Source organism: Henckelia pumila, chromosome 3 (assembly GCF_033568475.1).
Source record: "Henckelia pumila isolate YLH828 chromosome 3, ASM3356847v2, whole genome shotgun sequence".
Taxonomy (NCBI): domain Eukaryota; kingdom Viridiplantae; phylum Streptophyta; class Magnoliopsida; order Lamiales; family Gesneriaceae; genus Henckelia; species Henckelia pumila.
The window spans coordinates 184,317,782-184,389,870 of record NC_133122.1 but is presented as its reverse complement, the minus strand read 5'-3'; the positions used below and the strand labels follow the sequence as shown (position 1 = coordinate 184,389,870).

The 72,089-nt window shown below is 38.2% G+C and overlaps 3 protein-coding genes across 5 annotated transcripts; 1 reads left to right on the top strand and 2 right to left on the bottom strand.

Moving 5' to 3' along the window:
• The first annotated feature begins 18,355 nt into the window (after nucleotides 1–18,355).
• Nucleotides 18,356–23,168, top strand: LOC140886099 (ubiquitin receptor RAD23c-like). Its single transcript, XM_073292603.1, has 12 exons — nucleotides 18,356–18,563; nucleotides 19,629–19,790; nucleotides 19,989–20,048; nucleotides 20,920–20,996; nucleotides 21,098–21,157; nucleotides 21,237–21,414; nucleotides 21,632–21,772; nucleotides 21,881–21,946; nucleotides 22,029–22,076; nucleotides 22,166–22,272; nucleotides 22,417–22,495; nucleotides 22,919–23,168. Exons 1-12 carry the CDS (start codon nucleotides 18,498–18,500, stop codon nucleotides 23,033–23,035), a joined length of 1,161 nt encoding a protein of 386 aa, XP_073148704.1. The 5' UTR covers nucleotides 18,356–18,497; the 3' UTR covers nucleotides 23,036–23,168.
• A 423-nt stretch (nucleotides 23,169–23,591) lies between these two features.
• Nucleotides 23,592–70,437, bottom strand: LOC140890920 (protein SWEETIE). 3 transcript variants are annotated; one of them, XM_073299084.1, is made up of 48 exons: nucleotides 70,050–70,437; nucleotides 69,251–69,458; nucleotides 67,604–67,710; nucleotides 60,636–60,872; nucleotides 60,456–60,545; nucleotides 60,302–60,386; nucleotides 59,400–59,464; nucleotides 53,397–53,501; nucleotides 50,430–50,519; nucleotides 50,259–50,339; nucleotides 49,916–49,984; nucleotides 48,624–48,749; nucleotides 46,885–46,988; nucleotides 46,459–46,591; nucleotides 46,026–46,132; nucleotides 44,738–44,848; nucleotides 44,455–44,622; nucleotides 44,234–44,320; nucleotides 43,984–44,077; nucleotides 43,803–43,871; nucleotides 43,583–43,705; nucleotides 43,431–43,499; nucleotides 43,244–43,348; nucleotides 37,782–37,870; nucleotides 36,896–37,052; nucleotides 35,985–36,134; nucleotides 35,750–35,799; nucleotides 35,428–35,527; nucleotides 35,291–35,347; nucleotides 34,905–34,972; nucleotides 34,136–34,229; nucleotides 33,775–34,001; nucleotides 32,696–32,840; nucleotides 32,535–32,603; nucleotides 31,771–31,827; nucleotides 31,531–31,617; nucleotides 31,317–31,445; nucleotides 30,941–31,141; nucleotides 30,353–30,805; nucleotides 29,004–29,069; nucleotides 28,451–28,548; nucleotides 28,270–28,372; nucleotides 27,990–28,119; nucleotides 26,157–26,467; nucleotides 25,942–26,076; nucleotides 25,701–25,865; nucleotides 25,498–25,623; nucleotides 23,592–24,680 (listed from the first exon to the last, which is right to left on the bottom strand). In XM_073299084.1, the coding sequence occupies exons 1-48, from the start codon at nucleotides 70,212–70,214 to the stop codon at nucleotides 23,853–23,855; spliced, it is 6,693 nt and encodes a 2,230-aa protein (XP_073155185.1). In that variant the 5' UTR covers nucleotides 70,215–70,437; the 3' UTR covers nucleotides 23,592–23,852. The 3 variants fall into 3 exon arrangements, with proteins under 3 accessions (XP_073155185.1, XP_073155187.1, XP_073155188.1); XM_073299086.1 differs by having other exon boundaries at nucleotides 28,270–28,366; XM_073299087.1 differs by having other exon boundaries at nucleotides 53,397–53,444.
• Nucleotides 39,857–42,331, bottom strand: LOC140893166 (uncharacterized). The gene is made up of 2 exons (XM_073302232.1): nucleotides 41,909–42,331; nucleotides 39,857–41,799 (listed from the first exon to the last, which is right to left on the bottom strand). The coding sequence occupies exons 1-2, from the start codon at nucleotides 42,308–42,310 to the stop codon at nucleotides 41,563–41,565; spliced, it is 639 nt and encodes a 212-aa protein (XP_073158333.1). The 5' UTR covers nucleotides 42,311–42,331; the 3' UTR covers nucleotides 39,857–41,562.
• Nucleotides 70,438–72,089: the final 1,652 nt, after the last annotated feature.

The following is a 72,089-nucleotide window of genomic DNA, read 5'->3' as shown; positions in this document are numbered from 1 at the left end:
GACAAGCTAGTTATGCAAATGTCAAGCGCAGACCTTTATAGTTTGAGGTGGGTGAGAAAGTATTCCTGAAAGTCTCACCATTTCGCAAGATTTTTAGATTCGGTCACAAAGGTAAGCTATCTCCTAAGTTCATTGGTCCATTTGAAATTATGGAAAGTGTTGGAGATCTGGCTTACAGGTTGGCATTACCACCGTATTTGTCAAAAATCCATGACGTGTTCCATGTTTCACTGTTACGACGGTATGGGGCGGATGAGTCTCATATCCTACAGCCGTCTGAGGTACAGTTGGACTCGGATTTGACATACGTGGAGAGACCTTTGTGTATCATAGGTCATAAGGATAAGGTGTTACGCAACAAGACCATTCCTCTTGTTCTAGTTTAGTGGCAGCGTCGAGGCACTGAGGAGGCCACTTGGGAACTTGAGAGTCGTATGCGTACAGATTATCCAGAGTTATTTTGAATTGTTGTATTTTCAGATTGTAACTTGTAAAATGAATCAGTTTGAATAAAAGATGTTTATTCAGTGTTTTACTGCATTCAGTACTTAAGATTGTTCGAGGACGAAATATCTTAAGTAGGGGGAGAATGTAGTAGCTCGGTTTCATTTTACAAGATTAAGTGATTTTAAACATGTTAGAAAATGACATATAATTTTAAAAGTATCAAAACATGTTTAAGGAGTCCTTATTTGGTAAAAATAAGTGAAAAATCAGATCCGAAACGTCCGAAAATGGTGGGGTAGGTCCCGGGGGTCTTGGGGGGCCAAAACCAGTTCGAAAACATGAGAAACAGTTCGGAGCTTCCGGGCAGATCGGAGCTTCCGATCCGAGATCGGAGCTTCCGATGATCTCAACCAGAAACAGGTGTCAAGGAGATTTAAACACGTGGCCAGATGCAGGAGATCGGAGCTTCCGATCTCGGCCGTCCAAAACGTGGCAAACATGCACCGATCAGGTGATCGGAGCTTCCGATCGTGGCCTATAAATAGGGGTTCCGAGGGCCACAATTTCACACCAATCTCACATCTTCTCTCTCGGTTTTAGAGTGTAGTACCCCGTAACCAAAATTGGTAATTAAGAGATTAATTATGTTAATTAAACCAATTTGGTATCTGAAGGATCGAAAGCTCCGAAGGTGAGATCAGAAGCTCCGATCAGGATCGGAAGCTCCGATGCAGGATCGGAAGCTCCGATCGATATTATGTCATGCATGACGTGTGGCAGGATCGGAAACTCCGATCGGAATCGGAAGCTCCGATCGCCCTATCCGAAGTCAACCAGTAAGATTTTGACATGTGGCAGATAAGGATGTTCGGAAGCTCCGATGGCAGGATCGGACGTTCCGATCAAGGATCGGAAGTTCCGATCGAGGATCGGATGTTCCGATCGATGCCTATAAATATAAGGTCCGAGGCATTCATTTCTTGCCAATTCCGAATTCTCTCCTTCGCCCTCGTGGTCTTATTTTAAGACTTTGGGTACTCTTATTCTAGAGTTGGAGTAGGATATTTGTTTTAGTATAGTCAGACATTGTCTGACATAGTAGCGGAGCAGTGCTCGTGTTGTAGAGCCGTGTTCGAGGCTGTGGATTCGCAGCATGGGAGTGCCCTAATTGCGGGATAGTCACCATCAGTGGGCTGACGACGGACGCAGGTATAGCTATGGTCTCCTTAAATTATTTAGGAGTATGCAATAGCTTAGTTAAGGCTTTTAGTGCTTATTGAATGATGCATGGGTATTTGCATTGTAGACTTGATGATAGGCTTGGAACCTAGAGTGGGACTACTAGGACTGCCTTAGAAAGGTACGTAAGTACTGACTGAGATTGCCAGTGGATATGCATGCTTATATGTTGCATTTATGTGTTTGCATGTTATTATTGTTATGCGGCATGTGCATATCATCTTGTGCCTGTACATCTGTATATCTTTCGAGATGAGCCAGTTAGGGTTGCTCAGCCCTGTTAGGACGTTTGATATCGAGTACCCTTAGGTACTGATACCTCGAGGACTCCGTGGTCCGCGTCCGGGATTCGGGAATGAGTGGTCGCACACAGTGGTTAGCTACCCCAATGTGACGAGCTTATATCCCAGGCGCCAGTTTGAGCAGTTTGTATACAGTTATCCCAGATATGGATACCCTGTCATTTGCATGAATCATATTTGTATGTTTATCCGTGCTTTCGTATTGAGCTTAGAGCTCACGTCTAGTATTTTCTGTGTATCTGGATACCCTATTCGATGGGGCAGAAATAGGTGCAGGATTGAGCACCAGGAGCCTGGAGTAGCCAGTGACCTTGAAGACAGCAGGATTAGCTGTAGGTTTTATTTAAAGTAATTCGATTGGGTTGTATAAATCGAGTTTGATTAGCCGGTTGTATTCTGCCGGTTTACTTGTATTTAGTCTTCCGCAGCAATTTGATTTAATGCATGCTTAATTATGCTCTTAACTCTGATTAGGTAGTAGATCCGGGTCGGGTCGCTACATTTATGGTATCAGAGCACTGCATGCAAGGGACTTAAGAAATTGATAATAAGACTTCTTGATTATCCTTGTAGGATTGATTGAGGCTAGCGAAAGAAGATTTGGTTCTTCAGTGCCAAGGTTTGCGGCAGAAGTTTTTACTATAAGGAATGCAACAGTGATGAGAACACCAGCAGTAGCATATCGATAGATAGACTGACTGTTGTGGACGGTTCATCATTCGATGCATTGGGATGTTGATCGAAGAACATATGGATTCCAGCCAGGGAAGACTGGAAGAAAAGATCGGTTATATCGCGTCAGATACCTCTGAGGGATTTTTGGAATGAATGGTGTTTAGTAATCCATGTGGTTCCAGTCCTTGAAGATTCTCCACTCGTAGTTGGAGAGATTGTCAGATAGACCTTCACCAGAGAATGCCTCGAGTGCCTAAAACATGAGAGGTTTCGAGAGTGAGGTCTTTAACCTCGTGCAGAACATGGTTTTGCCGGTATGCTTGTATCGATGCTTTTAGTAGGCATACGGAAAACTTCATGTTCAAAAGCATGATTTAGATACAAGAAGAACGCTGATGGTAGATCGTGAGCAGAAGAAGTCGACTGACATGCACTGACGCAGAGCATAGCTGTTAGCTATCACGTGCCATTTCTCCGGAGTTCTTCGCTGGAGGACATGTAGAGAGAGACTTGGACGGAAGTATGCTTGTATCGATGCGTGTGTCGATTGGAAGCTTCATGCTCAAGGAGTGAAGACAAGTTCGACGATTTTAAATACTGTATTGATGTATTTGTAAATAGTATTTCAGTTGTAATGAATCATCAGAATTTGGTTGTATCAGTTCAAGTTATTAGATGTACATTTTTTTGTATTTTGAATACTGTATGTATTATATGGGATTGTAATAAAGGAAATTGTACATAACTTGAAGTAATGATACATGTTTTACTTATTCAAAGATTCGTGTTTGATTACAAGTAATTTTACTAAGTTTGGCTTGGAATTAGTTGACTAATCAACTAGGATAGCTCATGGATTTTGAGTAAGTCAACGGTAACGGATTGACATGGGGTCAGTCTAGGTGTCTTCCTAGGGCTGACCTAATTAGTCGTTTGACTGAGTTAGTGTCATTGATAAGGTAATTCATCTGGGAGCATGGAAATATCGATCTTGTTTGGAATTTTGAGTTTTTGTTCTAAGTTGTTTCCTTAGGACAGTAGTCTGATTGACCTGCATAGGTTGAGACTTCGTGATGATGGGATTTCATCGGGATACCAAGTCGGGTATATGCCGAGAGTTGTGGACTAGGACCATGACTAGACATGATGGAGCGCGACCCTATGCCAGTGTTACTCTGGGAGTCTTTCGTACTTCGGAGAATGCCTGGAAGCCTTCGTGCTTCAGGATTTGGCGGTGGGAAGGCTACTTATTCTAGAGTTTTGGTAATAGTCACGACGGGGTATGACATTGGATTGGATGCCTGGTTAGGTGTCAGCGGTTTAGATATCGTCTGACTGTCGTCAGAGATATTGGTTTGCAGTTTTGTCACAAGGACCAGTCTTGGAGGGATTTTCCTTGACGAGTACGTACTCTGAACAGATAGTTTTAGTCTATTGGATACTGCTAGACTAGTGGATCTAGTCGGGGTTTGGATGCTCTTGTGATAGGGGCTATCCAGGAATTTTGGTTTGTGAAATTCCTGAAACATTTGACTCGGAGATGAGTAGTTTTCAGCATTAATGGTTTCCTTCAGTGATAGATTATATCCGATGCTAAGGATTGTACATGACTATTTGAGGCGTGAGGGTAGCGTGATTTATGCCAGTGTACACTTGGTGGTGATTTCAGGTGGGACACCGCGGCAAGTAACCTCAGTCTCGATTTGTTGCAGTTTTAGCAAGAGATATAGTTATCAGGAGCAAGTTTAGCGACAGTTGGTAGTGAGTCAGTATCGATGCGAGATTGGTACTGGTGACTACTAATAGCTATTGTCTGACTTTGTCAGAGATAGGTGAGTTGAATCAGCTGTGATTCTTTTGATTCCAAATATTTGGGATATGCGGACGTATGGCCGTGAGATCATGATTATTGATCGAGCCATGTGAGATTTCAAATGACCAAGACCTGGCGGATGGTTGCCATAATTTGGTTGGTACTGACAAGTTGTGTGATAGTCACAACTTATCCACGAGGTCGATTGGTTGAGCAGATCAGTAATTAAGATATCATGAACCGAGAGATACTTGGGACGATACTATAAGCCGTCGTGCTTATGAGTTTGGATCCTTTAAGTAAATGTCTCGGAACAGTAAGAGAATTATTTGCATTCAGGATTCTCGGGTGGTTGAGATTTTTGGAGTGCAGTCGTTTGGACTTTCAAGTTCGATAGATCACGGGAGGTGATTGCATGTTTTGACTTTGGTAAGTCATGGCTAGATTCGATAACTCGGGTAAAGTTATCAGTGGTAAGAGAAGACATAATTGATCTGAACATTGCTTGGTATTAGCAATGGTTGACCCAATTTTGGAAATAGAATTGTTTCATGCTATTGGATTACAGTTTTGGGAACTGTTAGCCGAATACTTGTTTAGGCATTTCCAGCAGTTTTCTCGGAGGATTTTCGTTAAATTGTGATTCGACGAGTGTTGCGGAATTCAATGAGCATTAGCAGGCCGATATCAGTTGTTTGTTCGTGGGATGATACGACAGCTGAGACTGTGTTCAGAGTCTAGTGAGATTGTTGTCGATGATTTCTCAGTACGTTCTGATGTGCTATGCCATTGAGGTGTTGGGATCGACCGAGATCTATCGGGTAAATTCGTTGGTTTACCGCATGGGTCATGGATTGCGCTAAGGGTTGAGGTGAACTAGTTTTGTTAATCTTGGTAGCAAGTCAAGTGTGACTTGGGATTGTTATCTATGGTTGGATAACCAGTGTTGCGAATTCAATTGATATCTCGAGTGACGAGATAATGGTGATCTTTAATCTAGACTACTAATGTTGTAGATGTTGCGGTCCCATCTATGTGTTCAGCATTATAGCGGTAACATTCTTTGAGAATATTAATCGGCATCGAAGAAAATAAGTACGGAATGTAAGTCTGTCGATGCTAGGAACTTTCGGGATAGGTTGTTATCTGTGGCAGGACGTCAAGTGGGAATCGATTGGTTAACACTTGCGGTTACCTCTGGGATTTGATGTCAGTGTTAGACCAGTGGAGATACAGGTTGGTTGTATCTGGTCTTCTCGTTAGTACGAACTGATTCTAGCAAGAGGGATAGTCGGTATCAAGTGGTATACTTGACGAGGAACTATCACTGCTAAGGTTCGTAGGAACAGTGGGTATTCGAAGAGCAGTCGAGAGCACTTTATTGATCGTAAGGCTCGGTTATACATCCAAAAGATCGTTCTACTTCATGGATGCCGGTGGGCATTTTCAGCGATCGAGACCCAGGTTTACTTCCATATTCTGGGGGAGTGTCCAGCGTGCTACGAACACTGCTTTCAGTTTAAATACTGAATATCATCCAGAGACAGATGGTCAGATGGAGAGCGCTATCCATACCTTGGAGGACATGTTTTGGGCGTGTACTATGGATTTTTGGTTCAGTTTAGCCAGATCAGTTGTCATTGATTAAGTTCGCGTACAACAATAGGTACCATCGTAGCATTGGGAGGACACCTGTTGAGGCGTTGTACGGGCGACTTGTCATACTCCATTCTTCTAGAAAGAAGTGGGGGAGACAGTATTTCTGAGAATGTCACTTTTTCGTAAGATTCTCAGATTTAGTCTTAAAGGCAAGTTGTCTCCCAGGTTTATCGGTCCGTTTGAGATCTTGGAGAACATTGGCGATTTCGCTTATCAACTAGCTTTGCCACCGCATCTTTCCAGTATTCACGACGTGTTCCACGTATCACTGTTGCGATGGTATGTGGCAGATGAGTCTCATATTCTGCAGCGGTCTGAGGTTCAAGTGAGCAAGGATTTGACCTATGCTGAGAAACCTATTCGTATCCTGGATTATAAGGATAAGGTTTTACGGAAAAAAACTCATTCCTTTGGTTTTAGTTCAGTGGCAGCGCCGAAGCATTGAGGAAGCTACTTGGGAGCTTGAAGAAAGGATGCGTGAAGACCATCCTCAGTTGTTTTGATTTCAGTTTTGAGTTGTATTCGGTTGTAACGTTTGATTTGAATAAGGAATGTTTCTGTACCTTGTATTGCATTCGGTACTTAAGATCTATTTTCGAGGACGAAATATCTTAAGTGGGGGAGAATGTAGTACCCCGTAACCAAAATTGGTAATTAAGGGATTAATTATGTTAATTAAACCAATTTGGTATCTGAAGGATCGGAAGCTCCGAAGGTGAGATCGGAAGCTCCGACCAGGATCGGAAGCTCCGATGCAGGATCGGAAGCTCCGATCGATATTACGTCATGCATGACGTGTGGCAGGATCGGAAACTCCGATCGGGATCGGAAGCTCCGATCGCCCTATCCGAAGTAAACCAATGAGATTTTGACATGTGGCAGATAAGGATGTTCGGAAGCTCCGATGTCAGGATCGGAGGTTCCGATCGAGGATCGGAGGTTCCGATCGATGCCTATAAATATAAGGTTCGAGGCATTCATTTCTTTCCAATTCCGAATTCTCTCCTTCGCCCTCGTGGTCTTATTTTAAGACTTTGGGTACTCTTATTCTAGAGTTGGAGTAGGATATTTGTTTTAGTATAGTCAGACAGTGTCTGACATAGTAGCGGAGCAGTGCTCGTGTTGTAGAGCCATGTTCGAGGCTGTGGATTCGCAGCAGGGGAGTGCCCTAGTTGCGGGATAGTCACCATCAGTGGGCTGACGACGGACGCAGGTATAGCTATGGTCTCCTTAAATTATTTAGGAGTATGCAATAGCTTAGTTAAGGCTTTTAGTGCTTATTGAATGATGCATGAGTATTTGCATTGTAGACTTGATGATAGGCTTGGAACCTAGAGTGGACTACTAGGACTGCCTTAGAAAGGTACGTAAGTACTGACTGAGATTGCCAGCGGATATGCATGCTTATATGTTGCATTTATGTGTTTGCATGTTATTATTGTTATGCGGCATGTGCATATCATCTTGTGCCTGTACATCTGTATATCTTTTGAGATGAGCCAGTTAGGGTTGCTCAGCCCTGTTAGGACGTTTGATATCGAGTACCCTTAGGTACTGATACCTCGAGGACTCCGTGGTCCGCGTCCGAGATTCGGGAATGAGTGGTCGCACACAGTGGTTAGCTACCCCGATGTGACGAGCTTATATCCCAGGCGCCAGTTTGAGCAGTTTGTATACAATTATCCCAGATATGGATACCCTGTCATTTGCATGCATCATATTTGTATGTTTATCCGTGCTTTCGTATTGAGCTTAGAGCTCACGTCTAGTATTTTTTGTGTATCTGGATACCCTATTCGATGGGGCAGGAATAGGTGCAGGATTGAGCACCAGGAGCCTGGAGTAGCCAGTGACCTTGAAGACAGCAGGATTAGCTGTAGGTCTTATTTAAAGTAATTCGATTGGGTTGTATAAATCGAGTTTGATTAGCCGGTTGTATTCTACCGGTTTACTTGTATTTAGTCTTCCGCAGCAATTTGATTTAATGCATGCTTAATTATGCTCTTAACTCTGATTAGGTAGTGGATCCGGGTCGGGTCGCTACATAGACTATTCTAGGTGTTTTAGGGGTGATTCTAGCCTTCCTAGGCTTGGTCCGGAGGTTGGCGAGGCGCTCCAGGGTTACGGTGGAATGGTGCCCAAGTTCTGGGGCAATCATCATCAGTGGGCTGACGACGGACGTAGGTATAGCTCTGGCTCCTTATAGGAAAGTATGCTATAGCGTAGTTAAGGCTTTTAGAATAAAGTGGTAATGCATGAGTACTTTGCATTGTAGTGCGGACTGTAGGCTTGGACATAGTGCTGGTCTAGCTTGCCTAGTGTATGAGGTACGGAAGTATTATTCGAGATATCCAGATTGAGTATGCATGTATTATGTGTTTGCATGGATTATGTGATTGCATGTTTTATATGCCTTTATATATACAGCATGTCATGACTGTATGTTGCAGATATGAGCATATTGAGCTTTTACCTTAGAGGTATCCTGTAGTAGGGCGCTCACCCTACGAGTTTGTGGATGGTTGGATACGTAAGTTTTGTGTCAGGTCACCTTATGGTTGGACACATGTACTAGTATCAGGTCACCATTATCCACTGGGTATATGAGCCACCTCCTGATGTGACAGCGCATCGTGCTATATACCCTGGGCCCGGTCTATGAGCTTGTTTCTTGACCTGAGAGTCTTGGTACCCAGTTCACTTGCATGCATGCACACATAACACCATATATTCATACTCTCATACTGAGCTTATCATGCTCACGTCCCGTACTTTGTTGTATCTGGACACACTATTCCATGGGGCAGGTCTGCGGCTGGACGATGCGGGTGGTTCCAGGAGAGCTTAGGCGATGGAGGACCAGCAGGGTTATTGTCTAGGCTTTTGTTTCAGTTGTATTTGGGTTAATACACTGGTTTATTTCGATATGGTTGTAAACAATATTTTTATTATTGTTTAAGTTTCCGCTGTTATTTCTGATATTTTATTTGATTAAGTTAAATGCATGCTTAAGCTTCTGATTAGTAGGTGATCACGGTGCGGGTCACTACATTGTGTGACACTTAATGGTTCAGGGATACAGCTAGCCGTAGATTCACAACTCTTTGTGATTTAGGACATTGTCCTTTATGCGAGCTTACCCTAACTCACCTCATTATATGCATCAACAACTTGATCATAAGAATGTCAGAATTCATTTCTAATTGGACCAATTGAATCAATGTAAAAAGCATCTAGTAGCATCGCTCCATGATTTTCCAAGGTATCACTGATAGTACCTGCAAGAACCAATCGGTTATGATTATCATACAGTACGGTCCCTTCATCTCATATAACGATCGAATCTGCAACCATTGGTTCATCGAGGGTTGCATGTGAAGTTCGATAACAGTGTGATGCATATTTGAGAATACATAGTGGCATCTCACATGCAACTAAGGAACCACTTTACCCTAATGCACATTTCATACTCTAGCTAGGGATTCCATGCACTATTATCTCCTAAGATCACATAGGATATCAACACTCGTAGGTGAGCGGTGAATTCCCGACTACAATGCACTGGCTCCTACATGTGTTGCAATCGTACCCAATCTCGCCACTTGATGATCCTCATGGATTAGGTAAATGATTCAAAGAAGAGTCCTAGAATGTAGAGTCTCAAAGTTGTCTCGAGTCTTAAGGACTAATGGTATGCAACCATAACCACATTGTAGCGACCCGACCCGGATCCACTATCTAATCAGATTTAAGAGCATAATTAAGCATGCATTAAATAAAATCGCTGCGGAAGACTTAAATACAAGCAGACCGGCAGAATACAACCCTCTAACAAACTCGATTTATACAACCCAATCGAATTTACTTAGATAAAAACCTACAGCTAAATACTGCTGTCTTCAAGGTCGCTGGCTCCTCCAGGATCCTGGTGCTCAATCCTGCACCTACACCTGCCCCGTCGAATAGGGTATCCAAATACACAAAAAAATACTGGACGTGAGCTCTAAGCTCAATACAAAAGCACGGATAAACAATACAAATATGATGCATGCAAATGACAGGGTATCCATATCTGGGATAACTGTATACGAACTGCTCAGACTGGCGTCTGGGATATAAGCTCGTCACATTGGGGTAGCTAACCACTGTGTGCGACCACTCATTCCCGAATCCCGAACGCGGACCACGGAGTCCTTCAGGTATCAGTACCTAAGGGTACTCGATATCAAACGTCCTAACAGGGCTGAGCAACCCTAACTGGCTCATCTCGAAAGATATACAGATGTACAAGCACAAGATGATATGCACATACCGCATAACAATAATAACATGCAAACACATAAATGCAACATATAAGCATGCATATCCGCTGGCAATCTCAGTCAGTACTTACGTACCTTTCTAAGGCAGTCCTAGTAGCTCCACTCTAGGTTCCAAGCCTATCATCAAGTCTACAATGCAAATACCCATGCATCATTCAATAAGCTGTAAAAGCCTTAACTAAGCTATTGCATACTCCTAAATAATTTAAGAAGACCATATCTATACCTGCGTCCGTCGTCAGCCCACTGATGGCGACTATCCCGCAACTAGGGGCACACCCCTGCTGCAGCTCCACAGCCTCGAGCACTGCTCCGCTACACGAGCACTGCTCCGCTACTATGTTAGACACTGTCTGACTATACTAAAATATGTTCCCTACTCCAACTCTAAAATAAGATTACCCAAAGCCCTAAAATAGAGCCACGTGGGCAAAGGAGAGGAACTCGGAATTCGCACCAAATGAGGAGCTCGGACCTCATATTTATAGAGCACGTTCGGATCGTCCGAACTGCTTTGGGTCGTCCGATCATCTCATCGGATCGTCCGATCTCCGCCACGCGTCCAACCAATCGCATGCAACCATACACCTGTCCAATACACTGTTCGGGTCGTCCGAACTGGCTCTTCGGATCGTCCGAACATCTCTCGGATGACGTCACCAATGACGTATTATTTTGGGACAGCTGGCCGCATGAGTTCGGATCGTCCGAACCCACTTCGGACCGTCCGAAGTCTTCAGAGCCTCCGAAGCCTGGCTCCGTCCATGTTCGGATCGTCCGAACTCAAGTTCGGAGCGTCCGAACCTACCAAACCATATCCACCATTTTTGAGTGTCCTGGATCCATTTCTGGACTCCGTTAATTCATCTGAAATTTTCTTAATCATGTTTTACTTAATCTCAACATGAATATATGATTAATTACTCATTAATCATTAGTTTTGGATACGGGCTACTACATTCCCACCACCTTAAAAGGATTTCGTCCTCGAAATCTAGAGTGAACCCCGGGAATATAGTATAAACCATTCGTCCAATTCATTAATAGTTCTGGTTCAAAACATTGGGTCGAATAACCTTCGATAACCCCAATCCTTGCTAAAATTGTGTCACACTACTGACTACCATCAGTTATCCATCGTTAACCGCAACGACACGGCACATTCGGTCCAAATTACCCATTGAATCAGTCACACTGCCTACAAATATTAGCGATGACACTCATGCTAAGATTGTAACTAGTTATCAGATATCTCTGGACACGCACGAACTCTATCGCTGCCCATTGAGAAAACAAGATACAACTCATTGTATCTCACTAGTGTAACGATAACATCGCATCCCTTGACGTTATCGCAAAGCTCTAAACAAATTGATCTAGATTTGACTTTCGGTCAAATCCTAGATATCCTTCTTCCAAGAACTCATGTGATTTACTCTTTATCACTAAGGATAAAATATTTCTTCCCAAAACAGTACCTTATGCGAATAGAAATGGCAACTACCGGCCACCAGCTCGCAGAGCAATCGCACCACTGCACATGACTCTAACCATCTGAAACCCTCAGACTGATTGCAATAAACCTTGATCTGAATCTCGCTATCGTAGATGGTATCTAATTTATCATCTTAGTCATCCTATCATGGATAACCACCAAATCCTGACAATTCCTGGCATCATAGTACGTACCTTCAGAACTTAATTTTCTCAATGAATGTTTCCCAAAGAGTACCAACTAAGTAAACAGATGACAAAATCTCTGCTTATTAACCCCAATTGCTACAAAATCCTTGTACACAATTTCTTGTTTTAATGCACCCTTCGAGGTCATCGCCTCAAAATTCACTATCATCCTGCTGAAACTCCCAGATGGACCAACACCATCCTCAGCAGTAGTCTATATCAGATGCTTACTTCTATCTCAGAACTAGAGATAGTATCGACGAAAACGATTCCGGTTAATCCTGTTCCAGATAACCAAATCCTTGGCTCCCTAGCGGGGATAACCAAACGGATTCAACTAGATCCCGCACAAAATCTATCAATACTAGCGGCAATCCCGCTATCTCAACCTCTCAATGACACAGCATATCAGAACGCACTGGGATATCAGTGACAACAACCCTGCCAGACTCAGAAAAACAAGTCTCAACTGCTGTCTCATCCCATGAAATGACTAATTCTAACTTGCTAATGCTCATTGAAATCCATAAGCACTTTTCGAATCGCCTCTCAAGAACAACTCTTGAGACATATATTGGAAGCACCCCAAGCAAAACACTCTGACCAACAGTCCCCAAAATTTATCCACTGACAATCCTGGGACAATCACTGAATCCTATTTCCTCAAACTGGATCAATAATTACTAACACCAAGCAATGTTCAGATCAAAATCCGTCAATGGTAATCTCAGTAATGTTATTAACTAGAAAATGATCACAAGAGCCAACCTATGACTATTCTCATGATCTGCAGAATCCAAAAAGTCCCGATTCTCGCATCCCTGGAGATTCCTTAGCAACTAAAGAATTCCCTAAATGCACTTGAATCGCTATATCAAAGCATACCATACTTATAGTACTATTCCCAGTACTTCTTGATTCACTACATCCCAATCAGTACCGATTGAAATAATCTGATCGATCAAGTTGATCTACTGTAGTTCTCGCTCTGCCTGACGATATCAACCCTAATCAGACAATCACAGATCAATGAAACTCTCATAGCCGATCAATATCGATGATCTCACTGCCACACGTCCGCAGATCCCAAATACTTGGAATCAAAAGAATCACAGCTGATTCAATCACTCATCTTTGACAGAGTCAGACAACAGTTACAAGTAATCACTAGTGCTAAACCTGCACCAGTCTAGACATACTATCCACTGTCTATATTCATTCAAGATGATCATAAGGACTTGTTCAACCCAAGCCGCAATACAAGTCCGAAATATTTCAACTATCGTTGAACATGCTCCTGATAACTATATCTCTTGCTAAGACTGCAACAAATCGAGACTGAGGTTACTTGCCGCGGTGTCCCACCTGAAATCACCACCAAGTGTACACTGGCATAAATCACGCTATCCTCACGCCTCAAATAGTCATGTACAATCCTTAGCATCGGATATAATCTATCACTGAAGGAAACCATCAATGCTGAAAACTACTCATCCCCGAGTCAAATGTTTCAGGAATTTCACAAACCCATCTCCTGGATAGCCCCTATCACAAGAGCATCCAAACCCCGACTAGATCCACTAGTCTAGCAGTATCCAATAGACTAAAACTATCTGCTCAGAGTACGCACTTGTCAAGGAAAATCCCTCCAAGACTGGTCCTTATGACAAAACCGCAAACCAATATCTCTGACGACAGTCAGTCGATATCTAAACCGCTGATACCTAACCAAGCATCTAATCCAATGTCATACCCCGTCGTGACTGTTACCAAAACTCTAGACTAAGTAGCCTTCCCACCGCCAAATCCTGAAGCACGAAGGCTTCCAGGCATTCTCCGAAGTACGAAAGACTCCCAGAGTAACACTGGCATAGGGTCGCGCTTTATCATGTCTAGTCATGGTCATAGTCCACAACTCTCGGCATATACTCGACTTGGTATCCCGATGAAATCCCATCATCACGAAGTTTCAACCTATGAAGGTCAATCAGACTACTGTCCTAAGGAAACAACTTAGAACAAAAACTCAAAATTCCAAACAAGATCAATATTTCCATGCCCCCAGATGAATTACCTCATCAATGGCACTAACCCAGTCAAACGACTAATTAGGTCAGCCCTAGAAAGACACCCAGACTAACCCCATGTCAATTCGTTACCGCTGGCTTACCCAAAATCCATGAGTTAACATAGTTGATCACCAATCAACTAATTCCAAGCCAAACTTAGTAAAATTACTTGTAATCAAACACGAATCTTTGAATAAGTAAAACATGTATCATTACTTCAAGTTATGTACAATTTCCTTTATTACAATCCCATGTAATACATACAGTATTCAAAATACAACAAAATGTACATCCAATAACTTGAACTGATACAACCAAATTCTGATGATTCATTACAACTGAAATACTGTTTACAACTACAAAAATACAGTATTTAAAATCATCGAATCCTGTCTTCGTCCCTTGAGCATGAAGCTTTCCATCGACACACGCATCGATACAAGCATACTCCCGTCCAAGTCTCTCTACATGTCCTTCCGCGAAGAACTCCGGAGAAATGGCACATGATAGCTAACCAGCTATGCTCTGCGTCAGTGCATGTCGATCGACTTCTTTTGCTCGCGATCTACCATCAGCGTTCTTCTTGTATCCAAATCATGCTTTTGAACATGAAGTTTCCCGTATGCCTACCAAAAGCATCGATACAAGCATACCGGCAAAACCATGTTCTGCACGAGTTTACAGACCTTACGCTCGAAACCTGTCATGCCTTAGGCACTCAAGGTATCTCCTATGAAGGTCTATCTGACAATCTCTCCAGCTACGAGTGGAGAATCTTCAAGGACTGGAACCACGTGGATTACTAAACACCATTCGTTCCAAAAAGCCCTCAGAGGTATCTGACGTGATATACTCAATCTTCTCTTCCAGTCTTCCATGGCTGGAATCCATATATTCTTCGATCAGCATTCCAATGCATCGAATGATGAATTGTCCACAGCAGTTAGTCTATCTATCGATATGCTACTACTGGTGTTCTCATCACTGTTGCATTCCTTATAGTAAAAAATTTTGCCGCAAACCTTGGCAATGAAGAACAAAATCTTCTTTCGCTAGGCCTCAATAAATCCTACAAGGATAATCAAGAAGTCTTATTATCAATTTCCTAAGTCCCTTGCATGCAGCTCTGATACCAATAAATGTAGTGACCCGACCCGGATCCACTACCTAATCAGAGTTAAGAGCATAATTAAGCATGCATTAAATAAAATCGCTGCGGAAGACTTAAATACAAGCAGACCGGCAGAATACAACCGGCTAACAAACTCGATTTATACAACCCAATCGAATTTACTTAGATAAAAACCTACAGCTAAATACTGCTGTCTTCAAGGCCGCTGGCTCCTCCAGGCTCCTGGTGCTCAATCCTGCACCTACACCTGCCCCGTCGAATAGGGTATCCAGATACACAGAAAATACTGGACGTGAGCTCTAAGCTCAATACGAAAGCACGGATAAACAATACAAATATGATGCATGCAAATGACAGGGTATCCATATCTGGGATAACTGTATATGAATTGCTCAGACTAGCGCCTGGGATATAAGCTCGTCACATCGGGGTAGCTAACCACTGTGTGCGACCACTCATTCCCGAATCCCGGACGCGGACCACGGAGTCCTTCAGGTATCAGTACCTAAGGGTACTCGATATCAAACGTCCTAACAGGGCTGAGCAACCCTAACTGGCTCATCTCGAAAGATATACAGATGTACAGGCACAAGATGATATGTACATGCCGTATAACAATAATAACATTGAAACACATAAATGCAACATATAAGCATGCATATCCGCTGACAATCTCAATCAGTACTTACGTACCTTTCTAAGGCAGTCCTAGTAGTCTCACTCTAGGTTCCAAGCCTATCATCAAGTCTACAATGCAAATACCCATGCATCATTCAATAAGCTCTAAAAGCCTTAACTAAGCTATTGCATACTTCTAAATAATTTAAGGAGACCATAGCTATACCTGCGTCAGTCGTCAGCCCACTGATGGCGACTATCCCGCAACTAGGGGCACACCCCTGCTGCAGCTCCACAGCCTCGAGCACTGCTCCGCTACTATGTCAGACACTGTCTGACTATACTAAAATATGTTCCCTACTCCAACTCTAAAATAAGAGTACCCAAAGCCCTAAAACAGAGCCACGTGGGCAAAGGAGAGGAACTCGGAATTCGCACCAAATGAGGAGCTCGGACCTCATATTTATAGAGCACGTTCGGATCGTCCGAACTGCTTCGGGTCGTCCGATCGTCTCATCGGATCGTTCGATCTCCGCCACGCATCCAACCAATCGCATGCAACCATACACCTGTCCAATACACTGTTCGGGTCGTTCGAACTGGCTCTTCGGATCGTCCGAACATCTCCCGGATGACGTCACCAATGACGTATTATTTTGGGACAGCTGGCCGCATGAGTTCGGATCGTCCGAACCCACTTCGGACCGTCCGAAGTCTTCAGAGCCTCCGAAGCCTGGCTCCGTCCATGTTCGGATCGTCCGAACCTGCCGAACCATATCCACCATATTTGAGTGTTCTGGATCCATTTCTGGACTCCGTTAATTCATCTGAAATTTCCTTAATCATGTTTTACTTAATCTCAACATGAATATACGATTAATTACTCATTAATCGTTAGTTTTGGATACGGGCTACTACACACATACTTATTCACTCGATGAATGATAACCATTTGGAAAGTCCGAGGGAGGGTAGTTCAGTGAACTCATCGTATGAGCACCAATTTGTATGATTGCACATCTCTTTGTTCATACCAATGAAACGTGATACACATCATTACAGATCTAGTCTCGAGCGATCCTTATCCTAAATTTGGACGGCCCAATCGACGAGGAACTCGATTTAGAATATATAATAATTTAAAATATGTGTTTCATGATTGTCATCACATATACAACCTCATATTTATTTACTATATATAGTATATTCAAGGTTTTTATCTATGCAGTTTGCATGAGTATGCAGATAAAGTAAATGTCAAAATTGAATAAAAGAGTGATTATATTAAAATAAAGATTATTTATTATAATTGTGTCAATAAAATCTCTAGCCAACAATTGACTTACAGAACATCTACTATAACATTCATAGATCGATTCCTATTAAATTATCATTCTCAATTTATCTAACGGTACCTAAAATTACCTATCTCCTTTTAATGTTGTTTATATTGTAATGAACAGTAAAATTATATGAATTACTAAAATTCTATAAATTGGATTCTTAAAAAAAAACTTCTATAAATTAATATATTTTTATGACTTTGACCTATTTGATAAATTAATAATTTCGATTAAGTAATAATAGAGATGTAATGGAGTCGAATCGAAACTTTTTAGCTCGAATCATTTATAAGTCGAGCTCGAGCTTTATTGAACGAGTATATTCATGGTTCGCGGGCTAATTCAAACTTTTATTGAGTCTAAACGTGTTTAATAAATATAAATTATAGATTTAAATATTCATTGAAAGCTAAATTTCATATTAAAAAAATATAATATTATTATTAAAATTTATAATTCTATTCTAATATAAATAAATAAATTTTTTATACATTTATCATAAATAAAAGTATTGTAAAATTTAAGATTGATTTATTTATCTTAACAAAATCCATCACATCATCCACATCCCACATCTCACATCCCCACACACATCTATATGGATTTATTTAATTAAATAACCTCCGTTTGACCATGATTTGGAAATATAACCTTTTCAATTTTTCCCTTTGTTTTCTTTTTGCATTTTTCTTTGTATTTTAAGGTCATTTTGCAAATCTTTTTTGAAGGAATGTCATAAATCAAAAAATTTGATTGATCAAGGTCATTTTTCAAATTCTCTCCATCAAATCTCATTAAATAAGTTTAAACGAGCTTTTATCAAATCGATTTTCGTATAAATTACGATCGACTTGGTTCGATTACACAATAAAATATAATAAATATTCGAAAGAATTTATATTTTTTATATTATTATTAATTATTAATTAAAAGAATATAATGTATACGCATGAACACGTGTCAATCGCTTATTGTGTTGTACAATACCTATAGGTCACCGCGCTGTTATACTATCATTATCACCTCTTCTATATAAGCCGTAGCAGTTGCTGCTTCTCTTAACACGCTGGCGTGTGCTTGAAGATTTTTTCCCTACCCTTTTCCTCCGCGCACACGTATATATATTCGGCGGCGGCCACCGGTGATCGAAGGTGCCGTTTCCGGAATCGTGCTGTCGTTTATTGGAAGGCGGAAGATGAAGGTTTTTGTGAAGACTTTGAAGGGAACCCACTTCGAGATCGAAGTGAAACCCGAAGATACCGTATGGATTTATATTCTTCCCTATCGGTCGCTCTGAGATACATAAATTAGTTCACACATGTTTGTCTGTGTGATTTCCGCTTGAATTCTTTTAGATTTTGTTATTGGGAGCAATTAGGGTTCTTAATTGGGACCTTTTCCGTTGTTAGTAAAGGAATTAGTGGCGTAGGTTTTTTTAATGGTTGTGAAGGGAATCGGAATTAATGTTCTTTTTTCTTTATACGAGTTAAGCTCTTTTTTTGCACTGGGATTTGTTTGTGTTTGAAAATTTTAGTTTCAATACGAAGATACCTACCTTGATTGTGCATTCTATGTGATGGGGATATATGTCTCGAGAATTCTATAAATCTTTCGGTTGAAAGGAGTAGTAAATCGTGTTTGATCAGAGGTGATCTTAACTCATGGCGTTTGAGATTGTATGTCCAAGGTGCTTATCCAGAGTTTACTACTTTGTCGGGGATACGGAATAAGCTGGTGGTAATTGCCCGAGTTGTGTTTGTTGCTTCTGCAGTGATTTAAAAGCAGCTCAATTTTTATCTATCTATTATAAGATGGGCATGATTTTATATGAGGATGGGCAAGAATGCTGTTACATTTATCAATAGAATTGTATTGTTTCAGATTTCAGATATGGATTTCCAATCTAATACCTTATAGCCATGAATTTGAACCCTTTTATTGCTTGTTGCAAAAAGTTTGTTGGATAATTTCTCATGGAATTATAATAAGGTGCTCCAGTTCCACGGGGTAAAATTAAACTGTAAATTTGGTAATGGTTTTTTATTTCTCTGTGTAGTAGACTAGTAGTAGTTGTCATTATCCGCTTTCTTGTGTATATTGTTTCTGGACTTCTGTCAATCCAGTTTGCACTTTTTTTAAAACGCATCACACTTAAAATCAAATATCAATAATTGCTAGCTATGGCCTTGCTGTCTTATATAGTGAATAAAAGATTTAATTTGGGACTCGGTAGAGTTTCTCGGTATCGCTGGTCTGTTTTTTTTTCCTTCCCCCTGTTTGGCCTGCATATTTAGTCCATATATTCTTATAGTTATTTGCTTGTCAGGTGGGGGATGTGAAGAAAAATATTGAGAAACTTCAGGGTTCTGACGTCTATCCAGCTTCTCAACAGATGCTTATTCATCAAGGAAAAGTTCTTAAGGATGACACTACACTGGAAGAGAACAAAATTGCTGAAAAAACTTTTATGGTAATTATGTTGACCAAGGTAATTGCTATTCTCTACTCTAGAGAAGTTCTATAGCTAATAATTAATTACTCCCCAAAGAAGTTATATGGCCAATGCTAAATTAACTCTTTTTAGTGTCTGTTGCCTGCAAAACCCAGACACTAAATGCAGTTTAACGCCAAAGAAAAAGCAATTTTTATCTATTATTGACCATATGTGCATGTGGAAATTTTGTAGAACAAGGCATCATCAAGTGGAGCTTCAACCACAACCACATCTGCTGCACCAGCAAGCACAGTGAGTTTATCCATCCCATTTTTGCTCTGTTTTGTTTTAGCGCAACTTAACAGACATTTTTGCATATTTTAAGTTAATATTTTCTCATGATGGATCTCTTTAGTCATCTGTATAGCGAGAAATTGCATCCTCTTCTAACTGCCAATTTTTCATGTGCTTGTGTATTTATTTTTTTGGTAGTATTTAAATGTTGAACTAATTATTCAAGTTCAAGTGGGGTGATCATGATGAGATATTCTAGAGATTTTGTCTCGACATGCATCCATGATTTGATCTTGGTAACAACCATTGGAGAAAATGAAGTCTGGAAACGGACATGCCTTGACATCATATGAAGATAACAAAAGGATCACCACCAAACATAAATTCAGAAAAGAAGTAGAAAACCCCAAAAAGTTTCAATTTCAATGAAAACCCTGCAGTAGGTCATAATTTTTTGAAGCATACAATATATGTTTCCCTCTCTGTCGGGGGAGTTATCACGACATTAAGTTATGTCGTGAACTTGTAATCAGTAAACCATGGTTATTCATCGAAGCTAACTGAAAATAATTTAATGCAACTCCGGAGCAAGCAGGTGCAGTTGGAATGAATGCATGGAAGGTAAAGATGATATATATAAAATAAGCATCACCAGAAAGGAAAAAAACCTAATGAATCTGTATCATGTAAGATCTCTAGTCAGCTCAAATGAACGGCTGTACTTGCTAAAATTTTGCAATATTTATATCTATGTTTTTCTTAAAGTTTTTGAGTGGTTTTGGCATCGGTCTCCTGTTCTAGAATTTACTTTCAAATTCGGGTACACAAAATGAGGATTTAGAATGTCAAATATGTTGACTAGTTGTTTGGTTAATCTCTCTCTTTGTAGGCCCAACCTGCAAGCAATACACCTCCTCTAACTCAGCCAATAGCAGCAGCTCCGACACCTGCATCTGCTGTTGCGCAGTGAGTCCATATTGTTCTTTTAGATTTCAGCTATTCACCAATAACAAATTATTTTATAATTCAAGAGTCCGACCAATAATGTCTGTTTCATGCTCTTGCAGTCCACAATCAGCTCCAGAACCCGCTCCTGTTCCTGCACCTGCCACTGCCACTGCTTTGGAGTAAACTGATCTGTTTATTACGTGTGATATTGGTTGGATATTAACTGTATTACAAAGAGACATTTTTCTTTTCAAGCAGCTCGATGACAGATGTCTATGGTCAAGCAGCTTCAAATCTAGTTGCTGGAAGTAACTTGGAGGGTACTGTTCAACAAATTCTTGATATGGGCGGTGGAAGTTGGGATAGAGACACAGTTGTTCGTGCGCTCCGTGCAGCTTTTAATAATCCAGAGAGGGCTGTTGAATATCTCTATTCTGTCAGTATTCTTGTTCATTTTACCCTGTTTCTTCCTCTTATTATGTTACATTTTTTGAGTATGTGGTGGGGGATTGTTGCGATTTCTATTTGCAATAAATGCAAAAAATGAGAGTGAGTTAAAATGTAATTACTACATTTCTGTGGTTTGCTTCAAATTAATATCCATCGCCTCTTATATCATGTTTATAATTTTTTGAGAAAAAATGTCACCTCAGGGTATTCCAGAGGTAGCAGAACTTGCTCCTGCAGCTCAACCGCCTTCTAGTGGGCTGCCTGTGAATCCTTCAGCTCAAGCTACGCAGCCAACTGTACCTCCAGTTGGACCTAATGCCAATCCTTTGGATCTTTTTCCTCAGGTAGTAATTTGTTACTCGTAAATTTCATATGATTTTCTTGGAGAGAACAAGAAAAAATATTATCTTAGAAAAACAGAAAGACTAGTAACTGTATCTTTCTGTTATTAGGGCCTCCCAAATGTGGCCTCAAATGCAAGTACCGGGAGCCTGGATTTTCTTCGCAACAGTCAGCAGGTACTGAAGTTGCTTTTCAAGCATTTTTCTATTAGAAATCGAGCAATGTTTTGATCTTGTTTTCTTTTTTTATTGTTCTCAGTTTCAAACACTGCGAGCCATGGTGCAAGCCAATCCTCAAATATTGCAGGTTCTTAAATTACACCATTTAATTATACTGGCTTGTAGATGCTAGTGCTCTAATATCAGGATTCTGATTGTATCTTTCCATGTGCACAGCCTATGCTTCAAGAGCTTGGAAAACAAAATCCACAACTAGTGAGAATGATCCAAGAGCATCAGGCTGACTTTCTGCGCCTCATTAATGAACCCGTCGAAGGGGATGGGTGAGGAAACTTGATTTAATTTACCTTTAACATTCTTTGCTTTAATATTTCAACCTGTCAAATGGGAAGGATGAGATTTAAATGTATCAGTACTATCTTTCTAATTCTCTTCTTAGCTCTAATTATGACATTTGATTTTTCTAGGAACATATTAGGACAATTGGCTGAAGCAATGCCACAGGCCATCACTGTCACACCGGAAGAGAGGGAAGCAATTGACCGGGTGAGTTTTTTCTTATTCAATTAGAGTTAATCCATCATATCACATGTTTGTTTGACGTAACCATTTAAATCCATCTCATAATTTGGTTGCTACACTTGGATTTCAATCCATTTTTTCTTACTACATACTTTTATCTTAAACTCGCATACTATTGCGGTTTAGCTTATATCTCCCTGTCATGCACTTCAGATCTTCTGTCGAAATTGTCAAGTGTTGTCTTGTATTTAGTTGAGTGACAACTCAGCAACAATGTACAACACGTGGTTCTCAGATAAGTATGGAATTTGAAATGAAACAAATTGCTGAACTGGAGAAGCTCAACGTTGGCTGATTTTCGTATTTCAGTTATAGTTGAATTGCAATAATTTTTCTGTTACCATGTAGCGACAGTGAATGGCTAACTTTTGTTAACATTACTTGCAGCTTGTAGCTATGGGCTTTGATCGGTCTTTGGTATTAGAAGTATTTTTTGCGTGCAACAAGAATGAGGAGTTGGCTGCTAACTACCTGTTAGACCATATGCATGAGTTTGATGAGTGAAATTTCTGCCCTCTCGTTTAACAACTCTTCTTGCAATTTGGATTTTATTTTATTTTTTGTTTAAATTTGAATGAATACAAAGATAGAGTTATCCTAACATTTATGGTATAAAATCTTATTTTGTTGCGCTTAACCACGCAGAGTCGATATTTTCTGTTTAGAAAACATATGCAATGAATTTAAAGATGTACACCATATCAATCGCTAACAAACAAAGGGAAAACACAGTTTACTCTTATTCACAGAAAGTTTAGGGTCGTAGATTTCACAGATTTGGATAAATATAATCTAATGTTTCGGCCCCGGTAAAAATTTTTGCCACCAACTTTTGACAATAAGTGTTATGGGTTCATTTTGGATCAACTCAAATGGCGTGAAGAAACTAGGTGTGGGCTTTTGGTATATCGTATTAAAAATATTGGTATGAATTCATACTGATATCGAAATTCTGAAATTTTGGTATGAAAAAAATTCATACTAATACCACGTAGATACCATAAAAAAATTTTATATACCAAAAAAATGTATATATATAAAAAAAAATTCGATATGGTATTTCAAAAAGTCGGTATTTTGTTTCGGTATTTCAGCCCTAGAAGAAACACTGATAAGCACAAAGAATGAATGAATGGTTCGGGAGACCATGTCATTGTTAGATAACATATACAAAATATAGAGAAAATACGATATTAAGAAATAAAAAAATATTAACTAGCCGAGAATATTGCCGCCTCCCTCAGCAAAACAACACATAAGACCAGAAACTCAAGCTTTGCTCACCAATCATCACCAAATTCGGTGATTTGAAACCCATTGGTTAAGGCAACTGATCAGGCTTGGACTGGCTGGTGTGCTCGACCGTGGAGGCAACCAAATAATCATTTGTCGACAATGAAAGCCTCTCTTGCCCACATTCAGCAGAATTGTCACGACCATTGTCTTCTCCAGATAGCTCATCATGCCTCGTTGCAATTTCGGTAGATTGAGGTTCGGACAAGCCTTGCATGTTACCATGAGAAGTTCCAGCGTTATGTCCATCAGATGGATCACTGCAGATTTCTTTAACTTCTATATCAATAGAATCTGATAAAAGCTGATTCTTCTCATTGCTGGGGGCCGTCATTGTGGTCTCGAATTCGCCTTGAACTTGATCAGACCGAATATTGCATAACTCTGGGCTATCTGAATTGCTGGGCTCGAGGTTATCACTCAATTGATAGGAATTGTAAGATTCATCATCTCCACTACTGCCATCTTCAGTAACACGGTGTTCTTCCATCTGATTGCTGTTTTCGGTTCCTTCATTAAGATCTTGATCTTCAGCAATGAGATTCTCCTTGTTGCCACAAGACGGAGAAGTTGAGCCTCCAATGCTACTATCTGAGCAAGTGGCGCCTCTTTCTTCCGTAGGAGCAGTTCCAGTTCTCGAGGCAGGAAATGACTGGAATGTATCCCAATCGTCATCTTCTTCGGCAGCACTGTTACTATCAGATTCCTCGGTGGAATCCTTTGGAGGGGCCAACTGAAGGGAACTGTTGGTTTCGTTTTGCTCTGTCTGAGAAGGTAACTTGATGACCAATGGTGGTCCAGAGGATTCAGCCGGTTTTGGGATGTGGTCTTGCATAACGGAAGCACGGATAATGTCCTGAAAGCATTGGATTGAAATCGGAACGCCAAATTTTAGTGCAGGAGATTGAAAAGAGAACTCGAATCTTGAATTCCCCAAAGCATGGAATTGAAATCAGAAAAAAATTTAAAATTTGAGATTCCAAACAAGATATTTAAGTACAATAATGCCTAGAAACTCAGTAAATTACCATGTCTCGGAATAAATAATACACAATATTTCGCGTACCAATGGACCAATATTTATAGATAAAGATAGATAAAGATGTCTTGAAGCTTAAGCCGAGTAGACTATGAAATTTACTCATTCACAGACCAAGAGAGCTCATAATATGAACAACAGTAGAAATGGCGAAAAGCACAAGGATATCGACAGTAATAACAACAAGAACAATTAGGAATCATATAAGCAAAGAAGGAAAACCGACGAAAGTAATGACTACAAACAAGTGAGAATGGTAACAATAACTATATGATGCAACTATCACAAATGTTTTGTTGCCCGCAAATCAATTGTACTACAGCCTGCATACTGTTTACTTTTACAGGACACTTCTCATTCATTGATCTAAGACGATTCTCATGCAAGATGAGTACAGGAGGCAAGCTACTCAGCACTTGGCACACTACACAACAAGCTCTAACTAAATTCAGAATTACTTCAATTGGCGCTATATTGTATAATAATCTAAGGTTCTCTTCACTAAATACACGTATCCCTTTTCAAACCTACATGAACTGATGATGCTAGGATTGCAACACTGTGGAGACAAAACCTAAGTCTTTTGACTCATTCCAGGAATACCATAGCCTGAATAATAAAGCAAGAAAAGAACCTGAAGCTTCTGTCTTTGTGTAGCGGGCATCGCCAATAGAATCTCCTTGACAAAAACTGCTGAAGCAGGAATTTGAGCAAGTTGTGAAACAATTTTTATAGATAAGCTTCGTAAATCATGAACTTCCTGCAATTAAAGTTAACTATTAGCTAATATAAAGATGAAAATAAATTTCAGCACGCAGTGTATGCCATTGGGATTACCTGAGACAGAGAAATATCTGATATTGAAAAAACTGTGAGAATAGCTTCCAAAAGCAGGTTTATTACACCCTTCTGATGATCACAACCCTTTGACATGGTATGCAGAAGTGTTAAGATTTTCAGACACTCTCCAGCAATAGCAATTGCTTCTCTTTTAACGAGATTCTGCAATCAAAATCAAATTGCTTGAACAAGAGGTGACGTCAAAATGAGATTAAGTTTTACCAAATGAAACTATTACCTCCAAGACATTCTGAATTATGATCAACAAATCTCCAACAAGCTCACCAACAAAAAAGATTAAGAAAGTGTTGGACGCTGCACCAATTCCTTTTTGTAATATGACTTTCACTACCTGCAGACCAACTGCTTGAATCTGCACATACAACGTCTTGTTTCATATTTAAAAGTGAATGCCTCAAAAATAAAAATAAAAATAATAAAAAAGTTGATCACCTGTATGTCAGAATCAGCAAGCATGGCCTGGATACATTGAATGCTGTGATGCAGCATTTTGTACAAAACAGGGCTACTTTCTTGGCTATCTCCAGGACCTTCACAAACAAAAGCTAGAGAAGCAAGTGAAAAAACTAGTTCCACCGAAAAGGCAAGCTTCAAGTACAGAACTTTGCGCAAGTGGGAGCTCTTATTGTCCAATTGATGAATTGCATCAATGCAATCCTTCGTGAACCTAGCTGTTGCACTTAGACAAGCTCTGGTTATAGATGCCAAGTGGGTAATGCCATCAGCCACAAGTTCAGATTTTTCTGCAATAAAAGAATAATCAATCCAATCCACTCTACATGTTACTCAATGAAAGGAAATGTGTCTCCAACATTCAAATTCTGATGGGGTTGATTCTTCTCAAATTTGAAATTTAACTTGAATTCTATTATATTTTTAAGCATGATCAACTACTGACATTTAAAGTCTAAACAATATTCAGCTTCACTAAGTAAAGGAATTATAATCTCAAGGTTGAACTTTGTAAAAAATTAAAGCCTGCAAATGAAAATATGCTAGATAGCATTTAATTATTACACAAACGACAAGGGACAACTAGCGAATTCACTTCTTTCCCTATTTTGAGAAACACACACCACAATTTTGAATCCCAAACTCTTTAATACATTATTTTATTTAAGTAATTTATAAATATAAACCATAAAATTTAAAAAAGAATAAAAAAACAAATTAAATATCGGAAACGAAATCACAAGATATAGTTGATATTTTTTTAAAACTATATAGTTTAAACAAACAATTTCTGGCAAATGGCTACAAGTAAAATAAAGAGATTAAAAAATTAGAAATTCTAAAGAAAAGACGTAGGTTTCGTTTGGACAAATATTTATAAAACGCAAGTGTTTTTTACAAAATTTTTATAAAATATTTTAAAAGTTGTTTTAAGAATAAATGTGTTTGGACAACAATTCCATAAAAACATTTTAACATTTTAAAAATAATGTGTTTTAAGTTCCATCATTGCCTTCCATTCTAGAAACATCTAAAAACATCTCTCAATTGTTCTTTAAAAACTATACTTGAAGAACACTTTTAAGAAATATTTAACAAAAATCTTGTCCAAACACATACTTTAAGTTTTTTTTCACTTATAAAATACTAAAAACATTTTTAAAGTACATGTCCAAATGGAACCATAACTTTTATTTAAACATATAATTTCTGGCTAATGACCACAAGTAGAATAAAGAGATTAAAAAAATATAAACTTTAAAAACATCATATTGCAGTGATCTTTTACCATGTTTTATTCAAGTAATTTATAAATGTAAACCAAAAAAAATTTTAGTTGCAAAAATCTTTTTTGAAAACACATAATTTCTAGCCAACTTCACAAACAAAGGGATTACGTATTAGAAAATAAAGAACTCAAAAAAAAGGCATACAATAATGATCTTTTACTATTTTTATTCAATTAATGTATAAATGTAAAACAAAAAAATGTTGTCTGCAAAATTTTTTTATTTAAACATATAAGTTCTAGCCTTATTTTTAAAAATAGTTAATGACATAAAGATAAAGTGAGATGACAAACCAAACAAACAATGCACAAAACTAATGAGGACATAAAAAAACAATTAAATTAATTAGGGCACCGAATGAAATTCATAATGCCTCCCTCCCTCCCTCCCTCTCTCTCTCTCTCTCTCACACACACACACGCACGCACATATATATACATACACACATAACATTTCTTTAAATAAGCCGGCAATTAACATTAGGATGCATCGGTGCTTGTGAAGTCAAGTCCTACAAACTCACCATATCCCTTTAGTAAAGAAATGATAAACTTGACAAAGTCAAATATTCTTGCAAGGTATAACTCAGCTGATGCTTCTCCAATGCACTTGAAACCAATCAAGAGAAAAGGCAACAATAGTTTTAACCGCATCTGCATAAACAAACAAGTGATAATGCTAGTAATCAAAGGAAATCCGAATTCAAGCACCACATTAGATTATATAATCCAATGCATCAACATTAAAGCAACAAATATTTACTCAAAGACTGTCATTGAACTAGCATAAATGATTTAACATACCTGAGGTTCAAAACGTTCCAATAGTGTGGAAGCTGTGATAAGCGGGACAGAAATAATGGTTTCCCAGCTTGATGAATAACAGGAATTAGTATCATCACTGAAACTAAAATAAATCAGATTTTCTATCAGCCATTGAATCTTCTGCAGCATCTCCAGGAGAAGAAATACAAGATTCAGGTACCTTAGTAAAATCTTGAAAAAAGAAGTCAAACAAAGTTCTGATGTCAAATATGCAAAGTTCTCTTCTTCAAGAAAATCTTTCGGGCATTTCTGAACAACCTGCTAAGGCCATTCAAATAAATGAGGAATTAAAACCAAAAGGTGCCTACAAATATACCCCACCACTGCAAAAACAACATTTTCTAGAGTATCCAGCTACCTCCTGTTTGTTCTCATAATAAGCTGTTAAACCTTCTAGACTCTAGTAAAGTTTTCAACTTGAAGGTAAAAGAGATTGACTAATGTGCTTAAGCACTTGCAACCACAACAATAAATTTCTCCTTACTCAAAACTCAAGGCATCAGAACCAGACACTAACTTCTCCCTGATGGCAAGAAAAGATAAGCCTACTTGAGATTATGCTCCCATGACAATATAATATGTATTCTCGTCACTTTGTTAACATGGTAAAAAGTCAAACTGGTATTAACTGTGTCCATTTTTGCATCTTTCGCGAGAGCTGTGTTAATTTACCAAAATAAAAAATAAAATAAATAATGAGATCCAATCATCACCTGCAAGAAGATAGAGAATCCAAGACTATCCCATGTATCTTCCCTGAAAATTAAGTATGAAAAGACCTGCATCCACATCACACCAGATAAATAAAGGTTTCGGCCTAGTGTGTTATTTATAATATGGTTTAATATGGACAGCCTTCCAGGAGAATATAAGAAGCAACAAAATAACCAGGTTCTGATATAACAGAAAACAGTTCACCCTATGATTCTGGCTTTTGTGATGCAGACACTCCGCATAAATAAAAAAGTTCAGAAAGTGAATCAAACTCTCACAAAGGCATGAAAATTCTTTAAATGTCTAACAATATGCAAGAATGTGCGCATAAAATATTAAAAAGTATAATTTTGTCATATTTTAAGATAAACTTGGCATCGATTGCATCATGCTGCCTATGTATCCAAAAATTAGATTGGGAATCACTGGATGCAAAAACTAGAAACAACCAAAGAGGATAATACAGTGTCCTGTTGTTTTTTGAACATATATACACTAGCCCACCTGACAACGATGGAAAAGTCTAAACAAGAGAAGAATTCTTATCAAAATGGGGATACTTATTGTTTGGGAGCAATAAATTGCTCTTGCTGAAGACGATCAAATCATGACTTTTGGGCTGCTACAAAGTTCAAAATATTTGAGTTGTACCGTTATCACTAACTATGTTTTTTTATAAAAGGGCAAGCACAAGATTTATTGTTCTTACAATCATGGTCACACATTACATTCTCAGCTTGGTACAATTATTAGGAAATTGATTGTTGGGGAACAACAATTGTCCCTAAACGATCATAACATAGTGTTTGGTTTATTGTACACATTAAAAGATTTAAATTGCACTATTATCATTGGTAAATGGTAAGCAAATCATCCTACAATAGGTATTAGAGCCAAGATCCACATGTCTGATTCCCATAACTTGCAAGGTAGTGTAATTATTGAGAGGTGCATTGTTGGGGATCGTTAGTTGCCCCTGTTAAGAGAATGTTTGAAACGTGACGCTTAGACTATATTACGGTTTAAAAGACCCAACATTTCCAGTTACACTATAGTACGGTTTAAAAGACTTAATTTTTTATATGTGGCAAATGCTCGATATAACAATTTATTAGATTTTCACATACTCGATTCCTATTAGTTGCAAGTTGGTGTATATATGAGAAGGAAATGGGGAGCGACGATTGCTCCATCTAGGAGAGTTGTTCAAACATAGTGCTTGGGCTGCTGCACAACATGAAATATTTAAGTTGTGCTGCGCACAACTCATAATTATAACATAGTTATGTCAAATTGTAGATGTGAGATGTCAGCTGGTGTAAAATAGAAATCGGGCATCTATGCACACCTCTAATAATTCTTTACAAGCATCCATGGTGAGAAATCCTGCTGCGAAAAATCTTTCAGTGATCATAAATTGAAACACGGGGAAGAATATGTCATATAGTTTCAAGCACTGAGAATTGGAACCATCAACTGGGATGTCATTTTTGAACTTGGATGTGACGCAACATACTGGTATTATATATTCACTAAGGGTAATATCTTGCTCCTGAAATAAAATCAGAAGTAAAAAACCCCATAGAAAATGAAATTCATCTTTTCTCAGCTCAACCATACTGTATCTGGAAATTGGATTATCTTTAGATTTTTCACTTGCTGCAGATCCGTTAACATTTGAATTTGCAGGCACCGCATCCAACACCAGTGCCTGAAGAATCATTGGCCAAGCCTCTTCTAAGCATGGTTGCAACTCGTTTGAAACAACTGATGTTTGAATCCCGTCAAGAAATGGTTTCCACTGTTGTCACAGAAACAAGGACAGTAAATTCAATAACAAGGGTTATAATATTTTTTCCTGCATTGCAGTAGACCTTTCTTCCAGAGAAGCACGTTGGAAAAGGAAAGAAAGAAACTCTCCAAATACTGAGCTTACATTTTCCAAATGTAGATGGAAGCGAACAAAGCAGTAGTCGTTTAAGAGCGAGAGCCAATATGTCCCTAGAATGCTAGAACTCTTTGAAAATAATGGAAGTAGTGCTAGATATTCATCAGGAATTTCATCACCTTGTTTCCTTAAGAAAGCAAACATATAGCATTTGAGAGATGCGTGAACAGTCAGCAGCCTTATTTTGATCTGAAATTTATTGAAAAAGAAAAGAAAATGAGCATCTAGCAGAGGCACCTTCACGTTAAATCATTAAAGATTTGCTTCCAAGTTCATGCAAAATCAATGGCATGAAGCTAAGGCTATTTTAAAAGTCAACTCTCACAAAGATAGAACAATAAAGATTTCTTGAATACAAGAATACCTTGCATGAGACCCATTCAGCATAGGATGGATAGTAAAGGCCATTAAAGTCATCCAAAGGACGTGCGATCAATGAAAATATTCTCTTGACAGCAACTTGATCTCGACTAATAATCCCACTTGTAAGCATCTGGACATTACACGCCACAGTATATAAATCAATACAAATGAATTCACTTCAGTAAACAATAGGAAAAATATGGCTGCAATTACACCTTCGTTGCTAGCTGCAGCCCGGCTTCAAGTAGGATTGGGCCTGACAATGAGTCCAATGCACTTCGGACTGCAGATACCAATTGGGCCTGGGTGAGTCAATTTTAATCAGTCAACCACTAACAAAGATGTATATTGCACCGTGGAATTAACCACTCTCAAACAACAATTTTCGTGGAAGACATATAATTACAAAATTGAGATTTATGTGGAAAATTTTGCATGGAAAACCAAAGTTAAACCTGATATTGTTCCAGAAGGACGTGGTCTGGAAGATCAGGGTCCAGAGATGCTGCAAACTAATAATCCACAAAAACAAATTAATTTCATGATAATAACCGTTGAGACACAGCATAAACTTGGCCGATGTAATTCTGAACTTAGAAAGAGCCACCTTTACCTATGAAAATAGGAGCATGACCACTCCAAAAGGGGCATAAACATGGTCAAACTTATTTTAAATTTACTTAAAATTACCCTTAGTAATGAAAATAGGAGCATGACCATTTAAGCAGAAAGAGGGGGGGGGGGGGGGGGGGGGGGGGGGGGGGGGGGGATGGGATGCAAACCAAGACATCAGGAATTTGAACTTGCAAACAAACAATGTCTTGTTCACTTGATTTTGAGAAGCACTGGATGACATTCATATCAGAAACAAGTGTGCAATCATATGGCCTCATTTGGAGACATTTAGCAGTGGAATATCAAACTGATTGGCGCCCTCAGGGTTGCCAAACTCCCGTCGCACAGCTAACTATGCAAATAAGCGGCGAATATCGTGCAACGAGTTACAGGGTGCAAATTACAGTAACATTAATCAATATCCACACGTTTTGGCCAAAATAAAGCTAGAGTCTTTTTCTCCAACTCAATCATTCTCCTCGAAGATTCAAACATTAAAAGCTTAAAATATCTTGCAAAATGCACCATGAAGTGTGTGCCTAGTTTAAATTAACCATCACACAGCAGATAGTCGGAGAAATGATAGAGAATTCTAAAGAATAACCTTGTCCATGACTGTGCACAGAAGTGACACACCAATTGGCTGCATTTTTTCAAGCTGAATGGTGCTTATCTGTAAAATTGATGCCGTGAATATAAAAAATCTAAGCCATTTAATATCCAGAAATTTTAAGCACAGTTATACAATGGTTTTACATCCAACACCTGGTAAGCAAGAGAAATGAGCTCTTGCAATTGAAGAACCAGCCAATCTCTGGAAAGAAGTCCTTTAGCAGTTTGCTGTCTTGCCAATAAGAGGTCAAAGTGAGCAGGATTTTCACCAACTGCTTGCGGAAGATGATTCAGGCACCTAATTCCAAGCGTGTTTAAGTGACAACCATCATATGAAATAACCATATAATTTTCTTGAAAAGTTAATACAAAGATACATCAGATGTCAGAGTGTAGCACCTTAGTTATGGTATATCAGTCAAAGGACGTGACATTATCACAAAGAAAAAAAGGTTGCTTTGTACAAAATGAGTAGAGCACCTCTAATTATGATAATATCAGTCATACAATGTAACATCATAAACAATGTAAAATTTCTTAACTTTTGTACATCATGTTGCAATCTTCGTTATTTATGTGTACAATACACTTTGTAAAATAATACTTAGAATTATACCATGTACAAAACCTAATACATTCCATGGACTTGGGATCTTTGTTTTTTTAAAAACCTAAAAGTTGCAACACTATTTGTTACAGGTGAATCACTGATTAAAATCAAGAGGAGAATACATCCACGCCCCCAAGGCTTGGTCCAACAGAATTAGGACGTAATTTTAAAATCAAATTCTATTGAGACCAAACTATAAGGATCATCGCACTTTCAATGTGATATATCATTCACTGGTTTGAAATGCTATAATTTTCTTCATTCTTGGAGCCTAATAATAGCGAAGCAGAATGCAACAACTAATCCTCTCGACTTCATTTACAGTTTCAAATTCAGAAAATGGACATCCCATCCTCTGAAACATACTAATGGGACTCTGTTCTGGGAAGAGGAATCATGAATCTAATTAAGTTTTTTGCTGACATTTGAAAACACTAGAAACAATTCAGTCAGGAAATGTCAAAAGGCTAACACTTGACAACAGATTTTCAATGCTATCACTACCTAATCATACCAACCTTTAATCGACTTGAAGCAAGAAAAATCAGCAAAAACAAACAGTAAGTGAATAAGATGAACGAAAATAGCTTAATCAATTAGATAAAAAGGCTGGGTCACATACTCAGCAGCAAAAACTCTTGTTCGATATCTGAGGTGTTTTTCTCTATTAAAGTTAAGACTGGTGTATTCCATAGCGTAACTTGGAATTGGCGAGTTTTTGGAGCTAGAGACCATGTTCTCATCATCTTCGCCGAAATTCAAGCTTTTCTCACCATCCAGCACAATTGAAGAATCATTCACCAAGTTGTTACTAGTGCTTGCATTACGTCTTGACGATGTAGAAAGTATCTAAATGAATTTGCTAAAAATTATTGTCTCATCACATATTTTTAAAAAAATTTCTATAGTTGGTTGTGTTAGGCATCCATCTGGTATCAGTACAAACAAACTGCATTAGCAGTATTCTAGTAGGTGAAACTAACCATGTTGCGGCATATCGACAGCCACTGGGATGATCTTGAAGGGCATGATGCATAAAGCAGTCTCATAATAGTGGTACGTGCTAACTGTCCAATCCTGTGAAAATGTAGAAGTGAGACAAATTTCTAAATTATGATAGTGTGACTATTAGAACAGAACCATGAAACTCAGAAAGCCTAGGTACACATCTCTGGGTGGCTATATTTCAATTGAGCCAAGAAAAAAGTTAATAATCACATTCCAATTACAAGAGTAAAATGGATACTGTTCTTCAGTCCTCAGCAATTTCAAGTTATTTTCTTATATACATGTTTAATTGAAAAGGCATAAAAGGATTCAAATCTATGTACAAGAAGAAGCATGCCATCCTCAAGAACAAAAAAAAACATTACGGTAGAGGTATCTCAATAAAGCCAAATAAATCATGAAAGATTCAGAGAAATATACAAAGGAAAAAATTCTAACCTCATTTCTATACAGGGAACCATAGCCTAAGGCATGAAAAACTTAATGCTTCAGTGCCCAATAATGAGCGACAAATATTAACCAACATATATATACATAGCACTCATCATGTGCACATATGTGTGCACCGGCTGACGTGGTGTTCACTTATTGGATGTAGAAGATGCCACATCAGCGGTGCACACATAAGTGCACAAGATGGGTGCTCACCATATCAAAACTCTATATATATATATATATATATTGGTAAGAAACAATATTATATTAATTGCAGACAAGTGATACACAATGCTTGATAAAACTTACTCTGTATCAGTTTCCTCATCCAGCATGTGGAACAAGGTTTCTTCTATTTGTTCATCGATGATCGAAACCTGTAACATGGTCATCAGCATATGCTACTAAATTGTTATTCAAACCTTGGAAAACATCATTTAAGCCTCACAGCATATTCTTTATTTCAATTTACAGCTTTTGTGGGCAAGGAAAGTGTATCCATATGATTAACTTCCCAAAATTTGGTAGCTATCAATTTGTAGATATGCTATTTTGTCAATGCCTTTACCAAAATCCTTTCAATGCTACTACAAGAACGAAGGTTCGAAAAAGCGAGGGGAAGAAGTGTGCATCTTTCCATTGCTTCAATGAAAAATGTAACAATGATGGTCATAAAAAAATAGTGTGTTACTAACCGGGTCTTTTTCAATGAGGTGTCGTAGAGTGGATAAAGCTAGATGTCTAAGAGTTGGCTGCCACAATGACATAAAGTCTTTTAGAAGCAGTATATGAGCCAATCAAACCCATTGAAGGAGCAATAAATTATTATTACTTGTCGAGATATCAGAGTTGGGAGGAGAGTTTGCACATGGCAATGCACGGAAACTGCCTGCGGTGCAAAAAGAACAAGCTGTTGTGTAAAGCGTACACTCCTGTCCAGATGATAAGAAAAGATGGAAATTAACAACTGTTTAGTTAAGATTCAGCACAGATAGTTCACAGCTCAATCAACTCCAAATAACAGTTTTAAATGACAACGGGACACTGACAAACAATAATGTTCAGATCCACTGGCAACAAACTATAATGTAGATTACATTATTTTTCATTTAAAAAACAAACATCATAGTAAATAAACGGTTGTGTAGACATACTCGAGGAGTGTTGCCGTTTCTTGGCAGGAGCTGATCTCTGCAATGGCCGACTATGCAAAAAACATCATTTAGGTGAAACTCAACAATCCAAGAGACAAAGTGGAAGGATACGTCTGAATAGAATAAATATACACCTTAAAAGGTATTGAAAATACACCAAAAAGGCAGTCAATTATTTTCCAAATAATTACTCTTAAGTCAAAATTCAAGTCTCGGGAATATGAAAAACACAAACCTTACAGCGCGAGAAGAAAATGCTATTGGGGGCAAGTTCAGGACCTATAACAGCAACAATAGCATTTACGAGGCAGCCCACAGCTTGCTGCAGGTCAACTAAACCACTCTCCTCTGACAGGAGGATCTCCATAGCAAGGCCAAGTGTTGTCTGCAGTAATAAAACACGGAAAAATCTGATGATTGTGATATAAATACAAACCCAATTGTCTCACATCCTAAAGATAACTTATAACACAAAATCAGCACTCTTGATTTTAACAGTTCCAATTGTAAGATTCCAAAGCAGAACACTATGTACACAAACAGTAGCTCGAGAACATCGAACATCACGTATACAACATTATCAAGAAGAGTCTGCATTCTATATGCCCATTACTTATAAAATTACTAAATCAATGACAAAATCATGAAAGCTTTGAGAAGCAAACACCTTTTGTGGATTTGGCTTCCTTATTTCCCATTTTAAAAAGCCTAACAGTGGAAACCAACTGCCCAATCAAAAACCAAAAAAAATTCAAAACCTATATGGAATGCTTAATTCAGGTCGGTCGTACAATACGGCTGAAGTAGAAATATTTACTGCATTGAATATAATTATATGGAAAAATCACTTTCAGCAATAAAACTTGCTTCCATTGGTCGAATGTATCATTCCAGTTTGAATGGATTTACTTAACATCTTGAGAGTGTTTAAACCTGAAGGAAGCAGAAAACTGTTTGTCCCATAAAACAAACATTTATAAGACAAGTTCACTTTAAAATCATTCATAAGGAGATCTCATAATCTATATGAATAATTTATTGTTTCCGGTCAAATTAGATTCAGAGAAATCATACATACAGCAGCATAAATATAAAAAAATAAAAACTAAAAATATGTTTAAGAAAGGTCTCCATGCACATTTATACCTGTACGTGTGTTACGTAAGACAAACCAGCAGCTTCAATGGTCAAAATAAGTGCATGCAACGACCAAATCTGTAAACTAGATACTGAACTTTTAGCAAGCGAAGAGACAACATTCACAGTGGTTGGGACTAAACTTGACAAGGCCATGCCTCCTGCACTGCAAACAATAATGAGGATATTCTCGGTTATTTTTAGCAGAGTGTATCACAAAGGTCTCTCATTAGCTCTATCTGAGTAGAAGACTTAATTATGGAAGTTGCTAAAGCAGAAGATACAAGAGATACAAATTGACTAACATCACTTATCAATTTACAATTCCAAAGAAAATGACATATACCTTTGGGCTTTGGTTAAGAATATGACAGTACATTTAAATTAAAGTTGAATAGGTCAAGGATTGTTACAGCAATCCCTCTGTTTCACTGTTTATCATTCCTTAACTGTGAAAGTTTCACATGTTCTAAATTTGAAATCAAAAGCAACTTTTTATAGAATTTCACCCATTTATTCACAATGAATGCAAGCACCATGGTGAAATTCTATAAAAAATTGCTTATGATTTCAAATTTAGAACATGTACAACGAATGCGAGCACCATGATGTTTGAGTTTCATAATATTTGATGCTATTGAAGTAAACTGGACATTCAATGATAAGGAGTTGAGAACCAGGTTAGGTTATAACCTAAGTATGATGAAAGTGTATATGATTATTATCCATTCTTCTGGGCCCGGAAGCAAGGAAAGCTTATGCAAACAGGAAAACACCAAGGACCTCTTTCAGACTTTCTAAATCTCTAACTACTTCAGGGTAAGTCGGTCAGTGGCACAGAGCATGTCCGCCCATGCAAATGCTGTTATATCTCCATCGAAAATTTCATAGTTACCTGCGATGAATGCAGCCAAGAGCTAGAGAAATTGATCCAGTATAGTTGGAATCTTCAACGCTGGTTACGTCACCAAGAAGTAGTTTCGTCTGTTCACAAAATCGAGTAAAAATCATGACATAGATGCTCCATGCGAAATATGAATGATCATGGCAGAAAAGTGTAAGGGGAAGGTGTAGAAAATATAGAAACAATGTATTGTAGAGAAAAATATTATTCTCATTGAACAATGAATGACGATACATACTAATTTATAAATCTGGATAAAAAGTTAAATTAAAAAAATAATCTATTCCTACTTTAAAATATAATTTACTCATATTACAAAGATTGAGAATCCTAGAAATTAAGGAAAAAGAATATTCAACACTCCCGCTCAAGCTGGGTAGTAAATGTTTATCATGCCCAGCTTGAACTGCAACTCATCAAAGGTACGTCGAGCAAGAGCTTTAGTCAGGATATCAACAATTTGTAAGCGACTCGGAACATACTGGAGATTGATTAATTTTTGCTCAATCATTTCACTGCTGAAGTGTCTGTCTACTCCAACATGTTTGATTCGATCGTGGTGCACTGGGTTTCTGGCAATTCTTATGGCGGCTTGATTGTCACACATCATATCTATCGGATGATTATCTTCCAATCTCAACTCAGTGAGCAACCTTTTTATCCACATTCCTTCAGATATCCCATTGGACAATGCACGATATTTTGCTTCTGCACTGCTACGAGCTACAACTGGTTGTTTCTTACTCCTCCAAGTCACAAGATTCCCCCACACAAAAGAGCAGTACCACGGAAGTAGATCGCGTGTCAATCGGACAACCAGCCCAATCTGCATCACTGAATATTTTCACATTTTTGACTGTAGTTTTCCTAAAGAGTAATCCTTTTCCAGGTGTCCACTTTAGATATCTCAATATGCGATATATTGCTTCCATGTGTTCTACACTTGGGTTATTCATGTGTTGACTGATCACACTCACAGCAAATCCAATATCTAGTCGGGTATGAGAGATATATATAAGACTACCCACCAATCGTTGATATTTGCCTTTGTCAGTAGGTGCATGATTTTCTTCCGTTCCTATCTTGACATTTGGATCCATTGGGGTGTCAGTTGGTTTGCACCCTAGCATTCCTGTTTCTTTCAACAAATCAAGAACATACTTCCGCTGAGAAACTGAAATCCCAAGTGAAGATCTGGCCACTTCCATACCTAGAAAAAACTTAAGAGGTCCAAGATCCTTCATTTCAAATTCTTTTGAAAGAACAACTTTTATCGATTCATTTCCCTCTCATGATTTTCAGTAAGTACAATGTTATCCACATAGACAATAAGAACTGTAACTTTGTCGTCAGAATTTTTAACAAACAAAGTATGATCGGACTGGCACTGTGAATATCCATCACTAGTTAGCACATTTGTAGCACATTTGTAAACCGATGAAACCATGCTCTAGGTGATTGTTTCAGCCCATACAAAGATTTTTCCAGATTGCACACTTTGTTCTTTATTGTTTCTGGCATAAATCCCGGAGGTATGTTCATGTAGACTTCTTCTTCAAGATTACCATTCAGGAAAGCGTTTTTGACATCCAATTGGAATAAGGGCCAATCGAGGTTTGCAGCAATGGAGAAAAGTACTCTGATAGTGTTAAGTCTGGAAACTAGTGCAAACGTCTCCTGATAATCAATTCCGTATGACTGTGTGTACCCTTTTGCTATTAGACGTGCTTTATACCGTTCAAGGCTTCCGTCCGGCTTATGTTTGACTGTAAAGATCCATTTTCACCCCACAGTTCGCTTCTCTGGTGGAAGTTCAGTAATCTGTCAGGTTTTGTTCTTTTCGAGGGTTTTGATTTCTTCAAAGGCTGCTGCTTTCCACTTTGGATCTTTGAAGGCTTCCTCGATAGATGATGGAGTCTGAACTTATCTATACCAGAAACAAAAGCACAATATGCAGGTGATAACCCCTCAAACGAGACAAAGTTACTTATTGGATATTGAGTGCATGCCCTCTTCCCTTTCCTTAATGCAATAGGTATGTCATCATTATTCGAGTCATAGTTGAGATCAACAGTACCTTGGTTATCTTTTGTGGATGCTGACTTTGGAGAAGTGACATGGTCTGGATGATTTGGTACTGGTTCATGTGGCGTCTCCGTTTGAACCTTATTTCTCCTAGAATAGACCTTGAGTGGTGTTTGACGAGGATCAGGGTCAGGTGGAGACTCAGGCTGAGTTGAAGGTCAAATGAAGGATTTGATTCTGAATGATTCAAGTGTTCAAGCAGTAAAGGATCCCAATTTGGAGATTCAATACTACGCTCCCCCTGAATGGAGAAATTGGGATAGAAAGACTCATTTTCGAAGAAGGTAACATCCAAGGTATGATAGAATTTTCTAGTGATAGGGGAATAACATTTGTAACCTTTCTGATTGGAGGAGTACCCAAGGAAAATGCATTTGAGGGCTCGAGGGTCGAGTTTGCTGCGGTGCTGGGAATGAACGTGTACAAAGGCAGAGCAACCAAAAACTTTGAGGGGAAGAGAGTGAATAAGGTGCGTTTTGGGGTACGATGCAAGGAGGGAATTGACAGGGGAATTAAATTTCAATACCGGAGAAGGCATGTGATTAATCAAGTATGTGGCAGTCAAGACAGATTCGCCCCACAAGTGTTGAGGTACTTTGGTCGTGAATAAAAGAGAACGAGCGACCTCAAGCAAATGACGATTTTACGTTCAACGACCCCATTTTGCTGAAGGGTGTCAACGCACGAGCTTTGGTGGATAATGCCATGAAGAGCAAGGTAATCACCCAATACAGCATTAAATAGTCACGGGCTCGATCAGAACGGAGTATCTGGATCTTGGCTGAGAATTGAGTTTGAATCATGGTATGGAAAATTTTGAACAATGATGTTGCTTCAGATTTGTCCTTCATCAAGAAGACCCAAGAGAGCCTTGTATGATCATCCACAAATAAGAGGAACCCGCGGGCGCCAGTGACATTATTGACGCGCGACAGACCCCAGATATCACTGTGGATGAGGGAGAAGGGGGCCGATGGTGTGTAAGATTGGGACGTAAAAGAGTGACGTGTGTTTCTAAAAAACTGACAAATATCACAGTGTAAAGTCTTTGAGTTTTTAATACTGAAAAGATACGAAAACAACTTGGAGAGATACAAAGAGTTTGGATGCCCTATGCGATAATGCCATAATAACAAGTCACTATTCCTATTGGAATTAAAAACGGAGCAAGAAGTAGAAAACAATGAGGCTGGAACACTTGGAGGCCAATTCCTGGGAGAAGCGTCCATCCGGAGAAGGTATAAACCAGCACGAAGATCAGCACAACAATCGTCTTCCTCGAAGCCAGATACTGAAAGATACAAGAGTCACTATTAAATACAGTGCTGCAATGGGCTGAGGAATTAATTTGATTGACGGATAATAAATTGCAAGTAAGCTCGGGCAACGAAGAGAACAGACTGTAAACAAATATCCCGGTTAAGAGTAACTGAACCAATACCAACCACCGAGGAGGTAGTCCCATTAGCAATGCGAACGGAACGAGAATCCTCACAAGGACGATAAGAGTCAAATAACAACAAATTCCCAGTCATATGATCGGAGGCACCCGAATCAACAATCCAGACATTAGATAATTTGGGTTTTGAAAGTAGAGCATTGGCAAAGTGAGCAATACCAGAGTGATGGGCACTATTACCAGCCCCTAGGAGTGACGGGAAAGAAGTGGATGGAGTGAGCATGGATTTCAGCATCTCCATTTGTTCCTAGATGAAGGGAAACGGAGTGGAGGAGGAACTGTCAATGGCAGCGACGGTGCTCTGGCGAGCCCGAGCAGGCTTCCAATCGGCTGGTTTCCCGTGGATGCACCAGCAAGTGTCGAGGGTGTGATTGGGCCGTTTACAATTTGGACACCATGGGCGGCCATTGCGGATGTTGGCCTCACCAAGGGTGGCAGCGATTGCTGGTGGATGGGCTGTAGGTCCTGGGCTAGTATTGAAAGAGGGTCAATGAGTGGCAAGGGCTGACCCATCGACAGACGGAGTAGAACCAAGAGAGCACATCAATTGGCGCCGACTTTCTTCATGGCGTACCTCAGAAAAAACAGCACGAAGGCCAGGTAATGGTTTTGTGTCCAAAATACGGCCCCGGACAGCATCGAAAGAGGGATTGAGGCCCAACAGAAACTGGAATACACGCTTGGTGTCCAAGATAGAGCGGAAGAGAGCTTCATCAGTGGTACAGGTCCAGGCATGGGACGCGAACAAATCCAGTTGTTGCCACAAGCGAGTGAGAGCGTTAAAGTAAGTGGTGACGATGTCCTCCCCTTGGCGTAGACCATAGAGCAAGCGCTCAATGCGAAATAACTCCGACGTATTCTCTTGAGATGAATACGTGGTCCGAACCGCATCCCAGATTTCAGCGCCGGTTTGGTAGAGGAGGAAATTCTCACCTATATCTTGGGTCATCGAATTTATGAGCCACGACATGACCATATTGTTCTCGGCAGTCCACAGTTTGAATTTGGCATCACCGACAGCGGGACACTTCGAGGCACCGGAGAGATGATTCTCTTTTCCCTTGCCGCAGATGAACATCTTGACGGACTGAGACCATTGGAGGTAGTTGTGGCCGGTTAATTTATGGCATGTGATAGAAGAGAAAGAAGTGGCGTCGGGAAGAAGGTTCGCGGTAGGGGTGGTGGGCGGCAGTTTAGACTCTGAATCTTCGTCGGAAGATGCCATACTGCCGAACGAGATCATGGCCAGAGATTGCCCGGATCTTTTGATACCATGTAGAAAATATAGAAACAATGTATTGTAGAGAAAAATATTATTCTCATTGAACAATGAATGAACGATACATCCTATTTATAAATCTGAATAAAAAGTTAAATTAAGGAAATAATCTATTCTACTTCAAAATATAATTTACTCATATTACAAAGATTGAGAATCCTAGGAATTAAGGAAAAAGAATTTCAACAGAAGACTAAAAGAAAATATCAGGAGTGGGAATGAGCATGAAGAGATGTGATAAAACAAGAAATTCGAAATATCCAGGTTGCATCTATAAGAAATAATAGAAGAGAGAGTGGTCTGTTGGAAAGAGCGGATTCAGGAGGCAGGAATGAACTTTAAAATCTAGTCCAGATTGTACGTGGAGAAACTACTGCATGAGCATCAAATCAGTTACCAAATACACATTAAAAAAAAAAATCAGATCCAATACAGACCATTAATAAAGGCGAATAAAAGCTCAAATGAAATTAAAAGAAGGGCAGTAAAGAAATATCATCTAATAATTAAGATATAAAACTGACAATACAACTTGCGCGTTGATAAATTATTGGTGAGTCTCCATAGTACTTGTTATGCAAAACTAAAAACACATTTAACTCTACTGTCAAAAAAAAACATTTAACTCACCAATCTGGCAGTGAATATATCATTTCCTAGCCTTGCTAACAAACCAAGCCCTTCTGCTGATGCTCTACGTTGTGATGCACAAATATCACCTTCAGCTAGAATACTCTGTCATGATTATTGGGTTATTCTCCACAAAAAAGGAGGGATCAAATATCTGAAAATTTTACAATAAAAGAATCAGCATAACCTGAAAAATAGCCTGTGCTGCACTTAGTATCTCCAATCCCAAGGGTTCAGGACGTAGAGCAAGCAATGTCTGGAAGGCAAGCATATCCACATACAAAGTGTTATAACGTAAAATTGAAGGTTGCAAAAATGGTTATCACAATGCGATATAACCTTCAGTCCAGCTAGCAATCCAACACATATATTGGTAATATTGGCTGTGTGCCAAATTTGTTTTTTCCCAGTTTTCAGGCATTGATCCATCATGCCGATAAATTTGAGCATCCCATTACTATCCTGTGAGAATTCCAAAAAATAAACACAACAATCAGCCCTTTCCAACTAGACTAGCACATATGAATTCAAACACAAAACTCTCAATAACTGAACATACCTGAAAAGCAAACATAGTTCCGAAACAGAGGAGCATCTGATTCACCAACATCTTGCTTATAGTCTCAGGCTTCATGATCATTTACATGTACCCACGTCAGTGAGTCAATAAAAATGAAATTTGATGACTCATGAACCTAGGTGGCAATTAGATACTCTGAGAATCTGCAATGCACTTTTACCTGAGGAAAACTAGGAGGTTCATTATCCCATACACAAGTCAATACGCCGTCTTTTCCTCCTAGAAATGAACGTAGCTCGTCTTCAAACCAATCCCTGCACAAGCATAAAGGGAAAGAACGAAATGAAGACAGTTGGAAAAAAAGACTTCATACGTCCTAGAAAAATGGTATGAATCTTGAGATTAATTTGGAGTAGGAGCATCTGTCTAAATGATAAATTCAGGAAAAACCGTATGTGTGAAGATTAGACCTTCCTGGAGTCCAAGGGCCCAACCACGCGTCCCTCTTGTCTAATAACATCCTCAAACAGGAGCTTTCCTCACATTTAGAAGCTTCCCTGTTTTTTGCTCCAATATAAAAACCATAGAAGGCGAAATTAGTATAAGAAATAATCAAAATCTGTGCTGCAAAATGCCAGAATGACAAAGCAAAAGGGGAAACTGGGCATAGACATTAATCAATTGAAATTACCTAAAGGGTGTAGTACAAATTTGAATGATATGACCATGGTCACTTTTATATAAAGATGGATCTGAGAGTGCTTGATATGTTATCAACACCCGGATGATAAACAAGTCCATTAAAGGTTTATTGCCAGATCGTTCATTGTCCACTACCTGTGATATGTAGGACAATGCCCTAATCAATAAAAACCAAAATTCAAATTGTCAGTAGAGGTTCCTAGATAGGACGAAGAAAATCTTAGCCAGTAGGATACCAAAATAAAGATGAAAATTTTCCAGAAGTATTGTACCGATTCAGATATAAAAGAACTGGCTGGAGTAAAATTCTTCTGTTTATGGCGTCAGAAGAAACAAAACATTTTATAAATGAAGTGAGAGCATCCATGGCAGCAGACCACATGCTGTAGAGGAAAAGTTACTCTATAACCAAAATTAAGATGATAAATGATATTTAGAAGTAAAAATTAGCACTTGAGGCAGAGATAAAAATCGCAAAACATACGAAGACCGTACAGCATAATAGAAATATAAGCCTATACAAATTACAAGTTATATGCAAATTAAACCTCCATCTTGAGTTGAAATATATCAAGTTATGCAGAAGCATGATATGTACCAAAGGCCAAAATACTCGATGGAAATGAAATACAACTCAAAATATGCTAGTAAAAAAACAACTCAAAAATATTTGACTAAATATGAGGATTACGCGCAAAGCATGAAGAAAAAGCTTCGATTCGGACAAAAACGTGAAAAAAGGTTGTCCATATTAAGCGCAGAAAAATCTGATTAAGCGCCAGGTTTTTTATTTTTAAATTAACTTTTAACTATTTGATAATATAAAATTTTTAAACAAAAAAAACATGAAGACACCGAAATATTCTTTAATAGTTACTATTTCCAGTAAAAAAAATTCTAAGATTTACATATTTATTTTTAAAAATTTGTAAGTTTATGTGTTCATTAATTTATTGAATGACTTAATTAATTAAAATATAGAAAAAACTAAAAAAACTTTTTCACGATTAATCTAGTTCTAGACCCACTAAAACTTGTGAAGTTTGAAGCATGACCGTGCTGCTTTGTCAATTGTCATTCTTCGCACTTTTTAAACCTTGCTAAATATACTATCTGTAAAGCAAAGATTTGTGAATGACAACGGTTCATTGCCGTATAGCTGGTATTAGAAAAAGTTTCCAGCCATTGCTTACCATTAAAATGTGCTAAAGACACCTCACAGTTCTCATATACAGATCAAATTTTCAGTCTAGGAGTCTTGCATAAAGTTTCAACATTGTTACATGTTTTCATATAACTTTTTATCCATTCATTCCCTCTATAGAAATACAACGACCAGAAATTCCGTGAGCGGGAACATCAAGTCAATAGTTACTGCAGTAGTTACAGAACTAAATATATGAGAATAAAACTGTTATTACATCCTAAGAGGTATTGCTCAAATGCTACACACCAAAGGCTTCCTCATGGAACACAACACAATGTTAAAGCATCCCAAGCCATGAGGTTAGAATACCGACTGTCAAAATATGAAGCAATGATAAACATCATTAGACTCACCATATTTCTGATGCGATATCTTGGGTTTGGTTTATGTGTTGTTTTGGATTCCGACTAAATGTTGGAGCCCATAAGGAAAGAATATCAAAAACCTGGTCCTGAAGCTCCTGCAACCATCAAACTACAACCTTTGAGACAGAATTTCCCGTTTATCTATACTATATAAAGAATCTTTAGAATAGAAACAAAAGTGGATACCAACTTTTGCTCCAAAATTGCCCTTAGACCAATAATTTTTCCCAAAATTGTAATTTCAACTTATTTTTCATATTGTTCCTCTCAAATTGCATTATAGTCTCTCATTAATTTTTACAATTACGATGGTATTATTGTATTTTAATATAAATCAAATTAATTACAAAAAAGACTGTACAAGCATACAACACGTGCATCAGGACACAAGTAACAATAAAAGTAGATAAGCAAGATTGACCTCCTTTGACATTGATGACAGGAGGGAAGACAGAATTGTCCATCCAGCCTCTTTTTCAACAGCAGCTGCTGCAGGGTTCCGGCTGGATTCCATCAGCAGCTTCTTGCAAACATCAAGAACAGAAATGGGCAATCTACAGCAACCACATACCACAACATAGTAAGGAATGGAAAAGGCAAAACGGTTATTTATGAATGGATTCATCTAACTGTTATTTCAAACTAACATCATCTTAGCTACAACTTCCATTTTATAGATGAAAAGACGAGTCAATGAACTCTAGAAGTTCACAACGCGATGAAGGAATTAAGTTTAATGTAAAAAATTACACCAATACATTCATTGCCCTGTCTTGAAACACATTGGTGCACAATGGTAGTAATTAAAGCATGAGAGGAGAAACGTGTGAAGAACCAACAACTCAACCTGGCTGGATATCCTAAATGTAACTTCCGAGAAATTGACACGAGTGAAGCCAAAACTGCAGCTTGCCCATGTAGAGACTCAAGCACCTCTTTGAAATTAGATGCCTGGAAATTATTGGAGATCATTGTGACATCATCAAAACCAACTAGAGATCACTCCAAATTACCAAGTATATTGCTCAATTGATATGAGTATCACATCTCAAAGTATAATATTCAATGGCTTTTCCTTTTGTAAGTTGCAATATATTATACACATCTGATGGATGGTAACTCATCTCCAAAATACACTGTCGATGCTTCAATGTCCTTCAACCCAATTATGGAAAACTAGGCTACGGTCAATCATTTTCCCTTTCTTCTTTTCTTTTAAACAACTACAACCTTATATCAACTCGGTATAAGGTCAGTTTTGGATACATAAGCCGTAACATATACAAAAAATAAACAAATCACTTCTTTAATCTTGGTCTTTCTTAGAGTTTTTCTCAAAAACGAAACAACTTTCATGTTTGGATAAAGCAGTGAAAGTGTGATTTTTTTTAATGAGACATTAAGCAGAAGTCAGAAACCATATCTTCCAATTTCGGGAAGAGCTTTTTACACTTTTTAGTAAAATTTCTCTATTCCAACGCCATCTAAACATAAACATATATATCAAATGTGATTGCCAAAATATGATTCCAAGAAGTTATAGGGCACCTAATCAAATTCAAAGTATCCGCCAGTGACCAGACAAACAGAAAAGTGAGGAGGTGAAGTAAAAGTGAAAAAATGAAATAAAAGGATATCCAACATGTATTTATGAACACAATTGTGAGCATAGGGCCATGTTTCTATTCAGCTACCTCATTAGCTTGACCACAATCCAGTACAAATTCTGTTTCATCAGTGCAGCCTTGAGAACACTATATATTCATCTCAGTTAAAGCTATAATAATGATTTCTCTTTTAGTGTTATTTTTAATAGTGCTTTTCATTCTCTAATTGGATCAAATTTACTCACTTCATCTTTCATTGCACCTTGTCACAACCCAACAGTTTTGACATGCAACCCACAAGGAGTTTGGCATTGAGTGCTCTAGCATTATCTTGAAGGCAAGGGAATGTTCTAGAGAAGTGAGAAGATATTGAAGGTTCTATGTTCGACTGGAAGAACCTAAAACATTGTGGGCAAAACTTGAACATTCTAGGTTCATGTGGAAGGACCTAGATGTTGTGGAAAAGATCGAGTCTAGAAGCATTTGGGACAATCTAGTTGTTCTAGAGACTAGAATAATCTAGATAGGGTGAATATAGGAGTAGGTGTTCATTTGTAATCCGACACCCAACAGTTCAATTCAACAACACGTTCTTCTCTCAACTAAGTATTGTACTTTCCCACTCTGTACAAATTCTCCAAAACAATCTACAAATTCTCCAAAGCAATTGTGTTTACGTATTCACGTAACCACCAATAGCACTCTCTAAGGCTGCTTTGTTAGTACTTGCAAGGGAGAAGTCGAGGCAAAGGCCACATGCGTACTTTTAGAAAGGCTAAATCCGTGACAACCTGCTTTGTAATGTATCTCCCTTTTTTATTCGAGTTCACTTACAAAAGTTAGAACATCAATTCTTAATAAGTAATGAACTACGCATTATCAAAAATAACAGCTGAGAATTTCAAAATGACAGCAGGAAAGTGGCAAGTTCTGAGAAGCCACGGGACATATAAAGAACACACAGATGATAAATTTTTACCTTCTCAAAGGAAACATTTTCTTTGGCTGCACTAAGCATTGTCATCGCATAAGAAATCAAGCCGCCAACACAGGAGGGATCAACCTCAGCCATAGCACGAAGAGTTAAAGCAGCTTCAACTCTTACCTACAAAAAAAATTGCTGATTGAAGAACTGGATGCATCAAGAGAAAGTACAGAGAGCACCTAAAATGGTAACTACATAACACTTAAAGATACAATAACTTTTATTAGTGAAATTTTAAAGTTAAAACGAAAATAATTTCTTCCTGACCAAAATATAATCACCGATAAGGGGCAAAAAAGAAAGATATAGTCACCATATGCCTGAAAAATAGAACCAAAAGCATTTTATGCAATGAGCACCCAATAAGTAAAAGATGTTCAGTACAAAGAGCAAATACATAGGTTGTTTATATCCCATGGGAAACACACAAAAAAGTAAAAATAGTTCTCTCCATCTACACAACGACCTTCCCTTCAACTGACATAGTATTCCAGCATGATAAAGTCCAACAAGAATTAAAACCTTCAGTCCTTTTGCACCATAAGATGAGCACAAATGGTTCAAGTTATCCAGCTCAAGCATAACTTATATGCATTAAGGTTGTTCTAATATTTCATCCACTTGAACCTCTCATGTGTGCACCTACTCACAGAATTCAAATTATACTATTTATGGAGTTTGGCAAAACATCAAATGCTGATGATATGACCATGCTAATACACAAGCAAAACCTATTTCCATCTCACACAACCAAAAGCAAGTAAATTTGATACAAATACCAATAAGGAATTATCTTATTCAGTAGCAAAGGGAAAAAGTTAACTACAACAAATAGGACAGTTCCAAGATTTTTCAGTTGACCGAAAAGCTTCTACAAACAAACTCAATGTGGTTTGATATGATATCCAGGTAGCTAAAGATCGATCAAACCTGTCACTTCCAATGCTGCGTTGAAAAAGAAAGGAATCCTACATCAGGACATAATATACTGATTACCTCCTCAGTTAAGAACCAATTATTGTTCTGGTCTATTACCCATCGTGGATCAATTCATTTTGGTCACTTGAAATGGTGATAATCAGAAGATATTGAAAATGTCAAAATTTTCAGGAATAAAAATCAAAATTACACTCAAAGCTCAGGCAAAATAACATAGCATAAGCTTGTTAGTGGCAAATGACAGAAATGGCAACAACATATTGTCATCTAGTACTCTATAAAGATGCATAACTGTAAAAGCACAGTTATAACGAGGGCCAAAGAAAAACAACCATTTAAAAGTTTACCAGTGGAGAATAATGGGAAAGGGCTGCAACAATTGTGTCATCAAGAACTTCCTTGAACTCAAGTGGAACCTGCAGTTCAACATATTAAAGAATTTATCTTACTAAACTCTATTATAATTAGCATTATGTCAAAAACGCACTTTAAGCTTGTTTAATTTAAAATGGCTTGAAGTCAACTGTAAAGGAGGGAAAAGAGTTGCACCACATAAATAGAGAACACAAACGTCATTGCAAGAGAAGGGAGTAGACAAAGATGTAGTGCCCAAACAATCAATATGCGAGATTATTTAAAAATCAACCATAACGAACCGACAAAAAGAAGAGCAAAAAAAAAAAACATCACCTCTCCCAATGTTTTTAAAACGTAAGAAAGAGTTCGTAAAGTGGCGACTCGCATGGAAGGCGTGAAATCAGGGGACTGAAGCTGCAGAATATAAAATGGTCAGTTTTCGAGTATTAGACCAACATTACAAGTATCCACACATAATACAACAGAGTTGTTCACATAACAAACCTGTTTGCCAAGAAATACCAAAAAGCCTCTCTGAGTAGGTTCACTCATTTGATCAGTCACACCTACTCGCAGAATATACAGTACACATGCCTTCAAATTAACAAGAGAAAAATCAAGATCCCGATCATCATGAGTTCGCAGGATTGATATATAGGAATATAATTCACCAGAAAGAGATGCCTATTACAAATCGCAATACAAAAAACAAAGCTTGAGCTAAGCCAGACATGCAACTCAATCTGTAGACTGCACTTCCATCTATATCCCATTTGGTCCCAGTCAATATCTTTAACGTTTATCTTCACTCGTATTTATCAACTTGCATAAATTTAAATTGTCTGCATGAATGTCTTGCCTTAACTTGCCCGATAATAATATTTAAAATTACTTGAGTCTTATTTAATAGTTTCGTGCTAAATCATTGAATTTCTTTGGCATTCCTTTTTTGCTTTAGTTCAAGTTTTAATTTATACCTCATCCAACTTCATAGCATTAACTTTGATGGTGTTATACTGACATAAATGCTACAATAATTTATAACTTGGTGTTTTCTTAAGTCCATCAAGATGGTGATTTGTTAAGCTGTACCAAACTTCTAATTTCTCAGTGCTTATGATGGCCCAACCCTCATATTGTCTGCTTTGGCTCATTGTGACCTCATAACTGTAAAATGCGTCACAATAGGTTGACACACATGTGGCATGCCAACTTAAACTCAGCATCTCTCCCGTGTTTCCACTAAGTATATTGTCTGCTTTGGACAACTTTAAAGAATGTCACATTGGGTTGGCATCCATCCCCACTCTCTCCCGTATTTTTTTGGCAGCATGGGATACACCCCACCATCCCAAGCCCACACGGAGTCTCTCTGATGTCAACTGTAACTCCCCAAATTTGACGACTATCGCCGCTGTACCAGCACGAGTCTTTCCAGTGTGTTTATGTCTTCACTCGTACGCACCTTGGGAAATTTCTCGGGGTCACCTGTCAAGATTTGAGGGTTTTTTCCTTTATTTTAAGGAATTACAATAAAATAGGAGCGATTAGAGTTCTTAATTTATATATGATTTTATTAGGCAAAAATTTATTCCATAAGTACTCCTTTAATTTTCTCTTTATTGTACCACTTTACCAAGGAATAAAATAGGTCTTTATCGGTGTTCTACTCTTCTCTATGGGCTGCCCTCTTTAGCGATATGGTACCAGAGCCGTAAGGTGGAGCCTACAAAACAGCCTTGACGGACTCTAGTTCGGAATCTCCAACACTGACGCAGCATCAATCAACACTGGCGCACCTTCACAGCCAGCCCAAACCGTACCCATCACCGACAGCACCCTACAAATCACAATTAACAAGCTAACGGCAGCAATTACTTCGAATGGGCCCAATCAGTGCGATTAGTAACTGATGGGAAGGGAAAGCTGGGTTATTTGACTGGGAAAAAAAAAAACCCGACCACTGCCGATCCAAAATGCCCTCAATGGCGATTAGAGAATTCCATGGTTACCGGCTTACTGCTTGGCTTATTAATTCCATGGAACCTATTGTTGGAAAACATTCTTGTTCTTACCCACTGCCTTTGATGTATGGGAAGCAGTCAAAGAGACCTATTCCACTCTCAACTGTTGAATTGAATACAAAGATACGGCGGAACCAACAAGGTATAAAAAATTTAATCACTTATTACAATGAAATGATGATTCTATGGCAGGAATTGGATATAAAAGTGGGAGAATCAGAATGACAGTAAGCGCTACAAGCACGCTTAACTTTGGAGTTTTAAATTATGAGCTCCCGAAAAGAAGATGTACGAATAGTGCCTATCAAATCTTTCAAGTCATCATTCAACTGGGCAGTCCTATACATGCATAGTTTTGAAATGTCTATCCTTCCGGTGTGTGATCAGTTTATTCAGGTTACCCTCGCCTAAAAGGTTGCCAAGAGTCGCTCTTTGTCCGTAAAATCTCTTGGCCCCGGATCAGTCCCCACCTTCTTTTCGACCCCGTTTTCGGCTCCGAGCGTCGCATGCCAACCAACTTCCGCTTGGTTTCTCCCCGAACCAAGCCGTATTACAATAAGTCGGATTTGATACCAACTTAAATGCCACAAATTCAACGATTGTCCACATTGTATTAACATGTGTCTATCCAAGATGTGCGAGTGAGGACATACTCACGCTGGAAAGACCTCTGTATGTATAATGGAGACAGTCATGGCAGACGCACCCTGGAAAAAAACCAGTGTTGGTACAGCAGGGACAGTCGTCATTACAATTGGTATCAGAGCCGACTTCTCTTAGTACGGTGTGGTTCAAGGACGAACCAAATGAAAGCTTGTGGGCATTTGACGCTCGGAGCCAAAAAGATGGCGAGAAGTGATCACCCGTGCCAAGAGATTGCATGAACAAAGAGCGGCTCCTGGCAAACTTTTAGGCTAGAGGAACATGAATGAACCGATGCCACAATAGAACGAGAGAAAATCCAAGACTGTGCAAGTATGAGACTGAAGAGTTGAGGGCTTAAAAGATTTGAGATAATACTCATATCAACAAAATGTCTCTTCTTTTCGGGAGCTCATAACTTAAAAACTCCAAAACTAAGCGTACTTGACTTGGGGTAATTCTGGGATTATCCAAGGTGCGTACAATTGTCAAATCTAGGATGTTATAGTGCTCGCAGAATTTCTCAAGGGGAGAGCCATTGCGAAAAGCCGTTCTGGGACCTTCGCCGTAGTTACTGAGTGGAAATTAATAGCATTAAACAACGTTTTCATCTTTCTCTTGCTGTTTCGACTATTCCTATTGTACATTCAAGTAGATATATGCCATATTACAAATACTTGATACATTGTGTTGCCAAAATGTTCATGGTAACAAAGATGAAATTAGATGTTACTAACAGGAGATCATGTTTGAGTTGCATACATGACAAAATAGAATAATGGGAAACAGGATTTAATAAAGGTACCAATGCTTGAGCATCACTTGATGTATCAGAGCGAAGCATATCCATAACCTGCAGAGCATAGTCTAGCAGTTCACTGTCTGGGTGAAAATACTTCAAACAAATTACCTGCAAACAAAATTTCAAACCGCTACAGATGTGATATCATCCAACACAGAGAGTTTATTATATTTTAATGGGTGCTCAATTTCACATTATCCCATGTCAATATGCTTCCCAATCACTTTCACGTGATAATAATTTAGTTTTATATGTTTCCAATCACTAATTTGAACTAACTCACTCAGAATTATACTTTTCCACCAAACCCTAAAAAATATAGAGGGAAGCAGTTATCAAGCCCTTAGTCCCTTTGACTATAGATGTTTTGATACAGGAAGTTTCATTACAGTTGAAGAAATAGTAAGAAGTAGGAACTGAAATTGCTCTCTGATGGTATTTAGATGTCAACATATCCAACCACCCATGTGTAATCTACAGAAGATTTCAGTACACTAGAAACAAAAGGGAAATCGAAGTTGACATTGCTATCAAAGGGTTTTCAGATATAGCATATAGACAGCATATCCACATCCTTTGTGTTCCTTGGTTAGAATCAGCTCTTTTGGAAATATTTCTTTTTTTTTTTGTTTTGATAAGAAACTGAAATATTATTAGAAATCAAAGTAACTACAAAAGAAGTGGACCAGTGATCCACTAAGGCAAGCTCTGAATATTAAATAATAATTAAAAGCTACTGAAGGGCTAAATTCCAGTCCCTATACAAATCCGAAACTGATAAAGACTTGAAGTGTTTTGAGATTTGTAACCAAGAAGCTACTCTCAATTTGATCTTGTCCCAAGTCTCTTCACTCGAAACCTCTTCATCTTCGAAAATCCTCCTATTCCGTTCTAGCCAAACGATCCAGCAGATGCCTTGTGTTATTGTAGTCCATAGAATTCTCCCTCTATTGCCCAGATAAGACCCAAGATTTGCTGCGAAAAGTTCCTTCGTGTTCTTCGGTGTCACCCATGATAACCCAAGATCATTCAAAGCTAGCCACCACATGAAAATTGTGAATGGACAATGCACTAGCAAATGATCCTGCCATTCTCCCTCTCTCTTACACAGAACACACCAGTTTGGGTTGAGTAGACTCTGTGGGAACTTCTTTTGGATCATGTCGCAAGTCGGCAGCCTACCCAATACTCCAGCCCAAGAGAAAACCTTAACTTTTGAAGGAGTTGAAGCTTTCCAAATCGATTGAAAAAAATTATCTTTTGGAAACAAGTTTTTTGGGAAGAAGGAAAGAAAGAAAGATTTCATTGAAAACTCCCCTGATACATCCCCTGTCCATACTCTAACATCCTCACCAATATCCAAAGAACCAAAACTCCCCAAAACATCCATCAAAGATATTAATTCACTAATCTCCTCATCTCTGAGTTCGCGACGGAAATGCAAGTTCCATGATAAGGAATTGCTAGCTGAAAAGAGATCTCGGGAAACGAAGTGTGATATAGGCTTATTGTGAGCTGTAGAGATCCTGAAAAGTCCCGGGAATCGAATTCCCTCCCTTGACCACCAACCTCACTGATTGAAGAAAAATCGGATAAATCTTAGAGATGAACTTCCACGGGCTACGAAATGTGTTATTCCTTGCTAAACCCGCGTCCCAGCCATTCTCTTGCATGCCGTTCTTGCTGGCAACGATCCTCCTCCACAACGTGTTGCCCTCTTTTGCGAAACGCCACCACCATTTACCCAACAAAGCTTTGTTCCGCAGGCTGATGTTCCCAATCCCAAGGCCTCCTCTATCTTTTGGGGTGATAATCTTATCCCATGCTATCAAATGACAATGTTTGTCCCCGTCCGGCCCGTCCCATAAAAAGTCTCTCATTAACTTCTCCATTGACGCCGCCACCCCTCTAGGAAATTTGAAAAGCGACAAATAATACAACGGTATGGCGTTCATAACAGCCGAGATAAGTGTAAGTCTTCCCCCTCTCGACAGGAATGATTTCTTCCAACTCGCTAGCTTTTTTGACATCTTAAATAACACTGGTTCCCAAAAGGATGCCTTGATTGGATTACCTCCCAGCGGTACCCCCAGGTACTCTAAAGGCCAGCTCTCTAGCCCACATCCGAGCACTCTTGCCATCTCCTCTTCCGCTTCTTCCTCATAATTAATGCTCAACAAAGCACTTTTTTCTAAATTGATCTTTAACCCCGACATGTCGCAGAAAGAGCTCAAAATATCCTTCAAAAATCTTAGATGTGCTTCATTCTTCACAAAAAATATGGAATCGTCCGCGAACTGAATATGGGACACCTCAACCCTTCTCTCCTTTGATTTTACCACAAGGCCTCCCATTAATAATGATTGAATAACTTACATTGTGTAGGCAGCCCCTAATCCAAGTCCTCCATCTTTCTCCGAACCCCTTCTTCATGAGTACAAAGTCCAAAAATTGATGATCCACATTATCGTAAGCCTTCTCAAAGTCTGCCTTGAAGACCCAACCCCTCTTCTTCTTCAATCTGAATTCTTCTACCATTTCATTGGCTATAAGACTGCAATCGAGTATCTGTCGTCCTTCTATGAAAGCTCTTTGCGAATCCGCAGTCGTAGAACTCATTACCTTTTTGAGTCGCGACGCCAAAACTTTAGCCACAATCTTATACAGGCTTGTTACTAAACTTATAGGCCTAAAATCCTTTAAAAGCAATGAATCTTTCTCTTTCGGGATCAAACATATATATGTTTCATTTGTCACTCCGTTAATAATGCCTGTCTCAAAAAATTCCGCGAAAACCTTCACCAAATCCCCTTTAATAACATCCCAACACTCTTGATATACTTTTAACGTAAACCCATCCGGTCCCGGAGATTTTGATCCATCAAAATCAAACACCGGTTTTTTGATCTCAATCTCTGAAAAGGGAAGCTCAAGCTGTTCCAATTCGTCTCTATCAATAGGACTCCATTCCACGCCTTCTACGCCAAAGGTATGGCTACCAGATTTGGTAAAAAGCTTTCGGTAGTATTCAATCAAATGCGTCTTAATCTGCTCGCTGTCCGTACAAATACTCCCGTCATCCAGTTCCAATTTCTCAATCCTCGATCAACTCCTTCTTTGGCTAAGTAATGAATGAAAGAATCTGGTGTTGCTGTCTCCCTCCTTCAACCATTTAACGTTTGCTTTCTGATGGTCTTTTTGTGCGTTTCTGCATACTATCTCTTCTAACTCACTTCTAATGACCCTTCTCTCAAGCACCAAGTTTTCTGTCCACTGCCCCTCGCTTTCCTGGACGTCCAGCTCAAGGATTTTACTCTCCAGTTCCTTCCTTTTCTCTTCTAAGTTTCCGAACCTCTCTGAATTCCATTTTTTAACTTCTGATTTGACTGCCTTAAGCTTTTTCATGAATTTGTATCCCTCCCAACCCTGCAGATTAGCTTTCGTCCACCACTTAGAGAATTCATCTCTGAATTTTTTGTGATTCAGCCACATGTTTTCGAATCTAAACGGTGCAGGGCCCCAATCTCCTTGTGATAAATCTAATATCAAAGGGTTATGATCTGATGTGATCCTCGGTAGAATCAGCTGTCTACTAAACTTGAACATATCTTTCCATCCCCCTGAATATAGGAATCTGTCCAGCCTACAGCAAATGGGTGTTGCTCGCATATTGGACCATGTGAATTTGCCATTCAAAATCGGAGGATCACACAGCTCTAACTCAATGATTAATGAGTCAAAATTCTTCATGCTGCTGGTCAGGGTATTGCTGTTCAATTTTTCACCCAAAGATCTCACCACATTAAAATCCCCTCCTACGCACCAATTTGGACCACAAAGGGTCTTCAAACCAGCTAACTCATCCCAGAAATTTTGGCGATCCTTAGGCGAGCAAGGACCGTACACAGCCGAGAGCCACCACCTTTTCTATCTTTATTGACACCGTGAATTCGCCAATCAGATTATCCGTGATTGTCACCGATTTTGAGTCCCAGGCCACTAAGATTCCCCCAGATCTGCCATATGCTGGCAGCTCTAACCACTCTACAAATCTCGACTTGCACATGCTAGCTATGAATCTCCTGTCCACCTTATGCTGCTTTGTTTCCTGAAAGATCACTATTTCCGGCTTTTCTCGACGAAGAATCGTTCTAATCACATCTAGGGGTGATAAAAAACTGAACCAAATCCCAAGCTGATATCCAAACAAAACCAAACCACGGTTTGGTTTGGTTTGGTTTTTAGTCAATCACGGTTTGAATATGTTTTAAAACAAGAAAATATTGGTTTGCTTTAAAATGTAGATTAAAAAAATCCAAAACGAACCCATTTTATACATATAAAAGCTTGTATCATAGACTTTGTTAAGAACTCAAGTTACTATCTTATCTTAAATTACAAAAACATGATTCGTTGTAATCGATGTTGCTTCTTTTATAAAATATATTTATTTCTCTTTACTATTTTTTTAATAGATGTTTGTCGACATAGGTTACAACGGACGAATGTGGAGTTGAAGCAATAAAGTAAATCATGCTATATACATGTCATTGTCATACACTACATTGTCAAACACTTTTAATATCTATAAGTATATTGTTGTTTGTTTATTTATAAAAGGTATCTTAGAAAATTTAATTTGTATTAAAAAATAACCAAAATATTCCATTCAAAACAATCAAAGTTTAAAATAGATCATCCAAATTATAACTTTTCTCGATCCTATACGTAACAACCAGTTGTCAGTTGAAAAGGCATTAATTCTCTATCACACACCAACATTTTTTTTTTATTTAAGAAACGATAATATATTATATTAACATGAGAGGTGAGTACAAAAGGTGGAGATGTGGCCCGCAAACCCTGACACCAAAATCTAAACAAATTAACAGCATATAAAACTCTAGTTCATATATAAATCTGAAACCGAAAATAACTTAAAGTCCTTGTGCTTTCCGATCCAAACAGGGGCCGAAATTTTACCTTATCCCGGCACTCTTCCCGCGTCTCTTCCAAACTGTTAAAAATCCTCCTATTCCTTTCCAGCCACACTGCCCAACAAATACAATGAGCAACGAATGTCCAAAAAATTCTACCCCTCCTACCTAGATCACAAACAATATCCGTAGCAAATAAATCCTAGTCAATTTCGGAGTCACCCAAACCAAACCCAACTCCTCCAAAGCTTTGCACCAAAGATAGCTCGTAACAGGACTATGAATAAAAATGTGATCCTGAGTCTCCACCTCTTGCCGACATAACACGCACTAGTTCGGTCATAAAGAACATGTGGGCCACCTTCTTTGCAACATCTCACAAGTTGGTAAGTTCCCCAATACAGCTATCCACGAAAACATTTGTATTTGGGATGGGATCGGTGATTTCCAAATAACGTGATAAAGAGGAAAGTGGGTCGGGAAGAAAGACTCATAGAAGTATTTAACTGAGAAAATCCACGAAGATTCCAAAACCCATTTTCTAACATCTTCAGCTCCTTCAACCAAGCTGATCCCCTCTAAAGCTCCTAGCAAACCACTCAAAGCATTAACTTCCTCATCCCTCAAGTCTCTTCACAAATGTAAATCCCAAGAATGAAAAGAGGAAACGGATGGATGAGTCATCAAAGTGAACAAAATAGGAGATCGGTTTATTCTACGCTGTTGAAATCTGAAATAAAGAAAGAAAAGGATCCTAGAAAGCTGATTCCCCCTACCACGTCCTCAGTCCTCCCAAAACCTTATCTTGTTACCCGCTTTCACCACAACCCTCACTGACTGAAGAAAAGCCGGATAATTCCTAAAAACAATTCCAAGGGCTCCTAAAGGTGACATTCCTCGGTAAGCCTGCATCCCATCCATCCAACACTTGGAGCTTATTGAACATGAAAATGATCATATATTTTTCACACATAATTTGGATGGGATCTGACTGGAATAATTATATCTTTTTATATTGCAATAAAGGGTTTGTATATCAAGTTAAGTTCATTAGCTACCTACGGCCTACCTGTAAAAAGCAAACCCACGATAAGGAGAGGCCAACGCGTACGTGCTTCAGACGAGGCCCACTAACTGCAAGTTACAATAGATCAGAAACATGTAAGTGAGAATAAATTTAGATTTCAGCAAATAAAGAATTGAAATATCAGAAGCAATCCTAAATAATGTTAACATATTGCTGGACTTGAAGTTTAAAAAACGACCTATACATCAATTTTTTATTAAAACAAAGGGATTTTAAATAAGCAGGCACTTTACACTTATTGTTATAACCAAATTATTGAGTGTTTTTTTGTTCCAAGACCACGATGTTTCCTACTGTCTTCGTACCAAAAGAAAGTTGGCTACCAGCAAATTCACAACCAGCACCTCAAATATTAGATATTCCATCAAGAGGCAACCTTGAGTAGAAATAAACATGTATTTCCCAGGCAGCTTTCGATGATGTGTCAGTTCAACCTTGTATATTGTAAACCTAGAGACAATCTTTTCATCCCAAGGCACTGGAAGCATATCGGGAAGCAAATTTGGTAGTGACGTATACATAGTGCCCTAACAGATATGGAAGGCAAATGCATGCTACCAACCAAATATTTCCATGTCCATAGACAATATCATCATATTTGTTACCGATTCTTTAAAATCTAGCCCAGACTCGCACTTGGACCACAACCTCATCTTGACTTCATTCCTAGATAGCCTAGACCTAAAACCTGACAAGTTCACCCCAGCACTCAACATTATCAGAACTATTAGGACTTAGTAGGAGAATTCACGAAACTAAAAACTTTTTAACACTTTCGATAGATTAACTATAATCTCACAAACTATAGTTATGTACGGTTCTTTTGCAAATAAATTCAAATGAGTCACAAGAACTAGTTTTTGAAAATCTATAGAAGCATGTACCTTTTATAAATGGAATGCACAAGTGTTTCTGCAAGCCACCTTCAAGTTTCTTTGGCGTGACATGACTTTTTCCTCTTGGTTGCACCTAATATATGAATGATAAAAAAATCAGAGAGGTGCAAGATAGAACCAAGTTCAGAACAAAGATTCATACCTGTGCATCAGGATTCATTCCAAGAGCCAGCAATGCTCCTAAAGCTTCAGCAAAAGCATCCCTTACAGATTTCACCGGATCCTCAAGGATCTACAACAAATAGACTTTTATTGATTCCTATCTAAAGAAAGAATCAATTTTAACAAGATAAAAAAAGAGGGAACATGGTAACATCAGAACCTTTACACAAAGAGACAAACAGTTCTCAAGTTCTCCAAGTCCTATTCCCGGTCCTCCAATATTTGCAAATGCCTTGAGGCATCTTGCAGCAGCTATTCTGACACTAAAAGATTTATCTACAACTCCTATCCGTGTAATGGCACGAAAGGCCTCTGTATAAGCTGCAGAATTAGCATTCCCACCAGAACCTTCCAAAGCATTGCGAAGCATGTGCAAGGCCTCTTGTCTCACAAATTCCTAGAGCACCCAGCAGTTAGATAGGATATTCAAAGCTATTTAATGAAATTCATATCGAGAATAAAAAATAACACCTTTTTATTATCCTGTGACACATTTCAGTTGAAACAAATCGGAGAAGCATCACAAATAAAGTTTTCGATATCTACACACTGAAATTAATGCACTACTGGCCGATGGATCAATCAAACAAGACGCGTTGAAATTTGCACGCGAAAAGAGAAAAATAATTTTCTGACAAGTCATTTATAATCGAGTCTCCCCAACTGCGTGCAGGACCTGTCATGACTCATAAGGAAACATGGTAACTTAAATCAACATCATCTCAGTGCCCGAGTTTTCAATGTTTGCCATCCCGTCTAATGAAATAAAACATGGCTTCAAAGCAGAAATGTGGAGAATGAAAAGCCTTCATTGCAGAAATTCACATTTGAGGATTTGCAACCAGTTTGATGAGAAAATATGGCCAATGTAATCACGTACAATAAAGAAGCTAAGGTTGTGCGACGACTTTACTTAGTCAGGCCCAGATTCTACATGTACAATTCCGCAGCCTCAGATTTTAAACCGAAGGATTTTAGAACTTTTAAGTTTCAAAAATGTAATTGCATTGCGATTTAGTTTGCACGGTGTTAAAAAAGGTTAACATTGCGATTTAGTTTGCACGGTGTTAAAAAAGGTTAACATTACTCCAAGCTTTGTTTTGAATCATATCAAAAGAATTTGTGGGCCAACTGAACACAGAAAATTGAAATAATGTATGTTCTTAAATAATGTCAAAAGGAAGGAAAAACATTATTTCCTGTAAGATGTAGACAAAAAGGAAACATTTTTTTTATATGAAATGAGATCATATTATATATATATTGTAGAATATTTAGATTAAATTAAATCAAATCTTATCTTTTATATAGTATCAGTTTATTTGGTAACAAGATTTATTTATTTATAGATAGATATAGATTACATCTAAAATCTTGGGATTTGATTTGTATTGTAAATTATATAATATAGTAGCATCCAATGTAAAAAAGTAGTACTGAAATAAAAAAGAAAAGAATTCTCTCTTTTTTACATGGTATCAGAGCCTAAGGTTACAAAATGGCCAAATCCGATTCTTCCCCTTTGAAAGACAGTACTGATTCTGCCGATTCCACGGCCGGAAAAACCCTCACTCCCATCACAACCTTTTTGGGGAACGATCACTCATCCTCTTCAATTACAAGCCACAAACTAGATGGAAAAAATTATCTCCAGTGGGCACAATCAGTAAAAATTGTGATTTGTGGCAGGGGAAAATTGGGGTACATCACCGGTGAATTACCAACTCCCAAATCCACCGATTCTTCATACAAAACATGGTTGGTCGAGAATTCGATGGTTCTTGCTTGGCTCATAAATTCAATGGAGCCTCAAATTAGCCGACGATATCTCTGGTTCAAGACGGCCAAAGAAGTATGGGACGCAGCCCGACGTATGTATTCGGACTTTGGTAATGCTTCTCAGATCTTTGAGCTCCGTTCTAAACTCAAAGAAATGAAGCAGGATTCAAAGTCTGTCACTCAATACTTCTCGGATCTTCAAGACCTCTGGCAAGAACTCGACCTTTTCTTAGAGGAAGAGTCAATCTGTGTGGACTGCAGTGTCAAACAGAGAAAAAACATCGAGAAGGAAAGAGTATTTGATTTTCTTGCGGGGCTTAATCGCGACTTGGATGAAGTACGCGGTCGGGTGGTGGCCCGAGAGCCCTTTCCCTCGGCTGAAGATGCATTCGCTGAGGTTCGACGGGAAGAAACTCGCCGAAAAGTCATGCTTGTTGATGTTTCGGTTGTTACATCTATACCAGAAGGTTCTGCCCTTGTTTCACACAGGCCCACATCCTTTGGGAAGTATAATCCCGACCAAAAGTCAAGTAATCGTCCGCTGTGTGACCATTGTCATTATCCTGGACATACCAGGGATACATGTTGGGACCTCCATGGGAAACCTGCGAACTGGCAGCCTAAAAAGAAAAAGGACAGCAAGGTGTACAAGACCAAATTTGCCGATGGCAAATCAGATGCTACTTCTATGTCCTTGACTAAAGAGCAGATTGAACAACTTTGCAAACTGCTCAATCAATCTTCGGTCAATCCCAGTGTTAGCTCATGTTCAATTGCTCATTCTGGTAAAAATTTCTCTGTCCAAAAATCCTCATATTTCTCTCTGGATCCTTGGATCATTGATTCAGGGGCATCAGACCATATGACAGGTTGTTTAAATATCTTTTGTACCTATATTCCTTGCACACGTCCCACTACTGTTATACTGGCTGATGGTTCTAGGACAGGCGTTGCTGGAATTGGTAACATAAGATTATCCTCAACTTTGGTTCTGTTAGCAGCCTTCCATGTTCCTGCATTGAAATGCAATCTGATTTCAGTTAATAAATTGACTCGAGACAGTAACTGTGTTGCTAAATTCATGTCTTCTTCATGTCAATTTCAGGACCTACTATCGGGGAAGATGATTGGCAGTGCTAGGGTTCATGAAGCCTTTATTACTTCGAGAATGATCCAACAAAGAGTAGACAGAAGTTCGAGTCTAATAATGTGTCTTTTTCTGTGTCTAGGAGTCGAGAACTTATTTTGTGGCATCGTAGACTTGGTCATCCAAGTTTTTCTTATTTAAGACATCAATTTCCTTATTTGTTCAGTAATAAAGAGCTTGAGTCACTTGATTGTGAAATTTGCCAACTTGCAAAACAAACTCGCACCTCTTTTTCCCCAAAACCATATGTACCATCAACACCTTTTTCTTTAATCCATAGCGATGTATGGGGACCTTCCAAAGTCACCACCTCAGGTGGAAAAAGATGGTTTCTCACATTTATCGATGATCACACGAGAGTCACTTGGGTTTTTCTGCTTCAAGATAAATCTGAAACTGCTCGCACATTCAAAATTTTCCATAAAATGGTACAAACCCAATTTCAAGCCAAAATTCGAATACTAAGAACAGATAATGGGAAGGAATACTTTAATTCCAGTCTTGGTGAGTATTTATCACAGCATGGGATCATACACCAAAGCTCTTGTGTTGATACTCCACAACAAAATGGAGTGTCGGAAAGAAAGAATAGGCACTTGTTAGAAATTTCCCGGGCCCTTATGTTTACAATGAACATTCCAAAATATTTGTGGGGGGATGCTATCTTAACTTCCGCCTACTTAATAAATCGCCTACCTAGTCGCCCTCTAAAGTTCAACACTCCTTTGTCTGTTCTCAAGAAGCACTATACTCACGTGTTTAAACCCCATGATATTCCTCTAAAAACCTTTGGGTGTACAGCTTTTGTCCATCTCCATAACCAAGGTCAAAGCAAGCTTGATCCTAGGGCTGTCAAAACTGTTTTTGTTGGATATTCTCCAACACAAAAGGGTTATAGGTGTTATTGTCCTCAAACCAGAAAAATGTATGTCTCGTGTGATGTTACTTTCTTTGAAAATACTCCTTATTTCTCATCCGCTGCGATTCAGGGGGAAAACAAGAGTGAATCTGGCTTCTGGGATGTTTTGGATATACCTTTACCCACTGATTCTGTACATATCAGTCCACTGCCCAATTTCAACTCAACTAACTCTTCATCCAGCAGCCCTCCTCTCAGCCCTACCAGTTCGTCCAGCAGCGTACCCAGTTTGCCCAGCAGCCTTTCCAGCCCCTCTCCTAGTCACACAGAGCAAAGACATGTTCCTAGACAGCAAAAACTACAAGTCTACTCTCGCAAGAAAAAACCTCAGTTTGAAAAAGAAGTCATGGATCCCACTCACTGTCAAACAAATGACCCGGTAGTGGAACCTCCCAAAGAACCAGGTATATCCAATTCCATTCTTGATCTAGACTTGCCCATAGCTGTTAGAAAAGGTGTAAGGTCTTGTACCCAACACCCTATCTCCCAGTTTGTCTCCTACTCAAAACTGTCACCTCCATTTCGTGCTTTTACTTCAAATCTATCTAGTGTATCTATTCCCAGGTCTATTGAGGAGGCATTGATTGTTCCGGAGTGGAAAAATGCTGTTCTAGAAGAGATGGATGCCCTTAAGAAAAATAACACATGGGACTTGGTGAAATTACCACAGGGCAAGTGTGCAGTGGGCAGTAAATGGGTTTTCACTCTAAAATATAGGGCGGATGGCTCAGTGGAAAGGTATAAAGCCCGACTGGTGGCCAAAGGCTTTACACAAACCTTTGGGATTGACTATAATGAGACTTTTGCTCCTGTTGCCAAACTCAATACGGTTCGAATTCTTCTCTCTTTAGCAGTCAATCTTGATTGGCCTCTGCATCAATTCGATATTAAAAATGCATTCTTGAATGGTGAGTTGGAAGAGGAAGTCTATATGTGTCAACCTCCGGGGTTTACGGAGAATCTAGGAAGAGAAATTGTTTGTAAACTTAACAAATCTCTCTATGGTTTAAAGCAGTCTCCTAGAGCTTGGTTTGACAGGTTTTCAAAGGCTATCAAGAGATTTGGGTACAAACAGGGACAGGCTGATCACACACTGTTTATGAGACATTCTGAGAAAGGAAGGATCACTGTTATCATTGTGTATGTTGATGATATTATTATCACCGGAGATGATAGTGAAGAAATGAACAAAATCAAACAAATGATGGCAAAAGAGTTTGAAGTCAAAGATCTTGGAGCATTAAAGTATTTCTTAGGGATGGAGATAGCAAGAAGCAAGAATGGAATTTCCGTTTCTCAAAGGAAATACACCTTAGATCTTCTGGAAGAGACAGGCATGCTGGGAAGCAAACCAAGTAAGACCCCAATTGAACTTGGTAATAAAGAGAAGATGCTGGAAGGTGAGCCAGTTGACAAGGGAAAGTATCAACGCCTTGTGGGAAGACTTATTTATCTTTCACATACAAGGCCGGACATTGCATTTGGAGTCAGCTTAGTCAGCCAGTATATGCATGCTCCACGTCAAGGTCATCTCAATGCTGTGTATCGCATCTTGAGATATTTGAAACAAACACCTGGAAAAGGTTTATTCTTTACTAAAACCAGCGACAGGGGAATAAAAGGATTTACTGATGCAGATTGGGCCGGTTCGATCGATGATCGAAAATCGACAACTGGATATTGTACATTACTGTGGGGAAATTTGGTAACGTGGAGGAGCAAGAAACAATCTGTTGTGGCCAGGAGCAGCGCTGAAGCTGAATATAGGGCCATGTCACATGGAATATGTGAACTCATTTGGATAAAGAGGGTGATGGAAGAATTGAGAATCGGATTTGAAAGCCCCATGAAACTATACTGTGATAACAAATCTACCATTAGTATAGCTCATAATCCTGTCCATCATGACAGAACGAAGCATGTGGAAGTAGATCGTCATTTCATTAAAGAAAAATTGGATGGAGGCATAATCGACATCGAATATGTTCCCACTTCTCATCAACTAGCTGATCTACTAACTAAAGGCCTGACAGAAAATTCATTTGAATTTCTTATTCACAAGCTTGGACTCATCAACATCTATAGCCAAGCTTGAGGGGGAGTGTAGAATATTTAGATTAAATTAAATCAAATCTTATCTTTTATATAGTATCAGTTTATTTGGTAACAAGATTTATTTATTTATAGATAGATATAGATTACATCTAGAATCTTGGGATTTGATTTGTATTGTAAATTATATAATATAGTAGCATCCAATGTAAAAAAGTAGTACTGAAATAAAAAAGAAAAGAATTCTCTCTTTTTTACATATATATATATTATATAAAAAAAAGATCATGTGATAATTAAGAAAAGCGGATAAGAAATCCGCAGATGATAATTTTACAAGAATTATAAATAAATAAATAACACTGAAATACACAGAACTAAGGAATAAAACCCAGCACTGAGATAAGCAATCTCATACCGCCCAATGTAAGCAACGGTTCACTGCAGAGATTCACAGGGGAAGAGAAAGTGTAAAGAGGGAGCAACTTGTAAAAGAGAAAGCATGGTTTTACCCAAAAAAAATTCCAAATCTACATTGCACCATCTAAACTCTACATAAATGACATAGCTAGTCAGGTTTCAATCCTGAGTTTAATTATAGATAACAAGGTTCAATCACTGTGATATCCTTGAAAATAATTCTTGATCCACACAAATTATCCAACAAAAAATCCAATGTTGGTTATATACTATAAGACATAAAAAAAGCATTTTCACATGAAATTTCTTGCATCTATGGCAGATCGGAAGGTGACAGGCTAATGTTCAAAAGGCTTCAGTCTTCACCAAAAAAAATCCTTGACCACATTCAACTCAAAAAGAACTTCATTTTATTTATTATCTTGGAGGGGTGCACGGAGGGAGGAATTCTTTCACATTCACTAGCTTCAACGACCTTGTGTTGTAGAAAGCAAACAAAAAGAACTTGTATATGTCACATGAATAAGGGATACATGTATGTATCGAAAGCGACAGATTAAACAAATGACAGATTAAACAAAGCTATGCAGGTTTTGTTACCCTGTGTTTCCATAGCAACAGATATTGACTACAAATGACAGATAAAACAAAGCTATGCAGGTTTTGTTACCCTGTGTTCAGATATTGACTACTCAATGCCCCCCAAAATGTAATATAAGGCATAAAACAGCTACTTTCCACATTAGATAAAATGGATGATGTTATAGGAAAGAAAGTTAAAAACTACTTGATTAAAAAGGAATTCAAATACCTCACTAAATTTTAGAAGTTTTACAACAATATTAGTTGTTTCAAGCAATCCAGAAACAATTCGTCTTCCAAAGTAGCGATACAATTCTCCCAAGCATTGAGCAGCACCTACACCAGCATCCAGAAAATGACAATAATGAACAATCCCCCCAATGTTGCGATCAAAACATATTTGGCATGATAACAATGCCTATTCATAAAAATGTAGAGAGCATATCATTGACCATATGTGCCCCCAGCGGCCAGACTGCCATAAAATGGTTATTCTCAGGGTCGGGATGCTTTCAACATTTTTGCTGGATGATGTGGCAAAGTGAAACTATGAAAAAACCAGCGGAAGAACAAGCAATCCAGTGTGGTTATAAGATATTGCTTTTTTGGGGGAAATAATAGTTGCAGGCTGTTGGGTGCTAAACACTAGTTACCTCTGAATATCCTAAGAAAAGAAAAAACTAAAAAGGAGTTCAGAAAGCTAAGGCCGTAAACCCATGCATGCCCACAAGCCCATAACACAGTGCATTTATGATTTCAGTAGGGTCATATCAGTACATCAGAGTAAGGGTGAGTAGAAACCAAACCACAAGTTTGAATCGGTTTTAGAATTAACCAAAACAACAAAATTGGTTCGGTTCAAAGTTTAGATATAAAAAATCCAAACCTGTCAGATTTGATTATATATAAATAATTTAATTTTTATTTTATATATATAATCAGTATCATGTAATGGAGCTCATTTTTATAACTTTCGGGTCTTATGATAGTTTAAATTGACCCATATTGTGGGCCCTAAAAATTTATTCATAATGATGATTAAGGAAAAAATTAAACCTAAAAATAATTTAGGTTGTGTTTGGATTGATGGATTTGAAATCCATTGATTTAAATATATTTCATTCTTTAGATACCTTACACACATTCAAAATTATACTAATCACAATGTATTTCAAATCTTTAGAACATTGGAGTCATTTGAAATCCATTTTGGTTATACAATTATAGTGTAAGTAACTATGGTAGTGTTTGGGATTGGTTGTAGGGAGCACTTGATGAGGTTTTTCTTCAAAAAGTTTTCAAATTTTGTGAAGGAAAAACTCAAAAGTCCTTCCTAGAAGCAATCTCAAACACTACCTAAGAAGATGTATTTGAATTTCCTCTATTTAACTTACTTAAAAATGAAAATAAATTTGAAATCATTGATTTCAAATGCAACGTTAGAAAATTTATTCAAAAGGATAATTTATTAATAATAATATCATTGTCGTGCATTCGATTAGTAAATGCTTCAATGTTTAAATGTACATTGATATTTGCTAACTAATTAAGACATTAGTAAAATTTAAAATCCATTCAAACCAAGCCAAAACAAAAATACAAGTCTGGTTTTGTTTGGTTTTTAATGCTTGGTTTAATGTGCTATTTCGTAAGAGAGATTAAACTTGGTTTGGTTTGAGTTTCTATCAAAACCCACATAACCAGTATTTGCTCATCCCTACGTCAAAAGCATAACTTTTTAACTTAACAACATGATATAAAAAAAAATTTGAAAAACATGGCCTCATTGCAATAACACCATCTCTCAATATGTTCTAACTTGTCTACACTCTATAAAAAATCCTCACTATGAGTAAAAACAAAAGTTGGTGCTAACCAGAAACTTTTTGAGCCTCACTCTTCTTTCCATCGGAAAGAAATCCCTGCAGGCTGCTTGCTCTAGAGTATATTGAAATCCCATCACCCTTCGAGATTATCTTTGCCATTGCCACTGATGCCAAATGTCGCACTGGCCTACGAGCTCCAAGCACAAGTAAAGAATAAAGAGTGTCCTCACATTTCCTTTGCCAAAGCAGTATGGATTCCTGAAATGTTGGAATCTATGATCAGAAGTGCAAGAGAATCATAAACAATTTAACCCCTAGAACATGAGAAGTACTGGGAAATAATAGATGGAAATAAAAAAGACAACATTAAAAAGGATTTAAAAGGGTATTGATACAGATTACAGAATGCCTTGATCAACATAGACCAAACACCCAAAAAAATAATTTCTTTTTCAAAATAAAAACCCTTCTGGTATTTCAATCGTGAACGCAACCACCGGCCAAGATGTCATAAAAAAGAAACCTACAACTTGAGATTCTAGCAGTGTTCATAATATAACTCTATTGCACGCTGTATACATTTCATTTCATTTCATCGTTTAATATCAACAAGTTCCTAAGATTTATATCATTGAATTTGACGCTGAAACAGATGACGTTTTCTCTTCACCAACTCAAAAACGACACAAACGCCAAGGCAAGAACCATAATAAAGCTTAGATTTTTTTATTAAAGAAGAGGAATTTTAGGAGGATTAGATACCGAAATTTCTCAAAACGCGGGAAGAGAAGTAGACAAAACCACATTGAGCACAAAACTTAAATAAGCCAAGTGGTGATAAAAAATAACCTTGGGCTCCTCTTCAATGGCCGATATTAGATCAGATAAAAGATCAAAACAGAGAAGTGGGTCCGGAAGCTTGTGCACCGCAGAAGCCACGATTGATTCGAGCTGCGCCACCAGCACTCCGAATCTTGACAAAGGCACGTTCTCTCTCACGAAATTTTTCGCCATAGCCTGGCTCGTGTGCGAGACAGAGGAAGCAAACAGAAATGCGTTTGAATTCTGGGAATTGCACTGCTCGGCTATACTGCCATTTTTGTCATCGATGTCCTGTTGGGATTCTGGGATCTGAGCGAGCTTATAAGCTCAACAAAGTGTTTTTGAGAGTTATGGTCATACAGCCAGGCATATTTATGTTTAGTATTTGCAAACATTGCCTTGATTTCGAGGGGAAATTGGGGAAATGGGACTCGATTCTAATCAGTTTACTTGTTATATATATACATATATATATATATAATTGATTTGATTGTAATTTAATTTTTTTACACTAATCTCTCTATCATATAAATAGATGTGTTTAGTCCATATATTAAACAATCATCTTCTCCTATTATATTCTCTCTTGTCTTTTATTCTTTCATCTTTCTCTATTAAATTTATAACACGTTATCAGCACGAGTGCTCTAGCTTCAAGGTAGAACTCATAAATAATTTTCATTCGTAATCTTTGTGTGGATGCTCTCGATAAAGCACAATATGTAACTTTCATATTGATGCTCTCGAAATAGCACAAATATTATTATTATTATTATTTTTTGCCAATAGTTTCAATGATCCGGTAGTAGCACAATATTAAAAGTTAATATTGATGCTCTCAAAGTATCTCATATTTTATGTTCATATTATGCTCCTGAATAAGCATTAATTTTAATTTTATGTTGATGTTCTTGAAGTAACACAACATATTTTTATTGAAAATCTCGATAGATCTATGGATACAACATAAATATATAAGATTTTCAATATTCCTGAAGAATATTATCCAAAATCTTAAGTTTATCAATATTTCCGAAGAATATTGACTTTTATACACTTTTATGTTTGTGTCTTATATTGGGATATTATATTTTTTTTATGCATTTATTTTTACTCGATATTAATTGATATTTGTTTATGTGAAGATTTATCATTCTTAGGAAAGTTAATAAATATGATTCCATAATTGTGATTAGATGCTTGTTAACATAATTATATATATATATTGCACGCATATATAATTATTTGTTAACTAATTTTATAACATTGTTCAATAAATTAGTAAATAACATAATTATTTATTTTGTACATTTTTCTACACGTATATATTCAATCTGTTATATATATATTTTATTATTATCCTTAAATTCGTTTGTTTTTTTTTTTTAACAATCGCAATGGCAAACATTACAAAACTTGAATTTGAAGCTCTTGACATTAGTGAAAAAAACTATTTGTCATGGATTTTGGATGCTGAGGTTCATCTTGTTTCTAAGGATCTTGGAAACACAATAAAAGAAGAAAATAATGAATCCCCGCAGGATCTTGCAAAATCTCTTATTTTTTCTTTGCCACCATCTCGATGATGGATTGAAAGCCGAGTATCTCACTGTGAAGAACCCACAAGAACTTTGGAAAAATCTTAAAGAAAGGTTTGACCATCAGAGGAGTGTAGTTCTCCCAAGAGCTCGTTATGAGTGGATCCATTTTCGCCTACAAGATTTCAAATCTGTAAGCGATTATAACTCCGCATTATTCAAGATTTGTTCAAAGCTCAAACTTTGTGGAGAAAATATTTATGATCAAGATCTACTTGAAAAAACTTTCTCCACCTTTCATGCTTCAAATGTGCTCCTGCAGCAGCAATATCGTGAGCGTGGATTTAAAAAGTACTCTGAGCTTATTTTCTGTCTACTAGTTGCTGAACAGAACAATTAATTACTATTGAAAAATCATCAATTACGCCCAACTGGCTCTACACCATTTCCTAAAGCAAATGAAATATCATTCCCTGAAGTGAATGTCAACTCAACTCAAAATCCCCATATTAGAAGAGGACGTGGGCGT

Bases quoted from the DNA above. Each gene is read 5' to 3' on its own strand.
- LOC140886099 (XM_073292603.1), top strand. From the start codon at position 18,498: ATGAAGGTTTTTGTGAAGACTTTGAAGGGAACCCACTTCGAGATCGAA. The intron at 20,049-20,919 runs GTGAGTTTATCC...CTCTCTTTGTAG, and splicing joins CTGCTGCACCAGCAAGCACA to GCCCAACCTGCAAGCAATAC. The intron at 22,273-22,416 runs GTGAGGAAACTT...TGATTTTTCTAG, and splicing joins GAACCCGTCGAAGGGGATGG to GAACATATTAGGACAATTGG.
- LOC140893166 (XM_073302232.1), bottom strand. From the start codon at position 42,310: ATGGTCATGTCGTGGCTCATAAATTCGATGACCCAAGATATAGGTGAG. The intron at 41,800-41,908 runs GTACGCCATGAA...ATACTAGCCCAG, and splicing joins TTCGTGCTGTTTTTTCTGAG to GACCTACAGCCCATCCACCA.
- LOC140890920 (XM_073299084.1), bottom strand. From the start codon at position 70,214: ATGGCGAAAAATTTCGTGAGAGAGAACGTGCCTTTGTCAAGATTCGGA. The intron at 37,871-43,243 runs GTGAGTTAAATG...TTTTGTGAACAG, and splicing joins ATATATTCACTGCCAGATTG to ACGAAACTACTTCTTGGTGA. The intron at 31,828-32,534 runs GTTATTCTTTAG...GTGGATTATTAG, and splicing joins TGTGCACAGTCATGGACAAG to TTTGCAGCATCTCTGGACCC.